Below are 72,089 nucleotides of genomic sequence, written 5' to 3'. Positions count from 1 at the left end.
ATATCCAACAACTGTGCCAAGTATGGTTGAAATCGGTCCTTAACCTGATATAGCTGTGATATAAACAGATCTGGGGATTTGACTTCTTGAGCTTCTAGAGGGCGCAATTCCTATCCGATTTGGCTGAAATTTTGCATGACGTATTTTATTTTTACTTTCAACAACTGTGTCAAATAAGGTTCAACTCGGTTTATAACCTGATATAGCTGCCATATAAACCGATCTGGGATCTTGACTTCTTGACCCCTAGAAGTCGCAATTATTATCCGATATGCCTGAAATTTTGTACGACGGATCCTCTCATGACCATCAACAAACGTGTTTATTATGGTCTGAATCGGTCTATAGCCCGATACAGATCCCATATATATCGTTCTCTCTATTTTACTTCGTGAGCCCCAATGGGCGCAATTCTTATACGAATTGGCTGAAATTTTACACAGGTCTCCAACATATAATTTAATTGTGGTCCGAACCGGACCATATCTTGATATCGTTTTAATAGCAGAGCAACTCTTTTCTTATATCCTTTTTTGCCTAAGAAGAGATGCCGGGAAAAGAACTCGACAAATGCGATCGATGGTGGAGGGTATATAAGATTCGGCCCGGCCGAACTTAGCACGCTTTTACTTGTATTCCATACTTTTGCACTTCTTATACACTCCACTATACTAATTTCACCATTGTGTTTGTAACTACTCGAAATATTCGTCTGAGACCCCATAAAGTATATATATTCTTGATCGTGGCGACATTTTATGTCGATCTAGCCATGTCCGTCCGTCCGTCCGTCTGTCTGTCGAAAGCACGCTAACTTCCGAAGGAGTAAAGCTAGCCGCTTGAAATTTTGCACAAATACTTCTTAATAGTGTAGGTCGATTGGTATTGTAAATGGGCGATATCGGTCCATGTTTTGATATAGCTGCCATATAAACTGATCTTGGGTCTTGAATTCTTGAGCCTCTAGAGTGCTCAGTTTTTAACCGCTTGGAATGAAATTTTGCACGACGTGTTCTGTTATGATATCCAACAACTGTGCCGAGTATGGGTCAAATCCGTCCATAATCTGATATAGCTGCCATATAAACCGGTCTTGGGTCTTGACTTCTTGAGTCTCTAGAGTGCGCAATTCTTATTCGATTGGTATGAAATTTTGCACGACGTGTTTTGTTATGATATCCAACAACTGTGCTAAGTATGGTTCAAATCGGTCCATAACCTGATATAGCTGCCATATAAACCGATCTCGGGTCTGGACTTCTTAAGCCTCTAGAGTGTGCAATTCTCATCCGATTGAAATGAAATTTTGCACAACGTGTTTTGTCATGATATCCAATAACTGTGCCAAGAATGGTTCAAATCGGTCCATAACCTGATATAGCTGCCATATAAACCGATCTTGGGTCTTGACTTCTTGGGCCTTTAGAGTGCGCAAATCTTATCCGATTTGAATGAATTTTTGCACGACGTGTTTTGTTGTGATATCCAGTAACTGTGCCTAGTATGGTTTAAATCGGGCCATAACCTGATATAGCTGTCATATAAACACATCTGGGGACTTGACTTCTTGAGCTTCTAGAGGGCGCAATTCCTATCTGATTTGGCGGAAATTTTGCAAGACGTATTTTGTTCTTACTTTCAACAATTGTGTCAAATAAGGTTCAAATCGTTTCATAACCTGATATAGCTGCCATATAAGGTCGCAATTATTATCCGATCTGCCTGAAATTTTGTACGACGGATCCTCTCATGACCATCAAAATACGTGTAATTATGGTCTGATTCGGTCTATAGCCCGATACAGCTCCCATATAAATCGATCTCTCTATTTTACTTCTTGTGCCAACAAAGGGCGCAATTCTTTTTCGAATTGGCGAATATTTATTTAATTTGAAGAATATAGGTTTGTAGGAAGCGTTGGGTAAATAAAAGCTTTGTTTGCTATTGGAATATGTAGCTTGTTGAGAAGAAACGTGAAACTCATTAAAAATTGCAATTTTTCTTTGTTTTAATCAAAATTAAAGAAAATTTGATTAAAATTAGCTAACTTATATGGAATATATATTTCGCATTATTTTATATGCACCATTTTTCTAAGTGTATACGTATGCTCGATTTGCGTTTAGAGAGCTAAGTTTTTACAAATTTGGTTTGGATTGTTTTATTACCCTTCTGAACACCTATACCTAAGTCCACAAAAATCGGTACAGAATTAGTTATAGCGTCCATATACCACACACCCAAATCACATTTATAGTCTAGGTGTAGCGAATATAGCGTCGGTACCGGTCGTATTTTGTCTTTCATTACTGGTTTTTATACCCTTCACCATAGGATGGGGAAATATTCGTCTGAGACCCCATAAAGTATATATATTCTTGATCGTCGTGACATTTTATGTCGATTTAGCCATGTCCGTCTGTGTGTCCGTCTGTCTGTCTGTCGAAAGGAGTAAAGCTAGCCGCTTGAAATTTTGCACAAATACTTCTTATTAGTGTAGGTCGGTTGGGATTGTTAATGGGCCATATCGGTTCATGTTTTGATATAGCTGCTATCTAAACCGATCTTGGGTCTTGACTTCTTGATCCTCTATAGGTCGCAATTCTTATCCGATTGGAATAAAATTTTGCACTACGTATTTTGTTATAATATATAACAACTGTGCCAAGTATGGTTCAAATCGGTTCATAACCTGACATAGCTGTCATATAACCCGATCTGGGAACTTGACTTCTTGAACTTCTAGAGGGCGCAAGTCTTATCCGATTTGGCGGAAATTTTGCGTAACACATTTCATTATGACTTTCAACAACTGTGCCAAATAAGGATTAAAGCGGTTTATAACCTGAAATAGCTGCCATATAAACCGATCTGGCATCTTGACTTCTTGAGCCTGTAGAGGTCGCAATTATTATCCGATTTGGCTAAGACGGATCCTCTCATGACGATCAACATACGTGTTTATTATGGTCTGAATATATCTATAGCCCGATACAGCTCCCATATAAATCGATCTCTCTATTTTACTTCTTGAGCCACCAAAGGGCGCAATTCTTATTCGAATTCGTTGACATTTTACACAGATCTCCAACATATAATTTAATTGCGGTCCAAACCGGACCATATCTTGATATCGCTTTAATAGCGGAGCAAATCTTTTCTTATATCTTTTTTTATACCCACCATTCATTTTGTCATTCCGTTTGCAACACATCCAAATATCCATTTCCGACCCTATAAAGTATATATATTCTTGATCAGCGTAAAAATCTAAGACGATCTAGACATGTCCGTCCGTCTGTCTGTTGAAATCACGCTACAGTCTTCAAAAATTGAGATATTGAGCTGAAACTTTGCACAGACTCTTTTTATACCCTCCACCATAAGATGGGGGGTATACTAATTTCGTCATTCTGATTGTAACTACTCGAAATATTTGTGAGACCCCATAAAGTATATATATTCTTGATCGTCGTGACATTTTATGTCGATCTAGCCATGTCCGTCCGTCTGTCCGTCCGTCCGTCCGTCCGTCTGTCTGTCGAAAGCACGCTAACTTCCGAAGGAGTAAAGCTAGACGCTTGAAATTTTGCACAAATACTTCTTATTAGTGTAGGTCGGTTGGTATTGTAAATCGGCCATATCGGTCCATTTTTTGATATAGCTGCCATATAAACCGATCATGGGTCTTGACTTCTTGAGCCTCTAGAGTGCGCAATTCTTATCCGATTGGGATGAAATTTTGCACGACGTGTTTTGTTATGACATCCAACAACTGTGATAAGTATGGTTCAAATCGGTTAATAACCTGATATAGCTGCCATATAAACCGATCTTGGGTCTTGACTTCTTGAGCCTCTAGAGTGCGCAATTCTTATCCGATTGGAATGAAATCTTGCACGACGTGTTTTGTTATGATATCCAACAACTGTGCCAAGTATGGTTTAAATCGGTCCATAACCTGATAAGGCTGCCATATACACCGATCTGGGGTCTTGACTTCTTGATCCTCTAGAGTGCGCAATTCTTATCCGATTGAAATGAAATTTTGCACGACGTGTTTTGTTACGATATGCAACAACTGTGCCAAGTATGGTTCAAATCGGTCCATAACCTTATATAGCTGTCATATAAACCGATATTGGGTCTTGACTTCTTGAGCCTCTAGAGGGCGCAATTCTTATCCAATTTGAATGAATTTTGGCACGTAGTATTTTGTTATGATATCCAACAACTGTGCCAAATATGGTTCAAATCGGTTCATAACCTGATATAGCTGCCATATAAACCGATTTGGGATCTTGACTTCTTAAGCCTCTAGAGGTCGCAATTATTATCCGATTTGCCTGAAATTTTGTACGACGGATTCTCCCATGACCATTAACATACGTTTTTATTATGGTCTGAATCGGTTCATAGCCTGATATAGCTCCCATATAAATCGATCTCTCTATTTTACTTCTTGAGCCCACAAAGTGCGCAATTCTTATTCGAATTGGCTGACATTTTACACAGGTCTCCAACATATAATTTAATTGTGGTCCAAACCGGACCATATCTTGATATCGCTCTAATAGCAGAGCAAATCTTTTCTTATATCCTTTTTTTGCCTAAGAAGAGATGCCGGGAAAAGAACTCGACATATGCGATCCATAGTGGAGGGTATATAAGATTCGGCCCGGCCGAACTTAGCACGCTTTTACTTGTTTTGTCTATAAGCAGGTTAAGTTCGAAGATGGGCCAATCGGACTATATCTAGATATAGCCCCCATATAGACCGATCCTCCGATTTAGGGTCTTAGACCCATAAAAGCCACATTTATTATCCGATTTTGCTGAAATTTGGGACAGTGAGTTGTCTTAACCCCCTAACATCCTTCGTCAATTTAGCTCAGATCGGTCCAGATTTGGATATAGCTGCCATATAGACCGATCCTCCGATTTAGGGTCTTAGACCCATAAAAGCCACATTTATTATCCGATTTTGCTGAAATTTGGAACAATGAGTTGTGTTAGGCCCCTTAACATTCTCCGTCAATTTCAAATCAATCTCAAATCCGTCCAGATTTGAATATAGCTGCCATATCGACCGATCCTCCGATTTAGGGTCTTAGGCTCATAAAAGCCACATTTATTATCCGATTCTGCTGAAATTTGGTACAGTGAGTTGTGTTAGGCCCTTCGACATCCTTCGGCAATTTGGCCGAGATCGGTCTGGTTTGGATATAGCTGCCATATAGACCGATCCTCCGATTTAGGGTCTTAGACCAATAAAAGCCACATTTATTATCCGATTTTGCCGAAATTTGGGACGGTGAGTTGTCTTAGGCCCTTCGACGTCCTTCGTCAATTTGGTCCAGATCGGTCTAGATTTGCATATAGCTGCCATATAGACCGATCCTCCGATTTAGGGTCTTAGACCCATAAAAGCCACATTTATTATCCGATTTTGCTGAAATTTGGGAAAGTGAGTTGTCTTAGGCCCTTCGACATCCTTAGTCAATTTGGCTCAGATCGGTTCCGATTTGGATATAGCTGCCGTATAGACCGATCTCACGATTTGAGGTTTTGAGCCCATAAAAGGAGTATTTACTGTCCGATGTTGCCGAAATTTGGGACAGTGAGTTGTGATAAAACTTTCGATATTATTTTTTAATTTGATATGATAGAGGAGACTATGTCTAGGTTGTTAAATTCCCTTAATATATCTTCTGCATGGGGTGGTGGTTTGCATGCTAATGGACAACCACAAGCATCGAACATGAGGCATAGTGTTATGGCAGGTCGCCGTTTTAATCATAGTAATTCAGGAGATAGGCCGACTGAGAATAGAGGACGTGCAGGCTCGTCTGCTGCAGATCAGGTCCCGGATCATAACTCGAATATATCTTCCAATTATCGATTGCCTTATACCGTTGACAAGATATCCTCAATTATTCAGGGATGGAATCTTCGCTTCGATGGGACACAAAAAGAACGTCGAAGAGTTCTTATACAGAGTGAGAGCGCTTACATTGGATTATTTCGAAGGAGATTTGTCTGTTATATGTAGGAATTTGCAAATATTACTTTCAGGTCGAGCTAGAGATTGGTTGTGGATATATCGGAAGCAAGTCCCCATTATTCAATGGGAGGATTTCTGTCATGGCCTGCGGTCGCAATATGCTGACTTTAAAACTTCGTCGGATCTTAGGGAGGAAATCCGCAATAGGAAACAAAGGCCTGGAGAGACTTTCGATATGTTTTTTGATTCGATTTCTGGTATAATAGATCGTCTAGATACGCCTATGTTAGAGACAGAGGTCGTCGAAACTTTGACCCGGAACTTGCGCCCCGAAATTCGGCAGGAACTCCTATATATCCAAATTCGATCAGTGTCCCATTTACGTCAATTAGTACACAGACGCGAGAATTTCCTCAACGACGAGCACGTGCGCAGGAATATGGCCATTCGGCATAACAATAACTTGACTGGCAGGAGACAGATATCGGAGATTGACCACGAAGGGGACGATTTAGGGCTTGAATCGGGGGGTGAGGTTAATGCCTTGCGAGGACCGTTGCCTTTGTCCCAATGCTGGAACTGCGATTGTAAAGGTCACCACTGGCAGGACTGTCTCGAGGATAGGCAGGTATTTTGTTATGGATGTGGTGCCAAAAGGACGTATAAACCGAACTGTGCGAAGTGCAGGTCTAACTCTGGTACACCTTCAAAAAACTACCAACCCCTAGCTCCGACAAAGGAGCAATTATAGTTGTGGGCTCGACTCAACCAGACCATAGGGGGACGAATGAGAGAATTTCAGAGACAAGACGTTATTCCCCTGACATTCAGCAAACTATCACGATTTTACAAAGACCTTCCCAGACGGACTCTGGTAATTTACCCGCTCGGAATCTTTTATTTCCCCGTTTACCTTACCATAGAAGGTTAGCGAATTACATACGGAAACGTGATGAAATTTTCAACGTTGATTCTGTGGTGCGGCTGGATAGTAAACCCAGACGTTCGACTTTGCGACTGCGACAATATTTTAAATTGAGAAGACTTTCGAAGAAATTCCTTGTCTCTGCCATAATATCTAACCCTAGGAAATGCGTTATTACGCAAAAATATCGTTTTTAAATTTCACAGAGTATGGACTGATAGACACTGGGGCCAATATCAGTTGTTTAGGTTCAGATTTAGCTTTGTTCGATTTCCCGCATTATGCCAAATGTAAATCATCTGTTCGGACCGCGGATGGGACTCCACAGACTGTACTGGGTTGGATTGATGTTGAAGTTAGATTCAGGAATCGGTCGCATTGCATAAAACTATTCTTAATTCCATCGATTTCGCAAAGGCTCATATTAGGTGTCGATTTTTGTAAGTCCTTCCATTTGTTCGACAGTATTCTTGGGTCTGTGGATGTGCTTAGTTGTGACAATTCATCGGGGGAGCCCCCGAGATTAACTGAGATTCCAGAACCGACTCCATTGCCTTTGAATGATGGTGACCAAGAGGAGATATCTTTTCCTTTGGTGGGGCAGGAAAGGGCTCAACTGGATGCGGTAATATCATTGTTTCCAAGCTTCGAGAGGCAGGGTCTGGGTCGCACAGGTTTGATTGACCATACAATTGATGTTGGCGGGGCTACCCCCATCAAACAACGACATTACCCTGTCTCCCCGGCTATCGAAAAATTGATTTTCAAGGAGATAGACCGAATGCTTTCTCTTGGGGTAATTGAACCGTCATTTTCGCCTTGGAGTTCTCCAATGAGACTCGTGCTTAAACCCGACAAGATCCGATTATGCCTGGACGCGCGGAGATTGAATAGCGTGACGAGGAAAGATGCATATCCTCTCCCCTCGATTGAAGGAATCTTTTCTAGGCTGCCAAAGGCAAATGTGATATCGAAGCTGGATCTTAAGGACGCCTATTGGCAGATTGCCCTAGATGAGTCCTCTAAGCCCTTGACAGCTTTCACTATACCTGGGAGACCCCTTTATCAGTTCGTCGTGATGCCCTTCGGATTATGCAACGCGCCTCAGACGATGTGTAGGTTGATGGACCAGATCATACCACCGGATCTGCGTCATTGCGTGTTTGGGTATCTCGACGATCTGATAATTGTCACGGCCGACTTTGCGACTCATATTGAGGTGCTGATTCGTATTGCTTCTCAGTTTAGGAAGGCTAACCTGACGCTTAACATCAACAAGAGCAGGTTTTGTGTCACAAAGGTGAACTACCTTGGTTATGTAATAGGCAATGGAGGGATTACCACCGACGAGGACAAGGTTAGTGCCATTAATAATTGGCCAGTACCCAAAAACCTGAAGCAGGTTCGCGGCTTCTTGGGTTTGGCGGGGTGGTACCGCCGATTTATTAGTAATTTTGCTACAGTTGTTTTCCCCATTACCGAGCTAGTATCCACTAAGAGGAAATTCACCTGGACCGCAGAGGCACAAGATGCTTTTGACAAGATCAAACGACTTCTTGCTACTGCTCCTGTTCTCATAAACCCCGATTTTGACAAAAAATTCTTCCTTCATTGCGATGCCAGTGATTATGGCATAGGGGCAGTACTGGTGCAATTGGACGAGGAAGACCAAGAGAGACCTGTGGCCTATATGAGTCGGAAGCTCAACTCCGCTCAGAGGAATTACAGTGTCACCGAGCGTGAATGCTTGGCGGCGCTGGAGGCAATCAAAAGATTTCGATGCTATTTAGAGATGCAAGAGTTCGAAGTCATTACTGATCATAGTAGTCTGGTGTGGCTTATGCGTCAACCTAACCTCACCGGTAGACTGGCCCGTTGGGCACTTCAACTTCAGGGTTATAGATTTACGGTTAGCCATCGGAAGGGTAGGGATAACGTTGTCCCGGACGCATTATCCAGAATTCCCGATGAGGAAATTGCATCTCTAGAGGCTGTAGCACCCGAAATTGATTTGGATGCCCCCCCATTTTCGTGATGGTGATTATCAGGAATTGAAGGATAGGATTGCTAGTGACGGAAGTAAATTCCCTGATATTAAGGTAGTCGACGACTTTGTTTATATACGGACAGAACATTACTCTGGTGACGAGCTACAAGAGCAAAACGCTTGGAAGCTCTGGGTACCGAGTAATCTCCGACAGCAGATCATTTCTCGGGCACACGATTCGCCAGTTACGGCTCACGGTGGAATATATAAGACCTTGGATTTGATAAGGAGGAATCTCTATTGGCCTGGTTTGGTGCGGGATGTCAAGAGATATATACAGGGCTGCGATGTCTGTAAAACGACAAAAGCACCCAATTTTGTGATGAGACCGCCAATGGGAAACCACAGTTTTTCCACCCGCCCTTTTCAGCGCCTCTATGTAGATATTCTTGGTCCTTACCCACGCAGTAGGAGTGGTCACACGGGGATATTGGTCGTTCTCGACCACTTGACCAAATTTCACTGGGTCTGTCCGCTTCGGAAGTTTACAGCCAGCGCTATTCAGAAGTTTTTGGAAAGCCAGATATTTCACGTGTATGGAGTGCCGGAGATTGTGGTGAGCGACAATGGCAGTCAATTTAAGGCAAACGAGTTCAACGCCTTCTTGACCAAGTATGGGATTACTCATACCTACACTGCCATATATTCACCACAATCAAATGCCTCCGAGAGAGTGAATAGGTCGCTTATAGCGGGAATCCGAGCCTATTTGAAGAAAGACCATAAGATGTGGGACGAGAACTTGAGTAGTATTTGTTGTGCGTTGAGAAATTCGTACCATCAGTCATTGGATGTTTCGCCATATAGGGCAGTTTTTGGGTTCAACATGATTACCCATGGTAGTTCATATTCCCTTTTACGTAGACTTCAGATGCTAGATGAACCCATTGCGAATGTTTCCAGGGAGGACCAATTGCAGAATTTACGACAGGATATCCGAAAACAAATTAGGGATGCCTATAAGAGGAATAGGGAGACTTACAACCTGCGTAGTCGAGTTCCGAACTTTGATATTGGTGACGAGGTTTTCCGCCGCAACTTTGCGCAGAGCAACATGGAGAAGAACTTTAATGCCAAGCTGGCACCGATGTTTCTTAAAGCCAAGGTTGCACAGAAACTTGGTAGTCATTATTACGTCCTTCAGGATCTTGAGGGTAAGGTAATTGGAACTTTTCACGCGAAGGATATTCGTAAATAAGTCCTTTTTCCAACTAATTCTTTGGCTCAAAGAGCAAGAATTGTTTGGTTTTGTAATGGACTTGTTGTACTTGAATGTGCATTTTGAACTGCAACGGTTTCTGCTTTGTTTACTTGTCATTTTTACCGCATGCGATTCTTTTGTGTCATATGGTGTGACAGCAATTGGGCTATAACAACAAGCAAAATGCTTGCTGAAAAGGCCATGTGTTTCATTAAGTAATCCATATTTGTGACTACTTGGTAGCTAGTACCGACTGCCTATACTCGAGGAATAGAGAAGACTTCCTCTTTCGATTCGACCAGCCAAGTGAAGAAGATCTAAGTGGAAAAGATATCTCCCTTAATCTCATCAATCCACGAAATATTTTGAAGTGAAGGTGGAGATTATTTATTCTGGCTCAATTGGTTTTGATAAGGTTTTATAAGTGTTTCGAAAGTATAAAGCCACGTTATAGGATAATATTTTATTCAGACGTACTCTGAAAGACGTGTTCACCCAAAACTTCTAAAGTCCCAGACGGTGCTTAAATCTTACGCACAAGATTTCTGGGGTGAATCTCGTCACCCATGGAATACCATGAACGCATGGTAGGCTTGGCTTAAAGTTCCGTCTGGCAACGAATTTTTGGGAATCAACACGGGAATCTGCTTTAGCAGTGTCCATTCTCTTTGAGACCCAAAAGAAATATTGGCATCGCAATATTTTCCGTGGAGAGCATAAACGTTTAATTTCATCTAGAGGGCTGAAACCCTCGTATATTACAGTGCTTTGGAAGTCTCAAAGATTGACTATTTTTACCCCGCCACTGTCCATTGGTCTACTTGGAAACAGAGAAAATAAAATAAAGAGGACGAAAACACAACCAGTTTGGGTCATTTCATAAATGTAGTTTTGCCGTTTTATGTCATAGTCCCATACACGAGCCTATGTCTAATCACCATACGGTACTCAGGCAAAACATCGAAAGACAGATGGGAAACGACATCAATGAAGATCAAAGTCGCAGCTCGTTTAAGAATTAAAAGTTAAAAGAGTAAAATTTATTTTGAAATTTAATTAATTTTATCGTAAAGGAATTTTTGCGACACATCCAGCCGAAACGGAGAAAACAATGTGTATATGATAAAAAGTGTGTGAATTAAACATGAAAAAAAAATTTTTTTTCTCTATAGTTTAATCGAATGATATCTTTTAAAATTAAAAAAAAAAAAAAAAAAAAAAAAAACTAGTAAAGAAATGTGCTACATTATTATTAAACTTTCGAAACCCCATAAAAAATAAAAAAAAGAATAATTTAAAAATTAGTTCCAGTATAAAAATTTGTTTTTGATTTGCGAGTTAATAATAGAAATCCTCACTTTCTATCATATTCACCACGTTATTCTAAATTAACTGATTAAATTTTTCGAGTGTATATATACCATAGCAGATATTACCATTAAGCTAGATGCCCAATTGAAATTGACATAGCTCATATAAAAGCCCCGATAATGGATAAGACGAGAGTGGGTACAAAATCGCACCCATAAATTTATTTTAGCTTGCAGCATAAACCAACGGAGCTGATATTGAAAAGGCCTTCTCAACATCATCACGTTCGGTAAGTCTCTTGATTTTCTCTTTATTTTTTGTACTCTTGTCTCTTAAATCTCTTAAAGAAAGAGAATACAGCTAGGAAGAGTTTGCGTGGGCGGTAAAGCTGCTCTCACAATTTTTTTTTTGTCTCTTTGATCGCAGTACTTGATTGCTTTATGCAGTTTTGATGTTGTGAGCTCTGTCATTTTTCATTCAGATTCAGAGAAACTCTTCTCACCCGAAGATGAAAGAAAAAGAATCTATTTTATTTTTGTTTTGATTATAAGATGCAATGGTAAAGTCTTTTACTTTTGTTTTGGTATACCCATGTACATAGTAATTTTTTGTTATTCCTTTATAGATATTTTAATTATTAATGGGTAACATCATTATCAAGTGCTAATGAAGTTTTTATTTATTTCATATAAGGCACCCTACACGCCTACTATGCTACATGCATCATTTATCATTATATCCAGTAATTTGTTTTCATATATTTATTTTTATCACGCGTTAGCATTAGTTTAAGATATTGAAATTTTTGTATTAGATTGAGACATTTTTCTCATACAGGGTGGCTGATGAAAGCCGCTACCAAAAAAAAATGTAATAACTTTTTTTCTATTTAATAATAATAATTTAATAATTAATTTAATTAATTAATTAATTAATTTAATTAATAATAATTTAATAATTAATTTAATAATTTAATTTAACATGAATAAAAGAAAAATGTATTCCATACACCGAAAAAAAAATGTAGCAATATTCATCATTGTAGCAATATTCATCAGCCACCCTGTATGAATACCAAAAGAAATTCTTGTTTATGAATACAAATACATAGAGATGGAATAAACGAAATCTTTAGAGTTTCTCTATGATGACGACGGAACTGATGGTATAATGGGGTAATTAAAGGTTTCGTTATGGGGTCCTGTAACCTAATTAACTGCCATAAGGACATCGGAAAGGGAAGGGTAACGAGGCGTGACTCTCCCATTAACATCCTGGAGTAGTCAGAATATTTTCGTGACCAAGGCCAAACCAATATAGCTTGTGTTAGATTTCAATTCGAGTCGTTAATATCTGGGGCTTGTTTTTTTTTTTGTTTTGTTTGACGACTTGGTTTTAATAATTTTGTGGATAAAGTAATGCATTTTTCTTTAAAAAAAAAGGGAGTTAATTTATTATTGTATTGGTTAACCGTATATAGGAAGGAAAGGACACGAACCCCCCCAGCCGACTGCTTTTGCTAGCTGACCAGAACTCCCACATCCTACTCCGTTCTATTGAACAATATTCTGCTGGAAATGAAAACATGATAATTTTAATAAAAATTATGCATTCCTAACCAAGGCACATTACAGGTGTTATGAATTAATGCATTTGTTTGTAACACCTAAAGAGGCGTTGTTAATTCCGATCGGTCCTCATCTCTTATTATTGCCGTTGGCCTTATATTCTTCCAGCTCATTTATTTTATTGACTCGTAAACACCACGCATTTTTATACCCACCTCCGAAGGATGGGGGTATATTCATTTTGTCATTCCGTTTGCAACACATTGAAATATCCATTTCCGACCCTATAAAGTATATATATTCTTGATCAGCGTGAAAATATAAGACGATCTAGACATGTCCGTCCGTCTGTCTGTTGAAATCACGCTACAGTCTTCAAAAATTGAAATATTGAGCTGAAACTTAGCACAGATAATTTTTTTGTCCATAAGCAGGTTAAGTTCGAAGATGGGCTATATCGGACTATATCTTGATATAGCCCCCATATAGACCGATCCGCTGATTTAGGGTCTTGGGCCCATAAAAGCCACATTTATTATCAGATTTTGCTGAAATTTGGGACGGTGAGTTATGTTAGGCCCCTCGACATCCTTCGTCAATTTGGCCCATATCGGTCCGGATTTGGATATAGCTGCCATATAGACCGAACCTTCGATTTAGGGTCTTAGGCGCATAAAAGCCACATTTATTATCCGATTTTGCTGAAATTTGTGACAGTGAGTTATGTTAGGCCTCTCGACATCCTTCGTCAATTTGGCTCAGATCAGTCTAGTTTTGGATATAGCTGCCATATAGAGCGATCCTCAGATTTAGGGTCTTAGGCCCATAAAAGCCACATATTTTATCCGATTTTGCTGAAATATGGGACAGTGAGTTGTGATAAACCCTTCGACATCCTTGTCAATTTGGCCTAGATCGGTCCAGATTTGGATATAGCTGCCATATAGACCGATCCCCTGATTTCGGGTTTTAGGCCCATGAAAGCCACATTTATTACCCGATTTTGCTGAAATTTGGGACAGTGAGTAGTGTTATGCCCTTCGATGTCCTTTGTCAATTTGGCTCAGATCGGTCCAGATTTGGATATAGCTGCCATATAGACCGATCTCTCGATTAAAGGTTTTGGGCCCATAAAAGAAGCATTTATTGTCCGATGTGGCCGAAATTAGGGACAGTGGGTTAAATTAAGCCCCTCGACATACTTATGCAATATGGCACAGATAGGTCCAGATTTGGATATAGCTGCCATATAGCCCGGTTTTGGGGTCATAAAAGGCGCGTTTATTGTCCGATGACGCCGAAATTTGGGACGGTGAGTTGTGTTAGGCCCTTCGACATCCTTTTCAAGTTTGACCCAGATCCGTCCAGATCCGCCATATAGACCGATATCTTGATTTATAGTCTTGATCCCATAAAAGTCGCATTTATAATACGATTTCACTGAAATTTTACACAGTGACTTATGCTAAGCATTTCGACATCCGTGTACTACATGGTCCAAATCGGTTTATTTTTATATATAGCTACTTAAAAGATCAATATTTTGTTATACACAATTGAACTATGAATTGTACTTATTAGTATTTGGTCCAAATCGGAACATATTTCGATATAGCTGCTATGGAGCATAAGGTATGCATTTTTCACCGGATTCTGACGAAAGGTGGTTTCATATATACCCGAGGTGGTGGGTATCCAAAGTTCGGCCCGGCCGAACTTAACGCATTTTAACTTGTTTCAATATTAGCTGCATTTTCGGCTTTCTCTGCTAGCAAATGAAAACATATTCGCTTATCTCTGCCAACTAGGAGTTTGACCAGCGAGGCGGAGGCCCGATATTTAGTCGTGGCTGCGGGTTTAGTTTCACTTGGTTTTGCCCCTAGGAGAGCGTTATGTAGACGTTTCCGGTGTCTTTTTCTTGGGACCGTCTAGCAATACCTATGATAGATGTAGCCGTCTCCGTACATACAGTTGTTATTTAGGCCCATGCTTGGGTGATATTTTTTGCTATTTGTTTCAGTCCTTTTTACTACTGCTGGGCATAAACTCACACTCAACCAAATTTGTTATTCAAATCGGCAAAAATGTTTGCAGAACAGCAGTTTTGATCTGCCGAAATGGGAAAGCAGACATTACTGCTGTTTCAGCAAATATAGGGCTTCTGTATTAGCAAATACTTCGGTCAGCTAAGTTAGCAACCAAAATCTGCTATTTTAAGTACAACAAGTATAAGCGGCCGAGCCGAACCGTGGGAACCCACCACCATGAATTCTGGTAAAAATTTAAACAAACTAAATTTAGTTGAAGGGCACAATTTTATTCTACATACCAGTCTTCTGTCAAACTAGTAAAATTAAAGCTTCTGGGAATCGAAAACGGATAATCGAGAGACCGGTTTATATGGGAGCTATATCAGCTTAACGACCGATTTTGAACCTTACTTGACACAGTTGTTATAAGAGAACACTATGTGCAAAATGTAAGCCAATTCGGACGAAAAATTAAGGCTTCCAGGGGCTCAATAAGTCAAATCGGGGGTTGGTTTATGTGGGAGCTATACCAGGTAACAGACAAATTTGGACCGTACCTAAAAAAGTTGTTGGAAGTCATAACAGAATCCTATGTGCAAAATTTCACCTAAATCAAATGAAAATTGATGCTTCCAGAGGCTCAAGAAGTTAAATCGGGAGATTGGTTTATATTATAGCTATACCAGGTTATAGACCGAATAAGACTGTACTTGACACAAACGTTGGAGTTCATAACAGAATGGTATGTGCAAAACTTCAGCCAAATCTGACAAAAATTGCGGATTCCAGGGGCTCAAGAAGTCAAATCTGGAGATCGGTTTATATGGGAGCTATATCATGTTATAGACCGATTTGAACCGTACTTGGCACAGATGTTAAAAATCATAAAAGAGCAATCTTTTATGATTTTCAAACAAATCAAATGAAAATTACCGCTTCCAGGGGCTCAAGAAGTCAAATGGAGAGATCGGTTTATATGGCAGCTACACCAGGTTAAAGGCCGATTTGGACCATACTTGACACAGTTGTTAAAAGCCACAACGTAATGCTATGTGTAAAATTTCAGTAAAATCGAATAAAAATTACAGCTTCCAGAAGCTAAAGAAGTCAAATCGGGAGATCGGTTTAAATGGGAATTGTATCAGGTTAGGGACAGATCTGGACCGTACTTAACACTGTTGTTAGAAGTCATAAGAGAACATTTTGTGCAAAATTTAAACCAAATTGGATGAAAATTTTGGATTTCAGAGACTCAAGAAATCAAATCGGGAGATCGGTTTAAATGGGAACTATACCAGAATATAGAACGATTTGGACTATACTTGACATAGATGTTTGAGGTTATAACAGCTGAAAATTGCGGCTTCCAGGGGATCCAGAAGTTAAATCGGGAGATCGGTTTATATATGAGCTAGGTATAAATTTGAACCGATATGGCCCATTTGCAATCCCCAATGACCTACATCAATAAAAAGTATCTGTGCAAAATTTCAAGCGGCTAGCTTTTCGGATTCGACCGCTACCGTGATTTCGGCAGACGTCGAAAAGATTCGGAATGCATATACATTATGGGGTCCTAGATCAATAATTCTAGGTGTTACAAACGGAATGACTAGATAGTATACTCCCATCCTATGGCAGTGGGTACAAAAATCTGCTGAAAAAATTATTATGCAATTTTTTATGTATGCCTGTTACCTTTTATACCCTCCAACCTAGGATGGGGGCACACTAATTTCTGTACTGTTTGTAACTCCTCGTAATATTCGTCTAAGACCCTATACAGGATATATATTCCTGATCGTTATGACATTTTAAGTCGATCTTGCCATGTCCGCCCTTCTGTCCGCCCTTCTGTCCGCCCTCCTGTCCATCCGTCTGTCTGTCGAAGCACGCTAACTTTCAAAGGAGTAAAGCTAGGCGCTTGAAGTTACTTCTAGTACTTCAAGTATTTCTTATTAGTGTAGGTCGGTTCTGATTGTAAATGGACCATATCGATCCATGTTTTGATATAGCTTTCATATAAACCGAACATGGATCTCGACTTCTTAAGCCACTTGAGGACGCAATTCTTATCCGATGTGGCTGAAATTTTGCAAATGGTATTTTGTTTTGGTTTCCAACAACTGTGCTGAGTACGGTTGAAATCGGTTCAAAACCTGATATAGCTGTCATAAAAACTTTTCTGGGGACTTGACTTCTTGAGCCTCTCTAGGGCTCAATTATTAAACAATTGGGCGAATTTTTGTACAACGGCTTCTGCCATGACCTTCAACCTATGTATCAAATATGGTTTGATGCGGTTTATAAACTGACTAGCTGACCCGGGCCCGCTCCGCTGCGCTTTCTTAAGGATCTCAATTAAAGATCTTTTAATGAAAGACCATGCAAACTTGACTAACAGTTTAACAATATCAGTGCCTTTATCTGAATCCCATATGATTTTATTGGTCTACAAATTTAAGTTTGGACGTAAGGTGTACTCCATTCTTAAAATACATAATTTCAGCCCGATATTCTCATGATATCCGATTTAGGGGAGTTTTCGGGGCGGTCTCCCAGGCACTTGGCCCTGAAAAATATCAGCATCGTGCTCTTCTCTCAAATACCATTTAATTAAACCCCATATTGCCATTAATTTAAGAGGTGTTTACAGGATGAGGCGTCCGCCAAACACATGGCAATAAAATAGGTTATTAAATTCGATTTCTAATCTGAAGTACCTTTCATTAGAGCCACATATTGACACGGTCGAAAATTTTTTTCCCTTTGGGGGTGTTAAGGGAAAGGGGTGATGCCCTAAATACGCTTGCAAATCATTGAATTTTATTACCAAAATCAGTGTTCGGTTCGAAATGTGTTCAAATTTTGACAAATTTTGTTCAGCGATGAGGCTCATTTCTGGTTGAATGGCTACGTAAATAAGCAAAATTGCCGCATTTGGAGTGAAGAGCAACCAGAAGCCGTTCAAGAACTGCCCATGCATCCCGAAAAATGCACTGTTTGGTGTGGTTTGTACGCTGGTGGAATCATTGGACCGTATTTTTTCAAAGATGCTGTTGGACGCAACGTTACGGTGAATGAACACATTTCGAACCGAACACTGATTTTGGTAATAAAATTCAATGATTTGCAAGCGTTGTTCGTTAGTAAGTCTATTCATGATGAAATGTCAAAGCATACTGAGCATCTTTCTCTTTGACACCATGTCTGAAATCCCACGTGATCTGTCAAATACTAATGCATGAAAATCCTAACCTCAAAAAAATCACCCTTTATTCTTATTCTTTCTTATTCTTCTCCCTTATTCTTCTCCCAAATACTTTTATTTTAGCCCCATATTGAGATGGTCACTAAAAAATTGCTGTTTGTGGGGTATTTTGGGAAAGGGGTAGACCCCCAGAAAATTGATCCCGAAAATGGGTATCAATTCTTGCACTAAGCTCCAATACCTTTCATTTAAGCTCCACATTGACATGGTCGGTAAATATGTCCGATTTATGGGTGTTTTGGGGATTGGGGTGGTACTCCAAACACTAAGCCTGGAAAATAAATCAGCAACGTGCTCTATTCTCATATATCTATATATCATTTATTTGATCGCCATATTGCTATTGCCCTCAAAATTGCATATCAAATTCGTTTTCTAATCTCATTTAAACTCCTTATTGCAAAAGTCAGCCAGGACATATTATGTCCGGTTTGGGGTATTGGCCCTAAAAACTATGAATATTAAGTTCCCCTCTCTTTAAAACCCAAATTGTCCGGGTGAGCAAATACGTCCTATTTAGGGGTTGTTATGGTGGTGGGACGTCTCCTAGACAATTGCCCCTAATGTTGATATCAGATATGTGGTATACTCCCACATACCTTTAATTTGAGCCCCATATTTCCATAGTCGGCAAACATGACCGACTTGGGGGGTGTTTTTGGGGTATGGGCGGCCACTCAGTGAGTTGGCCTTGAAAATAGAAATTAGGGTAAGGGGGAGGGTCCGCCCCCCTTCAGATATCAAAAAAAGTTGTAGTACCCTATTTTCACCACGGGGTCATTATGCACCATCTGTGAAAATTTCAAGAAAATTGGTTCAGCCGTTTCTGCGTCCATAAGGAACACACAAACATACAAACAAACAAACCTACAAACAAACACAAATTGATTTTTATATATAAGACTAGCCGAGCCCGCTCCGCTGCGCCTTCTTTAACCTTTTATGGAACAAAAGTTTCCCTGGAATATTTATTTTCGAAAATTAAAGAGTTTTTAGTGAAATACCATGCTACGAAAACAGTATATCGCTTGACTAATTGTTTAATAATATAAGTGCCTTTGTCCGAATCCCATATGATCATTATTGGTCTACGAATTTAAGTTTAGATGTAAGGTGTATTCTATTCTTAAAATACTTTATTTCAGTCCGCTACTCTCATGATATCTGATTCAGGGGTGTTTTCGGGGGTGAGGTTGTCCCTTAGGCACTTGGCCCTGAAAAAATATCAGCATCGTGCTCTTCTCTTAAATACCATTTATTTAAACCCCATATTGCCATTGGCTTAAGAGGAGTTTACACGATGAGGTGTCCGCCAAACACATGACCCAAAATAGGTTATCAAATTCGTTTTCTAATCTTACATACCACATATTGGCATAGTCGAAAAATTGTTACCTTTTGCGTGGTGTTTTGGGGAAGGGGTGATGCCTTAAATACATGGCCTACATTTGGATATCAAATTCGTATTCTACTCCCATATACCTTTTTTTGAGCCCCATTTTGCGTTGGTCACTAAAAAATTGCTGCTTGTGGGGTATTTAGGGAAAGGGTTGACCCCCAGAAAATTGGTCTCGAAAGTGGGTATCAATTCTTTCTCTACCCCCCAATACCTTTCATTTAATCTCCACATTGACATGGTCGGTAAATATGGCCGATTTAGGGGTGTTTTGGGAATTGGGGTAGTCCCCCAAACTCTAAGCCCTGAAAATATATCAGCAACGTGCTCTATTCTCATATATCTATATATCATTTATTTTAACCCCATATTTTGGGAAGGGGTTGACCCCCAGAAATTGGTCCCGAAAGTGGGTGTCAATTCTCGCTCTACCCCCAAAACCTTTCATTTAAGCTCCACATTGACATGGTGTGTAAATATGCCCTTTTTAGGGGTGTTTTGGGGATTGGGGTGGTCGCCCAAACACTAAGACCGGAAATGATATCAGCAACGTGCTCCATTCCCATTTATCTATATGTCATTTATTTGAACCCCATATTGCCATTGGCCTTAAAATCGCATATCAAATTCGTTTTCAAATCTCATTTAAACTCCATATTGCAAAAGCCAGCAAATATGTCCGGTTTTGGGTACTTGCCCTAAAAACTATAAATATTTAGTTCCACTCTCTTTACGACCCAAATTGTGAGAAAATACGTCTTATTTGGGGGTTGTTTTGGTGGTGGGACGTCCCCTAGACAGTTGGTCCCTAATGTTGATATCAGATACGTGGTCTACTCCCAAATACCGTTAATTTGAGCCCCATATTTCCATAGCCGGCAAACATGACCGGCTTGGGGGTGTTTTGGGGGATGGGCGGCCACTCAGTGAGTTGGCCTTGAAAATATATATCGGATTCTTATTTGAGCCACATATTGCAAAAGTCAGCAAATACTTGCTATTTGGGTGGTGTTGTGGGGGTGGCACCATAGACACTTTTCCCAAATATTGATATCAGATTCGTGCTTTTCTCCCAAAGATCATTTATTTGAGCCCCATTTGGCTATTGTCGTAAATTTGTCCCCTTTGGGGGATGTTTTCGGGGAGAGGCGGCACTTGGTCCCATATTTGGATATCAGATTCTAATTCTACACTCAAATATCTTTTATTTAAGCCCCATATTCCCATGGTCAGTAAATAAGTCCTGTTTGGGGGGTGTTTTGGGGAAGGGGTGGACCACCAGAAACGTGGTCCCACATTTGGATATCAGATTCGTATTCTCCTCGCAAATACCTTTCATTTGAGTCCCATATTGCCATGATCGGTAAATATGTCCCATTTAGGAGTGTTTTGGAGCTTGGGGTGGTCCCCTATCACTTGGTTCGACAAATGGATATCAGATAAGTTTTCGTTTCCTAAATACCTTTCATTTGAGTCCCATATTGTCGTGATTGGTCTAAATATATGTTCGGTAGGTTAAGGGGTGGGGCGGCCCCCCTAGGTACCCCATCCGAAATTTTGATACCAAATTTTTATTTTTAGGGTACTACATGAGAGCACACAAAATTTCGCTTAAATCGCACCACCCATCTCCGAGATATGGCATTTCGGAAAATTAGGGTAAGGGGGAGGTTCCGCCCCCCTTCAGATATCAAAAAATGTTGTTCCCTATTTTCACCACGGGTTCATTATGCAACATCTGTGAAAATTTCAAGAAAGTCGGTTCAGCCGTTTCTGAGTCTATAAGGAACACACAAACAAACAAACACAAATTGATTTTTATATATAAGATGGGGTCTCAGTTGAATATTTCGAGTAGTTACAAACAGAATGACGAAATTAGTATACCGTCCATCCTATGGTGGAGGGTATAAAAACAAATATACAATAGTCATGCGCAACGTCAAAAAAGCGTCAGCAACACACACAGGTAACAGCTGAAACCAAGCAAACCATTACGGTGTCGCACAAACAGTCTCATGTTCGCATTCGCCAAGAAAAGTCGTGCGCTGCGAAAAGAAAAAAATCAGTAAAGAAAAGGCAATAGTCGGGCGGAGCCCTACCCTACACTTACCCTCCAGTTATATGTATATGAGAGCTATATCTAAATCTGAACAGACTTTTTTCGAACAGATCATTTGAAAATTTTAGTTACTGTGGACATTCTAGTGCAAAACGTTGGATACATATGTATGGGAGCTTTATTCAAATCTAAACCGATTTTGATGACTTCTTGCAGATATGTTAAGACTAGTCACAAAGCAATCCATGCCAAATTTTGTGCAGAGCGGTTGAAAAATGTATTTACTACGGCCATTCAAGTGCAAATCGGGCGATATATATGGAAGCCAAGGACGTAGCTAGGATTTTATTTGGGGGAAATTTTTTTAAATTAAAATTGCCAAAGTTCTTCTTTTAGTGTGAAATTGGTAAAGACACCTCCAAAAATTTATTGAATTTGTGGGTGTTATTGGGTGCAGGAACTGACCCATCGGCGGTGACATTCGGTCATAAAATCAGAGCTGAATTTTATACTGATTGCGAACACGCTATTTATAGGCCGATCCTAATCTTTCAGAGTGTGGTTGTCATTGTGAATACCTTAGTTTTATAGTGAAAGTTTCGGCGCATCAGCTTCAGTATTTTGATAAATTTTTTTCATTTCCATTAATTTTTGCTCTCAAACTATTTTATTTCCATAAAATTTACGCTAATATACTGAAAATATAGCAGCTATATCGAAATATGTTTCAATTTGGACCAAATACTTATAAGTACAAGTTCAATTGTGTAAAAAAATATTGTTCTTTTAAGTAGCTATATCTTACAATGAAGCGATCTCAACCATATACGACACGGATGTCCAAAATCCCAACATAAGTCACTGTGTCAAATTTCAGTGAAATCGGATTATAGATGAGCCTTGTATGGGGCCAAGGTGTTCAATCGAGATATCGTTCTATATGGCACCTATATCCAAATCTGGACCGATGTAGGCCAAATTGAAGAATGATGTCGAAGGCCGCAACACAACTCACCGTCCCAAATTTCAGCAAATCGGATTAAAAAATGTGGCTTTTATGCGCCTAAGACCCTAAATCGGCGGATCGGTCTATATGGGGGCTATATCAAGATGTAGTCCGATATTGACGATCTTCGAACTTAACCTGCTTATAGAAAAAAAAAAAAAAAATCTGTGCAAAATTTCAGCTCAATATCTCTGTTTTTAAAGACTGTAGCGTGATTTCAACATACAGACGGACGGACATGGCTAGATCGTCTTAGATTTTTACGCTGATCAAGAATATATATACTTTATAGGGTCGGAAATGGATATTTCGATGTGTTGCAAACGAAATGACAAAATGAATATACCCCCATCCTTCGGTGGTGGGTATAAAAATTAGTACACATTTGGCAACATTTCTTGATTGAAAACAACCAAAATCCCCACACTGGGGAAAGATGTTTGCAAAATTGACATATTTTTGTAAAATGTCCGCAGGGACCTCAATCCTTGGATGACGCAAAAACTTCTTGCATGCAATTAGTTGTTACTTGGGGCATTGAAAATCTTCTTATATATAAAAATAAATTTTTGTTTCTTTGTAGGTGTGTTTGTTTGTGTGTTCCTTATAGACTCAAAAACGGCCGAACCGATTTTTTTGAAATTTTCATAGACGGTGCATAATGACACAGTGGTGAAAATAGGGTACTACATTTTTGACATATAGTACGCTGAAAATAAAAATTTGGTATCCAAATTTCGGATGGGGTACCTTGAGGGGCTGTACCATCCTAAAACCTACCAAACATGATCCAATTGTCGTACAAAGTTCTAGAAGGACCACCCCAAGCCCCAAAACACCCCTAAATCGGACATATTTAAATCGGACATATGGCACTCAAATAAAAGGTATTTGCCGAGTAAAATACGAATCTGATATCCAAATGTGGGACCACGTTTCTGGGGGTCAACCCCTTTCCCAAAACACCCCTCAAATAGGACTAATTTACTGACCATGGGAATATGGGCTTAAATAAAAGGTATTTGAATGCAGAATACGAATCTGACATCAAATATGGGACCAAGTGTTTGGGGGGCCGCCTCTCACCAAAAACATCCCCCAAAGGCGAAAAATATACGACCGTAGCAACATGGGGCTCAAATGAAAGGACTTTGGGAGTAAAGCACCAATTTGATATCAATATTCGGGAAACGTGTTTATGGGGCCACCCCACCCCCACAACACCACCCAAAATGGAAGTATTTTCTGACCATTGCAATATGTGGATCAAATAAAGGTATTTGGGAGTAGAATACGAATTTGATATCCAAATGTAGGGACCATGTGTTTTAGGGCATCATACCCTTTCCCAAAACACCCCCAAAGGGAAAAAAATTTTCGACCATGCCAATATGTGGCTCAAATGAAAGGTTTTTGAGATTGGAAAACGAACTTGATAACCTATTTTGGAGCCATGTGTTTGGCGGACGCCTCATACTGTAAACTCCTCTTACGCCAATGGCAATATGGGGTTTAAATAAATGGTATTTAAGAGAAGAGCACGATGCTGATATTTTTTAGCGCCAAGTATCTGGGGGACCACCTCTCCCCCGAAAACACCACTAAATCCGACATCATGAGAATATCGGGCTGAAATTAAGTATTTTAAGAATAGAGTACATCTTACATCCAAACTTAAATTCGTAGACCAATAAAGATCATATGGCATTCAGATAAAGGCACTTATATTGTTAAACTGTTAGTCAAGCGATATACTATTTTCGTAGCATGGTATTTCACTAAAAGATCTTTAATTGTCGAAAATAAATATTCCAAGGATACTTTTGTTCCATATAAAGTAAAAAAGGCGCAGCGGAGCGGGCCCGGGTCAGCTAGTCTTATATATAACAAGTTAAAGCGTGCTAAGTTCGGCCGGGCCGAATCTTATATACCCTCCACCATGGATCGCATTTGTCGAGTTCTTTTCCGGCATCTCTTCTTAGGCAAAAAAGGATATAAGAAAAGATTTGCTCTGCTATTAGAGCGATATCAAGATATGGTCCGGTTTGGACCACAATTAAATTATATGTTGGAGTCCTGTGTAAAATGTCAGCCAATTCGAAAAAGAATTGCGCCCTTTGGGGGCTCAAGAAGTCAAATGGAGAGATCGATTTATATGGGAGCTGTATCGGGCTATAGACCGATTCAGACCATAATAAACACGTATGTTGATGGTCATGAGAGGATCCGTCGTACAAAATTTCAGGCAAATCGGATAATAATGCGACCTCTTGAGGCTCAAGAAGTCAAGACCCAAGATCGGTTTATATGGCATCTATATCAAACATTTACCGATATGGCCTATTTACAATACCAACCGACCTACACCAATAAGAAGTATTTGTACGAAATTTCAAGTGGCTAGTTCTACTCCTTCGGAAGTTAGCGTGCTTCGACAGACAGACGGACGGACATAGCTAGATGGGCATAAAATGTGGCGACGATCAAGAATATATATACTTTATGGGGTCTCAGACGAATATTTCGAGTAGTTACAAACAGAATGACGAAATTAGTATACCCCTCATCCTGTGGTGGAGGGTATAAAAATCAATTTGTGTTTGTTTGTAGGTTTGCTTGTGTGTTTGTATGTTTGGGTGTTCGTTATAGACTCAGAAACGGCTGAACCGATTTTCTTGAAATTTTGACAGATGGTGCATAATGATCCCGTGGTGAAAATAGGGTACTAAATTTTTTGATATCTGAAGGGGTGGGCGGACCCTCCTCCTTACCCTAATTTTAGAAACGCCAGATCTCGGAGATGGGTGGTACGATTTAAGCCAAGTTTTGTGTGCTCTCATATAGAACCCTGAAAATAAAAAATTTTGTGTCCAAATTTCGGATGGGGTACCTAGGGTGACGCCCCACCCCTAAAACCTACCAAATATATATTTAGACCAATCACGACAATTTGGGACTCAAATGAAAGGTATTTAGGATAAGAAAACGTATCTGATATCTAATTGTCGGGCCAAGTGCTAGGGGGACCACTCCAGCCCCCAAAACACCCCAAAATCAGACATATTTACTGACCATGGCAATTGGGACTCAAATGAAAGGTATTTGCGAGTAGAATACGAATCTGATATCCAAATGTGGGACCACTTTTCTGGAGGCCTACCCCTTTCCCAAAACACCCCCCATACAGGACTTATTTACCGACCATGGGAATATGGGGATTAAATCAAGGTATTTGAGTGTAGAATTTAAATCTGATATCCGCATATGGGACAAGGCGTTTTGGGGTGCCGCCAAATTTACGACCATAGCAATATGGGGCTCAAATGAAAGGCCTTTGGGAGTAAAGCACGAATCTGATATCAATATTCGGGAAAAGTGTTTATGGGGCCACCCCACCCCCACAAAACCACCCAAATAGGAAATACTTGCTGTTATTAGAGTAGAGCACGAATCCGATACATATTTTCAAGGCCATTTCACTGAGTGGCCTTGAAAATATGTATATCCCCCTAAACACCCCCAAGCTGGTCATGTATCCCGACTATTGATATAAGGGGCTCAAATTAAAGGTATTTGGGAGAAGACCATGTATCTGATATCGAAATTAGGGACCGACTGTCTAAGGGATGTCCCACCACCATAACAACCCCCTAATAGGACGTATTTTGCTCACCAAGACAATTTGGGTCTTAAAGTTTTTAGATCCAATGCCCCAAACTGGACATATTGCTGACTTTTGCAATGAGGAGGTTTAAATGAGATTAGAAAACGATTTTGATATCCATTTTTGAGGCCAATGGCAATATGGTTCAAATAAATGATATAGATATATGAGAATAAACATGTTGTTGATTTATTTTTAGGGCTTAATGTTGGGGAACCAAGTTGGTTAACGTTGGAGGCCACCGTTTGATAATGTTGGATACCCCTAAATTAGATAACATGAGAACATCGGGCTGAAATAAAATATTTTAAGAATGGAGTACACATTACATCCAAACTTAAATTCGTAGACCAATAAATATCATATGGGATTCAGATAAAGGGACTTATATTGTTAAACTGTTTGTCAAGCGGTATACTATTTTCGTACCATGGTATTTCACTAAAAGCTCTTTGATTGTCGAAAAAAAAATTTTTTTTCAATTAAAACTTTGTTCCATATAAAGTAAAAGAAGGCGCAGCGGAGCGGGTTCGGGTCAGCAAGTATGTTATAAAGTCTCAGGTTTGCTTTTTGAGAACTCGAAGGTTTTTTTCTTTTTTTTCACAGATCTCCTATTAGAGTTAAAACAATTTATAAAAATGACACCTAAAGCGCATTTACAATAAGTCTTCTTTACAGTACAGCAAGCAAAACTGATAGTGCTGGGCCAAGTTTTCTGTATAGAAACGAAACAATAAAATTACTTTTTTGACGCAAAAATGCCAAAAATTTACTTAAAATTTTTTTTTTTTCAAAATCGAATAATAGCCAAAAATCTTCTAACACTGCTAAATTGGTAAAGATACCTCAAATTAATAGTTGTGCAGGAACTGGCCTATCGTCGACGACATCTTCTCATAAAATCAGAGGTAAATTTTATACCGCATCCCAACACACTATTTATAGGCCGATCCTAATCTTTAAAATCCTTAAAAATGTTGTTGTCTTTGCGAATATCATAGTTTAATATTGATGGTTTCAGCGAATTGGTTTTACAGGATTTCTATCTCCGTTAATTTTACGCAAACAAACTGAAAACATTAAGCAACTATAATTGTAAAATATTTCAAAAAAATAAATGTTGGCCAATTTTTACTAAGAGCTACATATATTCTGCTTAAATGATGTCGCTAAATTCTTTTTCGAACTTTATTAGAATCAATCGAAAATCCTTTTTTATTTTGGTTGTTGATTCTGTGGTTGGTTTTGGTTTTTTGTCCAGCTGAAACCAATAGGGTTTGTTTTTGTTTGTATTTAGAATAGAAAGCAAAATAAAACCCCTTTTTATACCCACCACCGTCGGATGGGGGTATATTCATTCCGTTTGCAACACATCGAAATATCCATTTCCGACCCTTTAAAGTATATATATTCTTGATCAGCGTAAAAATCTAAGACGATCTAGACATGTCCGTCCGTCTGTCTGTTGAAATCACGCTACAGTCTTCAAAAATAGAGATATTGAGCCGAAACTTTGCACATAAAAGCCACATTTATTATCCGATTTTACTGAAATTTGGGACAGTGAGTTATGTTAGGCCCCTCGACATACCTCTGCAATTTGGCCCAGATCGGTTTAGATTTGGATATAGCTGCCATATAGACCGATCCTCCGATTTAGGGTGTTAGGTCCATAAAAGCCACATTCATTAACCGATGTCGCCGAAATTTGGGACAGTGAGTTAAGTTAAGCTCCTTGACGTACCTCTGCAATATCGCACAAATCGATCCAGATTTGGATATAGCTGCCATATAGACCGATATCTAGGTTTTAGGTTTTGGGGTCATAAAAGACGCATTTATTGTCCGATGTCGCTGAAATTTGAGACAGTGAATTTGGTTAGGCTCTTCGACGTCCTTCTTCAATTTTGCCCAGATCGGTCCAGATTTGAATATAGCTGCCATATAGACCGATCTCTCGATTTAAGGTTTTGGGCCCATAAAAGAGGCATTTATTGTCCGATTTCGCCGAGTTTGGGACAGTGCTTTGTGTTAGGTTCTTCGACATTTTTATGCAACTTGGCCCAAATCGGTCCAGATTTGGATATAGTTACCATGTAGACCGATATCTCGATTTAAAGTCTTGGCCCCATAAAAGGCGCATTTATAATCCGATTTCAGTGAAATTTGACACAGTGACTTATGTTAGGCTTTTCGACATCCGTGTCGTATATAGTTCAGATCGGTTTATTTTTAGATATAGCCAGTGTACTTATTAGAATTTGGTCCGAATGGGAACATATTTTGATATAACTGATATGGGACATACGGTATGAAATTTTCACCGAATTTCGATGAAAGGTGGTTTATATATATACCCGAGATGGTGGGTATCCAAAGTTCGTCCCGGCCGAACTAAGCGCCTTATCTTGTTAAAAATTTTTCGGCAAAATATGGTTACTATTATTGAATTGGGCAGGCTTTGGAGATCGCGATTTCGAAGTTAACCAAGCTTAATCATCAGTCCATTTTGGCATTGTGTGTTTTGCTGATGCTGGATGTTGTTTTTAAGTTGGAAATATAGGCGGTTGGTGGTTTGCCTTTCTTGCTGCGATGGAAGAAAGGTACCCTGATATGATCCAATGTTCGTCTCAAAAAGACATGCTTCTACCATTTAACAGCTCACTAATTAGTGAGTAGATGGAAGCATGTAATCTTTTTTAAACAAAATGGACTGATGATGAAGTTTGGTTAGTCTGCTCGATTCGTTTATAACAAACACACATTTTGCCTTCTACTTTTAAATAGGGGTTTCATTTTGCTTTCTATTCTAAAAAGAAACAAAATTCAAAACGCTATTTGTTTCAGCAGGACAAAAAATTCAACGGAACAGATGCCCGGTAAAAATTGCATCTAACTATTGCCGCATATGCTTATACTTTGCATCATGGGCTTATAAGTCCGAAAATATTCCTAATTTAATAAAGACTAGCCGAGCCGGGCCCGTTCCGCTGCGCCTTCTTTAACTCTCTTATATCTTTTTAAGGTGGGGACACTTCGCTTTCGTGCCAATTGTAGCCTATGACGCTGAATGCGTTCGAATCATGGCGATTACATCGGACAAAGCGGTGTTTATCCCCTCTTAATGTTGGCGACATTTGCGAGGTACAATGCCATGCATGGTCATTTAAAAAATTTTCCCCAAAGAGGTGTTGCAATGCGGGACGCCATTCGGATTCGGCAATAAAAAAGAGTCCCTTATCATTGAGTTTAAACTTGAATCGGAAAGCACTCAGGGATGTGTGAGAATTTGTCCCTTCTCGGTTCCTGGTTGTAATGTTCATCCGTAGGGTAATGTTCTCATTAGGGGAGGGATGGTACCTCAGACATTTCGACTCAAAAATGGATATCGAATTCGTGCTGCACTTCCAAAGCCCTTTAATTTAAGCCCCATATTGCCTTGGCCGGTAAATATGAATCGTTTGGAGGGTGTTTTGGGGCTTGGTCGCCACCGGCACTTTGCACTGAAAATGGATATCAAATTCGTTCTTTATTCCCAACGGAAATGGAAGGTCCACCTATAAATGGAGGTGGAGGGTCCATTATAAATATTAAATTTTGTCATTAAAGAAAGATTTAGCGAAATTTTGTGTTTAGAATAAATTGGCTACGTCCCTGATTCCGCACATTTAGGCCTGTTGTTTGTAGGGCTTTTTAAGCACTTTCCAGCAAAAAATTTTGAAAAGCGGACCATAAATGCGCTTTTGATAGCCCAAAGGCTATCAAACTAGAAGGCCCATTAATAGGGCCTTCTGGCCCTTTTAATGGGCCTTCTGACGGCAGACTTATTTCCACTTATTTTTTCCCCCATCCCACTGCGCGCTGTCACTTGCTGCACCTATTCTGCATAAGACCGCTCTTAGTCCTATGTGTCACGTGATGACACCAAAATCATACTGACATCCTTTCTACTGCCTCTCAGTAACAGCCTCTTCTTTTCACTACCCATATCCTACCATCGGATTTTTGTCGTTTTACAAAGTTATACGCCCTAAGCTTGAACTGATTGATATTTAGCTTTATTCTCTTCTTCTTCACGAATATCCTTCAGGGCGCGCTGAGGAAGCTGTTGAGATGGGCGAGAGCCAATGGGCTTGGCATAAACCGCAGGAAGACATAGCTGCTGTTCACCAAAAGGAGCAGGTAATGCTCCTGGAGGCTAGAGGGACATAAGGGCGGGGTTTTTTGTTGAATTCCTAGTAAATAGGGAGTCGAGGCTTGATAGGAGATGCAAGGATCGTCTCGGACGGTTGGGAGCTGCAGGGTCTAGGGGAGTTGGAGATGTTGCACACGGTAGAAGGCGTAGAACTATGGGTCTTCGTCTCTTCGCACAGATCGCTGCAGTCTAACGACCGGCTCTTTAGTCGGTGAGACTTCTTTCGGTCTCCACGCCAGCTATTTTATCTTTTTCTAATGACTATCTTTTTTTCTCCGAAAGGCTTCGCCATCGCCAAGTTTACTAATGGCAGCCCACTGACTCTAACAGCCAAGATGTCTGCCCTTTCGTTTACCCTTACTTTACTATTGCCCGACATCCAAAGGATGCGGGTCGTTCCTTCCCCACCTTACCGAGGTGTAAGGCAGTTTTGGTCTTATTAGGTTTCTGTAGAGCCAGGGGACTATCGTGCCATCGTTTCATCTTAGTTTCAAGATCTTCCACTATTCTATATAGAACCTGGTGCAGAGCGGTCTCCACCGAAAGCCACTTGATGTAGAGTTGGCGCTTGAAACTTAGCAATCCACTGGGTGTTGTTCATGGTATACACTATGAGATCCATCATTTTGAGTAGAAAGCAAAGACACGCACAAGACCATACATTACTGACTCTTTTTCTGAACTCATGAACGCTTAACCCACATGTTGTTGTACTTCAAATCTACTGAAGTGCGAGACATAGAAGACAGAGTAAAATGCACAAGTTGCTGTTGAACAGATAATTTTAAAAACAACCCGCCACAGTAATATATGAGAAATAACTCGTTGCACACTCAGTCATATGAAAGCGCCTCGCTGTCATTTTAAACGATGAACCGTTCACACAAATCGTTGTTGTATCATTTTCATATAAAACAAGTAAAAAGGCGTTAAGTTCGGCCGGGCCAACTTTGGATACCCACGATCTCAGGTATATATGTAAACCACCTTTCATCAAAATTCGGTGAAAATTTCATACCCTATGTCCCATATCAGTTATATCAAAATATGTTCCGATTTAGACCAAATACTAATAAGTACAGTAGCTGTATCTAAAAATAAACCGATCTGAACCATATACGACACGGATGTCGAAAAGCCTAACATAAGTCACTGTGCCAAATATCAGTGAAATCGGAATATAAATGCGCCTTTTATGGAGCCAAGACTTTAAATCGAGATATCGATCTACATGGCAGCTATATCCAAATCTGGACCGATTTGGACCAAGTTGCATAAACATGTCGAAAAGCCTAACACTAAGCACTGTCCCAAATTTCGGCGAAATCGGACAATAAATGCGACTTTTATGGCCCCAAAACCTAAACCTAGATATCGGTCTAAATGGCAGCTATATCCAAATCTGGACCAATCTGGGCCAAATTAAAGAAAGATGTCGAAGGGCCTAACACTACTCACTGCCCCAAATTTCAGCAAAATCGGATAATAAATGTGGCTTTTATGGGCCTAACACCATAAATCGGAGGATCGCACTATATGGCAGCTATATCCAAATCTGGACCGATATAAGCCAAATTACGAAGGATGTCGATGGGCCTAACACAATTCACTGACCCAAATTTCAGCAAAATCGGATAAAAAATGTGGCTTTTATGGGCCTAACACCATAAATCGGAGGATCGGTCTATATAGCAGCTATATCCAAATCTGGACCGATATGAGCCAAATTGGCGAAGGATGTCGATGGGCCTAACACAATTCACTGTCCCAAAATTTCAGCGAAATCCGATAATAAATGTGGCTTTTATGGGGCTTAGACCCTAAATCGGAGGATCGGTCTATATGCCAGCTATATCCAAATCTGAACCGATCTATGCCAAATTAACTAAGGAAGTCGAAGGGAATAACACAACTCACTGTCCCAAATTTCAGCAAAATCGGATAATAAATGTGGCTTTTATGGTCCTAAGACCCTAAATCGGCGGATCGGTCTATACGGGGCTATATCAAGATATAGCCCATCTTGAAACGTAACCTGCTTATGGACAAAAAAAGAATCTGTGCAAAATTTCAGGTCAATATCTCTATTTTTAAAGACTGTAGCGTGATTTCAACAGACAGACGGACGGACATATCTAGATCGTCTTAGATTTTTACGCTGATCAAGAATATATATACTTTATAGGGTCGGAAATTGATATTTTGATGTGTTGCAAATGGAATGACAAAATGAATATACCCCCATCCTACGGTGGTGAGTTATTGGATATCATAACAAAAAAGTTTACAACTGTAACAATGTGGAAATGTCTTCGAGTTTCTAATGGGGTGGGGGGCCACCATAGGATGGGGGTATACTAATTTCGTTATTCTGTTTCTTTAATTTCACTCAGATCGGTCCAGATTTGGACAGTGCTGCCATATAACCAATCTTTCGATTTAATGTTTTGGACACAAAAAGGCGCATTTATTGTCCGATGTTGCCGAAATTTGGAACAGAGAGTTAAGTTAAGCCCCTCCACATATTTCTACAATTTGGTCTAGATCGATCAAGATGTGCTTAAAGCTGCCATATAAACTGGTATCTCGATTTAAAGTCTTGGCCCAAAAAAAGGCGCATTTATAATCCGATATAACTGAAATTTGACACATTGACTTATGTTAGGCTTTTCGACATCCATGTTGTATATGGTTCAGATCGGTTTATTTTTAGATATAGCTACTAAAAAGACCAATATTTTGTTATACACAATTGAACAATGACTTGTACTTATTAGTAAAGGGTGATTTTTTTGAGGTTAGGATTTTCATGCATTAGTATTTGACAGATCACGTGGGATTTCAGACATGGTGTCAAAGAGAAAGATGCTCAGTATGCTTTGACATTTCATCATGAATAGACTTACTAACGAGCAACGCTTGCAAATCATTGAATTTTATTACCAAAATCAGTGTTCGGTTCGAAATGTGTTCATTCACCGTAACGTTGCGTCCAACAGCATCTTTGAAAAAATACGGTCCAATGATTCCACCAGCGTACAAACCACACCAAACAGTGCATTTTTCGGGATGCATGGGCAGTTCTTGAACGGCTTCTGGTTGCTCTTCACTCCAAATGCGGCAATTTTGCTTATTTACGTAGCCATTCAACCAGAAATGAGCCTCATCGCTGAACAAAATTTGTCAAAATTTGAACACATTTCGAACCGAACACTAATTTTGGTAATAAAATTCAATGATTTGCAAGCGTTGCTCGTTAGTAAGTCTATTCATGATGAAATGTCAAAGCATACTGAGCATCTTTCTCTTTGACACCATGTCTGAAATCCCACGTGATCTGTCAAATACTAATGCATGAAAATCCTAACCTCAAAAAAATCACCCTTTATTTGGTCCAAATCGGATCATATTTCGATATAACTGCTATAGGACATAAGGTGTGCAATTTTCACCGGATTTTGATGAAAGGTGGTTTACATATATAACCGAGGTGGTGGGTATCCAAAGTTCGGCCCGGCCGAACTTAATGCCTTTTTACTTGTTTTTACTCAAGTGAGTCGAGTCACTAACTTCAACATCACTTTTTACTTTATGAAATCAGCTGTTTTTGAGACAAGGGCGAACGAAAGTCGCTCACTTTTAGTTATAGGGAGGTAGTGAACCAGACAGTCAGTTCTTGAAATACTTTATCCTAACAACCATATAAATAGTATTTCAAGAACTGACTTGTGCCTTGAAAGCAGAAACTATGTTGTACAATCTGGTAGCAGGTGTCTGAAAAGTGAACTGCATAATCTGATGGTATTTGCCCTCAAACCGTTTAAAATGCAAGGCAGTAATCTTAGATGGTAAGTTTCCATTTTCAAATCGCTTTATCGATGAAGGCACTGCGTCTTTACCTCTCTGATGTTGCTGCACAAGTGCCTGTCATTTCAAGGGCGCAACTTAAAGAATTGGTAAATGTTATATCAATCCATTTTATTCATTTGAGTTAACGCTTTTACTTAATTCGGGAAATTGGTAAGGAGTTTGCATCTTTCTGAGATTGATTTATACAAAGATTCTTAGTTTGAAAAAAGAATTTATCAAAAAAATTTAATTGAGTGTCATCATTGAGCGAAGTAAAATAAGAATCAGCCACCACCGTCATTGGAAAAGGTATCTGTTGCAATATAGAGACCTGAATTTGAGGGTAGCATTTTTTGTTTGGAAATTCGCTCCTCTGGCTCGCAATCATTATCAAAATCCATCGAACAAGAAAAAATGTTGACTTTGAGTAAACTTAACAACTCTGCAACTGGGACACCCATTTATGTATTAAGTTGTAATTGAAGATAACTTTGTTTAAGAAAGGAAGTTGTATTAAACAATAATATTTATTTATATGTAAGGCTTTTAAAATTCAAAATATTTAGGCGACATAAAAACATTTAAGTTTTCAAAGACAATAACATTATGGCATAAGCAAACAAACAGCAAAAAAATATTTCAGTGCATGTGTTGCATCGCTAATAATCCCAATGATTGAGTACAGTCATTTGTCAAGGTGTTTACAAATCTGAGTGTTTTTAACATTTTTCTCTTTGCTTCGAATGTTGGATGACAAATTGGCGTAACATAATATGCTCCCCCCAGGCTCATTTCAGGCATTATTAAGGGCAACTTGAAGTGCCACCCCTGTAACATCAACATAAGCTGTGACAATTTTTGCTCCCACTCCTACAGCAAGTCCTCCTCATGGCAATGGTAATGAGGCAACAATGAAATCCGCCCCCTTGCACCTTCCCTTGGTACATACGTTCACGCACGCACATATTGTAAGTGACACATATAAATTGTTCTCAAATGATTCAATTACTAAACGTGCAAAATGCCGTCTGATTATTTGCCGCCATTCCGAAGCGTTTCATGCTGCCAACATTGCCGCCAGTTACGAATCACAAATTCTTCAGCAACAAAGATAGAAGCGTTAAGAAATTAATAAAATCTTGAGTACGCATATGGCAATACATGTCAGACGCGATAATTTTCTTTTCATTACATATCATTTCTGGTAAAACGTATGTTCTACAACCATTTGCGTGTGTAAATATTTGTTATTTAATTGGAACACCTGATGAGACTACAATTCCAGTATAGGAGGAAAGACGAGGATCCCAAACGTACCACATAACATAAGTTTCTTAAATTATAGAGCTGGAGGGATTTGCATTCATTACATTGCTTAAAGCAAAGGTATATTTCAAAAAAAAAAAAAATTAAGGAAATCCTTATCCTTGTGGACTTGAAACGGAATCTTATTTTCTATGATTTCCTTTTTCTACGAAGAATATTTAAATATTGTTGGCTCCATCCCGATGATTAGATTGGAGTAATGGCCTGAACATATCCCCTCTTCTTATATGTACACATTTTGCGTATGGGTCAGACTGTCAGATATGTTTTTAAAGCTTTGACAAGAACTTTATGGAAACCGCGAGCGAGTCTTACGAAAATGGCTACAGACAATAACATGTAAATTAAGCTTTAGCAAAATCTTGACAAAAACTAAAACCCCTAAATACCAAACCCAATTAGCCAATTTGCTGACTAAAAATTTATTAAAACCCGTTGGAGGGAATTTTGTATTTCTCACACTTCGACCGAATCATAAAATAAAACAAGTAAAAGCGTACTAAGTTCGGCCGGGCCGAATCTTATATACCCTCCACCATGTATCGCATTTGTCGAGTATTTTTCCCGGCATCTCTTCTTAGGCAAAAAAGGATATAAGACAAGATTTGCTTTGCTATCAGACCAATATCAAGATATGGTCCGGCTTGGACCACAATTAAATCATATGTTGGAGACCTGTGCAAAATGTCAGCCAATTCGAAAAAGAGTTGCGCCCTTTGGGGGCTTAAGAATTAAAATAGAGAGATCCATTTTATATGGGAGCTGTATCGGGCTATAGACCGATTCAAACCATAATAAACACATATGTTGATGGTCATGAGGGGATCTATCGTACAAAATTTCAAGCGAATCGGATAATAATTGCGACCTCTAGAGGCTCAAGAAGTCAAGATCCCAGATCGGCTTATATGACAGCTATATCAGGTTATGAACCGATTTGAACCATACCTGGCACAGTTGTTGGACATCGTAACAAAATACTTTGTGCAAAAATTCATTCAAATCGGATAAGAATTGCGCCCTCTAGAGGCTCAAGAAGTCAAGACCCGAGATCGGTTTATATGACAGCTATATCAGGTTATGAACCGATTTGAATCATACTTACCACAGTTATTGGATATCATAACAAAAAAAGTTTACAACTGCAACAATGTGGAAATGTCTTCGAGTTTCTGATTTTTTTACCCCCCACCATAGGATGCGTCTGAGAGCGCATAAAGTATATATTGGGTTGCCCAAAAAGTAATTGCGAATTTTTTTAAAGAAAGTAAATGTATTTTTAATGAAACTTAGAATGAACTTTAATCAAATATACTTTTTTTACACTTTTTTCTAAAGAAAGCTAAAAGTAACAGCTGATAACTGACAGAAGAAAGAATGCAATTACAGAGTCACAAGCTGTGAAAAAATTTGTCAACGCCGACTATATGAAAAATCCGCAATTACTTTTTGGGCAACACAATATATTCTTGATCGTCGCGACATTTTATGTCGATCTAACCATGTCCGTCCGTCCGTCCGTCTGTCTGTCGAAAGCACGCTAACTTTCGAAGGAGTAGAGCTAGCCGATTGAAAGTTTGCACAAATACTTGTTATTACCGTAGGTCGGTTGGGATTGTAAATGGGCCAAATCGGTCCATACAAACAGATCTTGGTTCTTGGCTTCTTGAGCCTCTAGAGGGCGCAATTCTGATCTGATTGGAAAGAAATTTTGCACGACAGGTTTCGCTATGACCTCCAACAACTGTGCCAGGTGCATAACCTGATATAGCTGTCATATTAACCGATATTGGGTCTTGACTTCTTGAGCCTCTAGAGGGCGCAATTCTTTTCCGATTGGAATGAAATTTTGCGCGAAGTATTTTGTTATGATATACAACGACTGTGATAAGTATGGTTTTAATCGTTGCGTAACCTGATATAGCTGTCATATTAACCGATCTGGGGTCTTGACTTCTTGAGCATCTAGAGGGCGCAATTCTTATCCGATTGGAATGGAATTTTGCGCGAAGTATTTTGTTATGATATCCAACAACTGTGCCAAGTATGGTTCAAATCGGTTCATAACCTGATATAGCTGTCATATAAACAGATATGGGGACTTGACTTCTTGAGCTTCTAGAGGGCGCCATTCCTATCCGATTTGGCTGAAATTTTGCATGACGTATTTCATTTTTACTTTCAACTACTGTGTTTAATAAGGTTCAAACCGGTTCATAACCTGATATAGCTGTCATATAAACCGGTCTGGGATCTTGATTTCTTGAGCCTCTAGAGGTCGCAATTATTTTCCGATTTGTCTGAAACTTTGAACGACGGATCCTCTCATAACCATCAACATACGTGTTCATTATGGTCTAAATCGATTTCTCTATTTTACTTCTTGAGCCCCCAAAGATCGCAATTCTTATTCGAATTGGCTGACATTTTACAGCGGTCTCCAACATATGATTTAATTGTGGTCCAAACCGAACCATATCTTGATATCGCTCTAATAGCAGAGCAAATCTTTTCTTATATCCTTTTTTGCCTAAGAAGAGATGCCGGGGAAAAGAACTCGACAAATGCGATCCATGGTGGAGGGTATATAAGATTCGGCCCTGCTGAACTTAGCACGCTTTTGCTTGTTTATATTTCTCTTCTAAGTGTTACTCAAACTAGGAGCGTCCAAGCGCGATCCATCCATGGCGATGTCAACGATCTGGATGCAGTTTCCATATAGTGTCTTAGACTACACGGTTTTTGGTTTCGAGACTGTAGATTGTGACATTAAATAACATATGGATTTACAAAGCTATATTGAGCAGTCCGTAAAATATTGCCATAGGCCAACGGTTAGTTTTTCTTCAGCACGACATTATTGAACATGTTTGGTCGAGCGTGTCAACATAATCATGTCTGGCTGACCACTACTTTCATCGATAGTGCCGTTTTCACTGCAGGATGAGAGCATGAACATCATTTAAAAGGCTTTGGTTTATGGAACAAAAGCGTTAAATGTCCATCAGAACAAAATCTGGCACTTCCAATCTCCCGCAATCGTGAATTTTTCATTAATTCCGGAATTTCACGTTTATTGCACCTTATAGTTACCACCAAAGTGTATTTGTACGGTACTTTTAACAAGTTCTTTGCCAGTGGAACTGATGTAAACCAGTTGTTACAAGTAATATTGCGAGAAGTCCCATATATTGGTTTGGATAATTCCTTCACGTAATATTCCCCCAAAGGGATGTTGTTCGTATTAGTCGATTTGCCTAGTCCATACCCTGGCATTGAACATATATTTTGTGGTACTGTAGCAAATCGTTACAATTTTGATCCCATTTTTTTTTGGCTTATTGGGAATAGTCATCTTTAAAGGATATCGGCCACGAAAACCCAGCAACTGCTCGTCAATTGTGATGTGCGACCCCGGTGTGTAATTGGTTTGGCATTGTTCAATGAACATATCCCTCACTTCTCTGACAGGCAAAAACCGGTTATTAGGTTAATGAGAAGGTCGCAATGCTTCGTCATCCATTCGCAGGCATCGAATCAAGAATTTAAATCTATCGAGACTCATAGCCAAAGAATATAGCGTTCCACTGTAGGTATTATCAAATATTTCATCGGTTGCCAGATGGTTATATTTTAACGCAGCTTTCAAGGTGATAATTCAAATCACAGCGCGGAGTTCGTGTTCGCTTGTATCCCTATAAGTTGCTGCCGTTATTCTATCTTTATGTTTCATGGATATTTCCACATTTTTCCATTTTACAATTTCTAGAATAGGAAAGGGGCCCAAGCAATGATTTACATTGTCTGGTAGGACCTCTTGTCGTTCGAAAAATATTCGATAAAGAAACTCTGCCAGCGTTTTCTAATAGTAGGTGCAGAAAACGTAAGAATACGGCTATGTGAAGAAGAAACACAACTGGAAGATCCTGTAAATTAGTTCTCCAATAAAGCTGTGTTGATATCAGGACTGGCAATTTCCTCATCTTCGACATCGCTCTGAACATCATCTTCAAATAATTCATTTTCGGTTTCACTATTATCAGATTATTCCGAATCGTCCGATATATTGGGTTGCCCAAAAAGTAATTGCAGATTTTTCATATAGTCGGCGTTGACAAATTTTTTCACAGCTTGTGACTCTGTAATTGCATTCTTTCTTCTGTCAGTTATCAGCTATTACTTTTAGCTTGCTTTAGAAAGAAAGTGTAAAAAAAGTATATTTGATTAAAGTTCATTCTAAGTTTTATTAAAAATGTATTTACTTTCTTTTAAAAAATCCGCAATTACTTTTTGGGCAACCCAATACTTTGCAAATACGAACTTATTTCTGTGTCATTGAAAATTTTATTCCGTGCCATTGTTCTATGTTTAACTAAAGTGAAAACAAAATCACGACCAAAACAAATTTAGTTCAATTGAGTGTAAATGTCACACAAAAGCTAACCAAACGTCTACGAGACGCCAAAACTTAAACAGTATCGAATTTACCACAACATATTCCTATGGCAACCGGCATTCGCGGCTTACATCCTTGCACTAAGGTGGGAATACGGTACCAGACTCTTTTTTACCCATTTAATTTTCCTTTTCGGGGCTCTGTTGCATTGATCCTATTATTACTGGGCAAAGTGTGCTAAGGTTCCAATCACCATTTAAGCCAACTTATAGCTAAATTATAAACATGAACTTATCCGTTCGCTTTAACAGCAAATCACTTCTGGTCTTCTGCCTTACTATTCTTTAACAACCCTACAGGAAATGTCGGGGTAGATAATATAAACAGTGGTGGTCCCATAAAAAACACACCTTCAAAACTAATAATTTTATTTTTGTCATTCATTCGTAGTTTATTCGAAAGAAATCGATTTAGCGACCGCAAAGTACTGTTTGCTTTGGTCCAAATCGGAAAATATAGTGATATAGCTGCTATGGTGCTTAAGGTATGAATTTTGTACCGGATTTTGACGACAAAACGTTTACATATATACCCGAGGTGGTGGGTATCCAAAGTTCGGCCCGGCCGAACTTAACGCCTTTTTACTTGTTATTTTTGTAGAAATATCTTAAATGAGCTGTCCTCATTTAAGATGTTTCTGATGTCGTAGTGTAATATCCTCTACTATAAGTTTAGCGAGGGACCTTTATGAGAACTCGAGAGGTGGATGGGCTTAGAAATTAAATTTTGGTATCGCAATTGGAAAGGTGTTTTACCAATATGGTTCGGTGGGCTGAGGACTGCGGGAGCCATTGATATCTAGGATTAGTCAGTATTGTGGAGGTTTGTCCTTTATCCAACAGAACAGATTCTATTAACACAAAATTTTATGGACTCCCTATTTTTTGGCATTTAGTACATGGATCTACGGGTTGAAGTATGACTAAAAAATTTAAATCTCCTTAGGCAATCATACTGTTTTGTGATGGATACATTTATTTTACCTCGATCTCTGATGATGTGAGATCAGCGCTTCCTTGTCCTCCCTAGCCAATATCCTGTTTGCGCCTATATTCAGGACCCCTAAGGAACTCTACCTGGTTACACACTACAACATTTTTACGAAAACACTATAATTTAGAAATTAACAATTTATATTAATTTTTTTTATGTATTTCAGGGCATATTTCTAACATTTTAGAATCTTAAAATTATTCGCTAAATTATTTATTTTAATAAAAAAATATATTAATCTAATTTTTGGGCATATTTATTTGTTCAAAGGTTTCTAAAAATTCAAAAGGATTTCAAATGTTTAACAAATCTAATCTTAAAAAAAAAAAACAATTAAAAGCGTTCTAAGTTCGGCCGGACCGAATCTTATATACCCTCCACCTTGGATCGCATTTGTCGAGCCCTTTCCACGGTACCTCTTTTTAGGCAAAAAAAGATAAAAGAATATTGAATATTGGAGACCATACTAGAAGTCATTGTGTAAAATTTCAGCTACATCTAGTAAGAATTGCGCACTTAAGGGGCTGAAGTAGTAAAATAGGGAGATCGGTTTATTGGGGAGCTGGAAAAGGCTTTAAACCGATTCATGCCATATTCGACACGTATGTTAAAGGTCATGGGAGAAGCCGTTGTACATAATTTCAGCCAAATCGGATAATATTTGCGCCTTTTAAAGGCTGAAGAAGTCAAGATCCCATATGGGTTTATATGGCAGCTATATCAGGTTATGAACCGATGTGAACTATTTTTAGCACAGTTGTTGAATGTCATAGCAAAACACCTCATGCAAAATTTCAGCTAAATCGGATAATAATTGCGCCCTATAGTGGCTCAAGAAGTCAAGATCTCAGATAGGTTTATATGGCAGCTATATCAGGTTATAGACCGATTTGAACCATTCTTAATACAGTTGTTGGAATTCATAACAAAACACGTCGTGCAAAATTTCAGCCAAATCGGATAGGAATTACTCCGTGTAGAGGCTTAATAAGTTAAGACCCCATATTGGTTTATATGACAGCTATGTATCAGGTTATGGATCGATTTGAACTATTCTTAGCGAAGTTGTCGAAAGCCATAACAAAACACCTCATGCAAAATTTCAGCCATCCTATGGTGGACGGTGTAAAAAACTGTCTTAAAAATAATTTGTTTTAGAAAAAAGCATCTTTTAGTATTTAAATTTTGTAAACTTTTTGTTTCATTTGTGAAAAAATAGCTCTTCAACCCTACGAATTAAATCTTTATCAATGAAGACAAAATGTCATTCAAAACATTTGAAACAAGTAAAAGCGTGCTAAGTTCGGCCGGGCCGAATCTTATATACCCTCCACCATGGATCGCATATATCGAGTTCTTTTCCCGGCATCTCTTCTTAGGCAAAAAAAGGATATAAGAAAAGATTTGCTCTGCTATTAGAGCGATATCAAGATATGGTCCGGTTTGGACCACAATTAAATTATATGTTGGAGACCTGTGTAAAATGTCAGCCAATTCGAATAAGAATTGCGCCCTTTGTGGGCTCAAGAAGTTAAATAGAGAGATCGATTTATATGGGAGCTATATCAGGCTATAAACCGATTCAGACCATAATAAACACGTATGTTAAAGGTCATGAGAGAATCCGTCGTACAAAATTTCAGGCAAATCGGATAATAATTGCGACCTCTAGAGGCTCAAGAAGTCAAGATCCCAGATCGGTTTATATGGCAGCTATATCAGGTTATGAACCGATTTGAACCATATTTGGTACAGTTGTTGGATATCATAACAAAATACTACGTGCCAAAATTCATTTAAATTGGATAAGAATTGCGCCCTCTAGAGGCTCAAGAAGTCAAGACCCAAGATCGGTTTATATGACAGCTATATCAGGTTATGGACCGATTTGAACCATACTTAGCACAGTTGTTGGTTGTCATAACAAAACACGTCGTGCAAAATTTCATCCCAATCGGATAAGAATTGCGCACTCTAGAGGCTCAAGAAGTCAAGACCCAAGATCGGTTTATATGGCAGCTATATCAGGTTATGGACCGATTTGAACCATACTTAGCACAGTTGTTGGATGTCATAACAAAACACGTCGTGCAAAATTTCATCCCAATCGGATAAGAATTGCGCACTCTAGAGGCTCACGAAGTCAAGACCCAAGATCGGTTTATATGGCAGCTGTATCAGGTTATGGACCGATTTGAACCATACTTGGCACAGTTGTTGGATGTCATAACAAAACACGTCGTGCAAAATTTCATTCCAATCGGATAAGAATTGCGCACTCTAGAGGCTCAAGAAGTCAAGACCCAAGATCGGTTTATATGGCAGCTATATCAGGTTATGGACCGATTTGAACCATACTTAGCACAGTTGTTGGATGTCATAACAAAACATGTCGTGCAAAATTTCATCCCAATCGGATAAGAATTGCGCACTCTAGAGGCTCAAGAAGTCAAGACCCAAGATCGGTTTATATGGCAGCTATATCAAAACATGGACCGATATGGCCCATTTACAATACCAACCGACCTACACTAATAAGAAGTATTTGTGCAAAATTTCAAGCGCCTAGCTTTACTCCTTCGGAAGTTAGCGTGCTTTCGACAGACAGACGGACGGACGGACGGACGGACGGACGGACGGACGGACGGACAGACGGACGGACATGGCTAGATCGACATAAAATGTCACGACGATCAAGAATATATATACTTTATGGGGTCTCAGACGAATATTTCGAGTAGTTACAAACAGAATGACGAAATTAGTATACCCCCCATCTTATGGTGGAGGGTATAAAAATTAATAAGATATCAAAAACAAGTAAAAGCGTGCTAAGTTCGGCCGGGCCGAATCTTATATACCCTCCACCATGGATCGCATTTGTCGAGTTCTTTTCCCGGCATCTCTTCTTAGGCAAAAAAGGATATAAGAAAAGAGTTGCTCTGTTATTAGAGCGATATCAAGATATGGTACGGTTTGGACCAATTCGAATAAGAATTGCGCCCTTTGGGGGCTCAAGAAGTAAAATAGAGAGATCGATTTTATGGGAGCTGTATCGGGCTATAGACCGATTCAGATCATAATAAACACGTTTGTTGATGGTCATGAGAGAATCTGTCGTACAAAATTTCAGGCAAATCGGATAATAATTGCGACCTCTTGAGGCTCAAGAAGTCAAGATCCCTGATCGGTTTATATGGCAGCTATATCAGGTTATGGACCGATTTAAACCATACTTGGCACAGTTGTTGGGTATCATAAGAAAACACGTTGTGCGAAATTCCATTGCATTTGGATAAGAATTGCGCCCTCTAGAGGCTCAAGAAGTCAAGACCCATGATCGGTTTATATGACAGCTATATCAGGTTATGGGCCGATTTGAACCATACTTAGCACAGTTGTTGGATATAATAACAGAACACGTCGTGCAAAATTTCATTTCAATCGGATAAGAATTGCGCACTCTAGAGGCTCAAGAAGTCAAGACCCAAGATCGGTTTATATGACAGCTATATCAGGTTATGGACCGATCTTAACCATACTTGGTACAGTTGTTGGATATAATAACAAAACACGTCGTGCAAAATTTCATTTTGATCGGATAAGAATTGCGCACGCTAGAGGCTCAAGAAGTCAAGACCCAAGATCGGTTTATATGGCAGCTATATCAAAACATGGACCGATATGGCCCATTTACAATACCGACCGACCTACACTAATAAGAAGTATTTGTGCAAAATTTCAAGCGGCTAGCTTTACTCCTTCGGAAGTTAGCGTGCTTTCGACAGACAGACGGACGGACATGGCTAGATCGACATATAATGTCACGACGATCAAGAATATATATACTCTATGGGGTCTCAGACGAATATTTCGAGTAGTTACAAACAGAATGACGAAATTAGTATACCCCCCATCTTATGGTGGAGTGTATAACAAATGTGCATATCGGTATAAAGAAGAAATCAAAATTTGTCTAAGACCACTAAGACTAAGACTTTATCTAAGACCACAAACAACAACAAATATAGAACTGCGTAGTGCGCGGCATTTATTTTTGATCACACTCATCGATAGATAACAAAAAACAAGTAAAAGCGTGCTAAGTTCGGCCGGGCCGAATCTTATATACCCTCCACCATGGATCGCATTTGTCAAGTTCTTTTCCCGGCATCTCTTCTTAGGCAAAAAGAGGATAAACGAAAAGACTTGCTCTGCTATTAGAGCAATATCAAGATATGGTCCGGTTCGTACCACAATTAAATTATACGTTGTAGACCTGTGTAAAATGTCAGCCAGTTCGAATAACAATTGCGCCCTTTGGGGGCTCAAGAAGTAAAATAGAGAGATCGATTTATATGGGAGCTGTATCGGGCTATAGACCGATTCAGATCATAATAAACACGTATGTTGATGGTCATGAGAGGAATCAGGCAAATCGGATAATAATTGCGACCTCTAGAGGCTCAAGAAGTCAATATACCAGATCGGTTTATATGGCAGCTATATCAGGTTATGAACCGATTTGAACCTTATTTGACACAGTTGTTGAGAGTAAGAATAAAATACGACATGCAAAATTTAAGCCAAATCGGATAAGAATTGCACCCACTAGAAGCTCAAGAAGTCAAGTCCCCAGATCTGTTTATATAACAGCTATATCAGGTTATGAACCGATTCGAACCATACTTGGCACTGTTATTGGATATCATTACAAAACACGTCGTGCAAAATTTCATTCCAATCGGAAAAGAATTGCGCACTCTAGAGGCTCAAGAAGTCAGGACCCAAGATCGATTTGTATGGCAGCTATATCAGGCTATGGACCGATTTGAACCATACTTGGCACAGTTGTTGGATATCATAACAAAACACGTCGTGCCAAAATCCATTCAAATCGGATAAGAACTGCGCACACTAGAGGCTCAAGAAGTCAAGACCCAAGATCGGTTTATATGGCAGCTATATCATGTTATGGACCGATTTGAACTATACTTGGCACAGTTGTTGGATTTCATAAGGGAACACGTCGTACAAAATTTCATTCCAATCGGATAAGATTTGCGCACTCTAGAGGCTCAAGAAATCAAGACCCAAGATCCGTTTATATGGCAGCTATATCAAAACATGGACCGATATGGCCCATTTACAATACCAACCGACCTACACTAATAAGAAGTATTTGTGCAAAATTTCAAGCGGCTAGCTTTACTCCTTTGGAAGTTAGCGTGCTTTCGACAGACAGACGGACGGACGGACAGACGGACGGACATGGCTAGATCGACATAAAATGTCGCGACGATCAAGAATATATATACTTTATGGGGTCTCAAACGAATATTTCGAGTAGTTACAAACAGAATGATGAAATTAGTATACCCCCCATCTTATGGTGCACGGTATAAAAAACAAGTAAGAGCGTGCTAAGTTCAGCCGGGCCGAATCTTATATACCCTCCACCATTGATCGCATTTGTCGAGTTCTATGCACGGTATCACTTTTTTAGGTAAACAAAGAATATTGAATAAGAACTGTTATGCTATTGGAGCTATATCAATTCGGACCATAAATGAATGCTGAACATTGTAGAAGTCATTGTGTAATATTTCAGTTCATTCGGATAAGAATTGCGTCATGTAGGGGTTCAAGACACAAAATCGAGAGATAGGTTTATATGTGAGCTTTATCAAGCTATTGACTGATTCAGACCATATTAGTCACGTATGTTGAAGGGCATGGGAGAAGCCGTTGTACAAAATTTCAACCAAATCGGATGAGAACTGCGCCCTCTAGAGGCTTAAGAAGTCAAGATCCCAGATCGGTTTATATGGCAGCTATATCATGTTCTTTACCGATTTACGCCATACTTAGCACATTTTTTTGGAGGTCATAACAAAACACCTTATGCAGAATTTCAGCCAAATCGGATGAGAATTGCGCGCTCTATTGGCTCAAGATGTCAAGATCCAAAATAGGTTATCAAATTCGTTTTCTAATCTTAAATCCTTTCATTTAAGCCACATATTGACATGGTCGAAAAATGTTCTTCCTTTGGGGTGCGTTTTGGGAAAGGGGTGGACCCCCAGAAACGTGGTCCCACATTTGGATATCAGATTCGTATTCTACTCGCAAATACCTTTCATTTGAGTCCCATATTGCTATGGTCGGTCTATATGTACGATTTAGGGGTGTTTTGGGGCTTGGGGTGGTCCCCCTAACACTTGGTCCGACAATTGGATATCAGATAGGTTTTCTTATCCTAAATACCTTTCATTTAAGTCCCATATTGCCCTGATTGGTGTAAATATATTGTATGTTTGGTATGTTTAAAGGTGGGGCAGCCCCCTAGGTACCCCATCCGAAATTTGGACACCAAATTAATTTTTAGGGTACTATATGAGAGCACGCCAAATTTCGCTTAAATCGCACCATCCATCTCCGAGATCTGGCGTTTCTGAAAATTGGGGTAAGGGGGAGGGTCCGTCCCCCTTCAAATATCAAAAAATGTAGTACCCTATTTTCACCACGGGGTCATTATGCACCATCTGTGAAAATTTCAAGAAAATCGTTCAGCCGTTTCTGAGTCTATATGGAACACACAAATATACAAACAAACAAACGAACAAACCTACAAACAAACACAAATTAATTTTTATATATAAGAAGATGTGGGTGATCATTTTACATTTTTTCTTGACACCTGTTGTTGTTGCTATAAATTTTAGCTATACCAGTTTTTATACCCTCCACCATAAGATGGGGGGTATACTAATTTCGTCATTCTGTTTGTAACTACTCGAAATATTCGTCTGAGACCCCATAAAGTATATATATTCTTGATCGTCGTGACATTTTATGTCGATCTAGCCATGTCCGTCCGTCTGTCCGTCCGTCTGTCTGTCGAAAGCACGCTAACTTCCGAAGGAGTAAAGCTATCCGCTTGAAATTTTGCACAAATACTTCTTATTAGTGTAGGTCGGTTGGTATTGTAAATGGGCCATATCGGTCCATGTTTTGATATAGCTGCCGTATAAACCGATCTTGGGTCTTGACTTCTTGAGCCTCTAGAGTGCGCATTTCTTATCCGATTGGGATGAAATTTTGCACTACGTGTTTTTTTATAGTATCCAACAACTGTGCCAAGTATGATACAAATCGGTTCATAACCTGGGATAGCTGCCATATAAACCGATCTTGGGCCTTGACATCTTGAGCCTCTAGAAGGCGCAATTCTTATCCGATTGGAATGAAATTTTGCACGACGTGTTTCGTTATTATATCCAACAACTGTGCCAAGTATGGTTGAAGTCGGTCAATAACCTGATATAGCTGCCATATAAACCGATCTTGGGTCTTAACTTCTTGAGCCTCTAGAGTGCGCAATTCTTATCCGATTAAAATGAAATTTTGCACGACGTGTTTTGTTATTATATCCAACAACTGTGCCAAGTATGGTTGAAATCGGTCCATAACCTGATATAGCTGTCATATAAACAGATCTGGGGATTTGACTTCTTGAGCTTCTAGAGGCCGCAATTCCTATCCGATTTGGCTGAAATTTTGCATGACGTATTTTATTTTTACTTTCAACAACTGTGTCAAATAAGGTTCAAATCGGTTCATAACCTGATATAGCTGTCATATAAACCTTTCTGGGATCTTGACTTCTTGACCCCTAGAGGTCGCAATTATTATCCGATACGCCTGAAATTTTGTACGACGGATCCTCTCATGACCATCAACAAACGTGTTTATTATGGTCTGAATCGGTCTATAGCCCGATACAGATCCCATATAAATCGCTCTCTCTATTTAACTTCGTGAGCCCCAATGGGCGCAATTCTTATACGAATTGGCTGAAATTTTACACAGGTCTCCAACATATAATTTAATTGTGGTCCGAACCGGACCATATCTTGATATCGTTTTAATAGCAGAGCAACTCTTTTCTTATATCCTTTTTTGCCTAAGAAGAGATTCCGGGGAAAGAACTCGACAAATGCGATCCATGGTGGAGGGTATACAAGATTCGGCCCGGCCGAACTTAGCACGCTTTTACTTGTTTTATATGGATTATGGTTTCTTTGGAGGAACAAAAGTAAAAGATGTCTCTTCTTCTTCTGTAATAAAAAATACTAGCTTAAATTATTTACTTCTATTTGGAAACCGAGAGATTTTAGAATTTAATTGCAAAATTTGTTTATTAGGGGGGAACATCTTGATTTGAAGAAAATTTTAGCGAACAAGGGTAATTTTATCAAACGTGGACGGAAAATTTTGACAAAACAAAAAATGGAGTTTATGTAAGAAAATCAATAATCAGGTTGTAGTAGTTAATAATGTAGGTTTTAAGCAAAAATTTAAGGAGAGTTTAAAAATCCACATGGTTTTGGTCTTACTTGTACCCGTTTCGGTGTCATGACAGTCTGGTCAAACCTTATGGTGGTGTCTTTTGGAATACAGGCGGAAGATGAGAAGAACAACAAGAAGAACAATTCCTGGATTCTATCAATTGTCGTCGTGATGTGAATCTCACCAGAGTAGAGCACCGAAAACGTGCAGCTGGTGGTTGGCAGAAACTGCCGCCAGCGTCTATGGTTTCTTACTTGGATTGGAGGAGAATCTCGTAGTCAAGTTTAGTATTTTCCTTACAATATTTCTTCTTTGCACACTCGAAAAACTTGAAATTATTACGCCACCACGTGTTAAAGGTTATGTATGTGGAAATCTTGATTTTTATTGGCACTGCGAAATTATGAGATTTTTACACTTAATTTTGAAATAATTTTGAAAGAAATTTTCAGTAAAAGCAGGAAAACAATATAAATTTTACCTAACTTTATTTTCGGCAAAAGTTTAAACAGTTTAAATTAAAAAACTTGCACTTTGATGTCTTTGAAAATTTTTAATTTTTATGGTCATTGCAATTTTTTAATCACTCTGCTTATAACGTCTTAATTCAAATTTAGAAAACGGAAGTCTGAGTCTCTCAATTCCTCTTTTATACCTTTGATTGAATACGAGATTGCGCAAATGACTATCGATTATCCAGTCAATTATTAGTACGCACGTAAAAATTGTGTATTGTTTAAGAAACTTTTCAGAGTTGCCAACAAGTAATAATTATAAAGGGTGTGCAAATGTACCATTGTATATAAAAAGAATTTTTGCACAAATCAAACCCGATAAAAACTACATATTACAAACCGAGTAATATTGTACTGGTAAGCCAGAATATTAATCGGAGGCCAAGCAAATAGAAGAACAAATTGAAACTAAGGGCGAATATCTTTCGCGTGGAAAGTGCCAATGAGTTTGCCGTTTAGGTCTTCCAGTATATAATAATTTGTGCCAACTGTTTCTTTTATTTTTGCCTTGAGAAATAGTGGGAAAAATTTCGAATTATTGGGTTGCCCAAAAAGTAATTGTCGGAAATATAGTAGTAATATAGTCGTAATTGCATTCTTTCTTCTGTCAGTTTTCAGATGTTACTTTTAGCTTGCTTTAGAAAAAAAGTGTGTCATATTCCACCAGGACAACGCTAGACCGCACAACATCTTTGGTCACTCGCCAAAACCGAGTGAGCTTGGCTGGGAACTTTTGATGCATCCACCATATAGCCCTGACCTTGCAACATCAGACGACCATTTATTTCGATCTTTGCAGAACTCCTTAAATGGTAAAACTTTCGGCAATGATGAGGCTATAAAATCGCACTTGGTTCAGTTTTTTTCAGATAAAGGCCAGAAGTTCTATGAGCGAGGAATACTAAATTTGCCAGGAAGATGGCAAAAGGTTATCGAACAAAATGGCAATTATATATTTGATTAAAGTTCATTCTAAGTTTTATTAAAAATGCATTTACTTTCTTTTAAAAAATCCGCAATTACTTTTTAGGCAACCCAATAAATGCCTTTTCAGCACTGCTCCGAGCAAAATTACGCCGAAAGACTTCTTGGCCAATTTCGAAAGAAATAGGACGAGCTCTAAGATTATACTGGTGTTTCATACGGTTATACGCCTCGTGGATATTCGTACGAATTTTCTGCCTCATTGAATATAATTCATCCTTATGAGAATGTATGTTAACCAGCTCACCCAGCATTTGCAAATTTCGCACAAGTTTGTAAGACGATCCGTGCGTTATCATGTCAAATCCGAATAGTGAACGATACGGAGATACTCTAATAGATTGGTGTATTGCATTCCTAAGTACACAACTCAAATTTTCGTCCCATAGTTGGTGGTCCTGGTTCAAGAATGATCTTATACCTGCTAACGATTTACTCGCTCAGAATCATAAGCTTGTGGCGAGTAAAAAGCTGTATATGATGATGGATTCCAAAAGAAGTAAGAAGAGCGTTAAACGACTTGGATTTAAACTGGGATCCATTGTCGCTCACCACGACTTCTGGAACACCAAATACATGAAAAACTCCTCTATACGTGCGGAGGTAAAAGATCTCAATGGAAAAAGCCAATGGAATTTCGACATATGATCAAGAAGATCAATATGCCAATGTGTCCCTTTTTGCTCCGTAAATATGGGCCTAACAAATTCACGTATAGACGTTGGAAAGGACGATCAGAAACTACCTGCCTACCCATTTCGGGTTTCATGATTTGGTTTGTGGACTTCGTCGTTTTACAAACCTCGCAAGACCTTATAAAGTCCTTTACATCTTTCGACAAACCAGGCCAAACGAAATTCCTTTTAATGATGTCTACGGTCTTCTGCATTCCACCATGACAAGCCGTGGGTGAATTATGAAATCGTGAAACTATATCCTGACGAAGGTTCAACGGGATCCATAGTTTCTAGGATTTCTCCTCTTTATCTTGATCCTCGGTGTAGTGATCTATTCTGATGTAGACCATCCAAATCCACCTCCGGTTCGGACATAAAAACAGCTGAGACTTCATCACAATATATCCTTTTCGGTGACTAAAAGTGAATTTATAACCCTGGAGTTTAAAAACCCACAGGGCTTGTCTCCCCGTGAGGTCTTGTCTCATAAGTCATAAAAAAAACTGGAGTGGTCTGTTATCACCTCGAATTCCTGGAGTTCGACATAGTAACGAAACCTCTTATAGCCTCCACCACCGTCAAACATTCTCTTTCGGTGACAGTATAACTCCTTTGTGCTGTGTTCAGTTTTTTGGACATGTATGCAGTGGGTCTCTCGTCCTCGTTGTTATCCAACTGAATCAGCACAGCGTCAATGTCGAAATCGCTCGCGTCACAATGAATAAAAAACTTCTTACGGAAGTCGTGGTTAATGAGAATGGGTGCTGTGGTGAGGTGTTTCTTAATGCCATTGAACGCTATATCGGCCTCCTTAGTCCTTCTTTTGGTCGAAAAGAAGTTCGGTTATGGGAAGAACCTTGATCGAAAAGTTGTTAATAAATCGGCGATACCAGCCAGATAAACCTATGAAGCCACGAACTTGTTTCAAGTTCTTCGGAATCGGCCATGATAAAATAGATTCTATCTTCTTGGGGTCTGTTTGAAAAAAACACCGTGTCCTATGACAAAACCTAAGTATTCCACTTCTGCGACACAGAAGTTACTTTTCGTGACATTTATCGTGAGGTTTGCTTTGCTGAACTGGTCCGCAATTCTAAGTAGTACAGTTAAATGTGTTGGAAAATCCTCAGATACCACGATGAGATCGTCAAAATATCCAAACACACAATGTCGCAGGTCAGGGCGACACATTGTCTGAGGAGCATTGCACAGTCCAAACAGCATGATCACGAACTGGTACAGTGGACTACCAGGGACTGTGAATGCTGTCAGATGCTTGGACTGATCGCCTAGGCCGATCTGCCAAAATGCGTCCTTCAAGTCGAGTTTTGAGATCAGGTTGGCTTTTGGTAGACGAGCGAAAATTCCCTCAATACTGGGGATCGGATAAGCGTCTTTTTTGGTAACAGCGTTTAACTTTCTAGCATCTAAGTATAATCGGACTATATTTGGTTTTAAAACTAATCGCATGGGAGAGCTCCATGGCGACGGTTCGATGACTCCTAATGATAGCATCCGATCTATCTATTTACACATTACTTCCTCCACTGCTGGAGAGACAGGATAAAATCTTTGCTTGATCGGTTTGGCATCGCCAACATCGACCTCGTGCTTAATAAGGCTGGTTCTTCCTAAACTTGGTTTCTCAACGTTAAAGCTTTAACTGCTTCTATTTGGGAAATGTGGGATGGAGTCAATAAATTTTGGATAATATTTTTATTATCTGCGGACATGTCAGACTTTGGAACGGACGGGAACTCGGAATTTAAAGCAGACAAACTCGTGATGTCGGAAAGTTTATTACTCTCAAGTGGACATATCACGACTGACTCAAATAAATGCGGAGCAAGGTTAAATCCAAAGAAATCCAAACCGTATATCAGTCGCTGACTCAAAGATGGAACGATTAATATTCTAAGCCTCCTTAAAGCTAACCTTAACATCCAGAAAGCCTTACACTTTCTGAAGTTGTCCGTCAGCAGTCTTCACGCTGCATTTAAGTTTCCGAAATTCAGTAAACTGAAAAAAATCATATAAAGCCAAATCTGAGCCAATACACGTAAAATTGGCCCCTGTATCCAAAGGGCCATGTTCCTCAAAATTCAAAAGTGAAACTTTCGCATACAATATTCTATCGTGAGAATCGGAAATAATGGAGGAAATTACATATCTCGAAGCGAATTTCCTACGCTTGATATATGACCTTAGTCTGAGTGTAGATCTTCTAGGTTTTCACTTTAATTAGCCTATGGCTGAAACTTCAAAAATCTGTCGACGCCTCTGTAAATATTTACACAGTCTTTGATGGTACGGTCGAACAGGCAAAAGGTTGACATGTCGGGGTAATCCAGGGATTACCCAGTTCGGATCTTTTCAAAATCCTTATGGGACACTTATTGGTATCGAAAGTTTGGGCAGTAGTACTTATGTTACTACTGACGTACGCTAACGGTTTTTTGGGATATTACATTGGTTCTGGGCATAAGACCCATGAAGCCTTCGACTACTGCACGTTTGGCAGTTCGGCTTATACACATCCTTGGCGCCGCAGCCATAACAAAAAACTGACCTCTCCTCCACACAGTCTTCCCAGAAGTGACCTGGTTCTCGACAGTTCCAACATTTTGCACCAGTAGGAACGTCACCTCAACGGTAACACCTTCAACCTCGGGACCAAAACTGTCAATGGGTTTATCAGATTGATCTACTTCTGCTACATACCTTTTAGGAAATTGACTATTGACGGTCCTATTCGACAAATGATGGCGACAGTGCTCATCATTTAGTAAATTCTCTCTCATCTGGATTAGTTTCCTGAGATGAGCTATAGAGAAATTCGGAACATATAAAAGTTCATGTCTTATATCAGGGCGTAAATTCCTCTTAATTATCTCAATCAGTTTAGTTTCCGGAACCTGAGAACTTAATCGTTCAACAATCCTCGAGACAGAATGGTAAAAAGTTTCGAAGTCCTCCCCTGGTTTCTGTTTTCTATTGCGAATTTCTTCACGAATATCATCATCCGGACGAAAATCTCTATATTGTTGTCTGACTGCAGCACAAAAATCTTCCCAGATAAACGAGGGAACCTGTTTGCGATAACGCCAAAATCAATCCCTTGCCTTACCAGCCAAATGGTTTTTATGGTTTTTCCAAATAACGCAATAATCCTCATCAAAATTATCACCTGTAAGAGATTTAACTCTGTAAAAAAGTTCGTCAACATTAAGACCCTGAGCTGAGCCGTCAAACTGCAAGTTCCAGTTCCTGATAATAGACGTTATCTTGTCAGATCCCAACATAAAATTGTTACTAGGCGAATAATTTCCCGAATTAGATGGAAGGTTATTATCGATCGGTTCTTGAGGTGGTTGTTGCCCTGAATCAAAATTGTTATTATTTGGTGCATTCGAATTAATGGCAAGATTCTGCAAAAGTCTGTTTACGCTAGCTTCAATCATGGAACTGATAAGTGCATAATTTACACCATTATTGTTGGCACTTGAACGTTTCGGTGTACGAGGATGACTAACATTATTCTGTGCTCTGGTAGCACTAGTCTCCGCGCTTATAGTGTCCCCATTTGACCTAGGAAAATTTCCAAACCCATCAGGGAGTAGTAACTGAATTGTCTCATCTGGCACATTACGAGCAGAACTTCTGGTATTGTAATGCTTTGCCATAGCACCTCGCATTCTACCAAGATTAGTTCGACTTTTGTCCCTGTGACCCTAGAGATATATTATGTAAGTCATTAAATTCATTCTGGGCAGATGATAATCTATGATTCTTACCGTTCATGGAACGCAATTCGGACAATTCGCATGGACGTTTGCAAGTGGGACATTCAATACACCTTCCATGAAAGGTGTGCTGGCAATGTGAAATATACATACACTCTTGGTCTTCTGGTAGGCTTTCTGAACATATTGAACAAGTAAAATTTGTCTCATTGGACCCAGAATTGGGTGGAGGAAGTGTCCACGCCATTGCCATGGCAACGTCTACTCAAAAAAATATTAAGTAGTGGGTTATCAAGGAACTTTAAAGTTTCAGCTTAAAATCAAGAAAAAGAAATAATTTTATCAAAGTTCCGGTTTCCGTATCAGTGGGTGTGGACCAGTAAAATCTTTTGTCAAAATAGAATGTAAAAAAAAGAAAGACTATAGTTGCATAAATTAGCGAAAATCTCTCGTTCTAGAAGCAAACCGGGCTTATATTGAAATTTTTCCTTCACTGAAGTCTATTGGACATTATATTGCAAACAGCTAAAGTAATGAGTTCCAAATAACACAGAATCCGATAGCTGAGCTCACTAAAACAAAAAGATAAAGCTGGAAATACACCTGTGTATCATGGAATCTGTCTATATTAAATCGGTTATTAATCTGAAATATTCATCGTTCATCCTTTGTCCAATAGAACAGATTCTATTAACAGACAATTTTATAGACTCCCTATTTTTTTGGCATTTAGTACATGGATCTACGGGTTGAAGTATGACTTAAAAAATTTAAATCCCCTCAGGCTATCATACTGTTTTGTGACGGATACATTCATTTTACCACGATCTCTGATGATGTGAGATCAGCGCTTCCTTGCCCTCCCTAGCCAATATCCTATTTGCGCTTATATTCAGGACACCTAAGGAACTATACCTGGTCACATACTACAGCATTTTTATGAAAACACTATAATTTAGAAATTAGCAATTTATATTAAATTTTTTATTTTATTCAGGGCATATTTCTAACATTTTAGAATCTTAAAATTATTCGCTAAATTATTTATCTTATATAAAAATATATTTAACTAATTTTTGGGCATTAAAATATTTATAATATGTTCAAAGGTTTCTAAAAATTCGAAAGGATTTCAAATGTTTAACAAATCTTTTAAAAAAAAAATTGTCTTACAAATAATTTTTTTTAGAAAGAAGCATCTTTTAGTAGTTAAATTTTCTAAATTTTTTGTTTCATTTGTGAAAATATAGGTCTTCAAACCTACGAATGAAATGTTTATCAATGTCATTCAAGAATAGGAATAAAAAAAAAAAACGAGTAAAAAGGCGTTAGGTTCGGCCGGGCCGAGATATCGGTCTATATGGCACCTATATCCAAATCTGGACCGATCTGGGCAAAGTTGCAGAAAAATGTCGAAAAGAAAAATGTTCCAAATTTCGGCAAAATCAGACAATAAATGCGCCTTTTATTAGCCCAAGATTTTAAATCGAGAGATCGGTCTATATGGCAGCTTTATCCGAATCTGAATTTATCTGAGCCAAATTGAAGAAGGATGTCGAAGGGCCTAACATAACCCACTGACCCAAATTTTTAGCAAAATCAGATAATATATGTGGCATTTATGGGCCTAAGTCCCTAAATCGGCGGATCGGTCTATATGGGGGCTATATCAAGATAAAGTCCGATATAGCCCATCTTCGAATTTAACCTAGAGGGCACAATCAATATCCGATTTGGCTGAAATTTTGCAAGACCGATCTCTCGATTATAAGTCTTGACCCCATAAAAGCACATTTATTATCAGATTTCGCTGAAATTTGACATAGTGACTTATGTTAGGCTTTTCGACATGCGTGTCGCATATGGTTCAGATCGGTCTATATTTGGATATTTATTCCAAAAGACCAATATTTAGTTCTACAAAATATATCAATGACTTGTACTTATTAGACCTCACAATATCCGTTTCAAATTTGGTGCAAACCGGACCATATCTCAATAAGGCTGCTATGAGGGCATAAATTATGCATTTTTCACCGGATAATGACGAAAGGTGGTTTACATATATACCCGAGATGGTGGGTATCCAAAGTTCGGCCCGGCCGAACTAAACGCCTTTTTAGTAGTTCCGTAATAAAAAATACCAGCTTAAATTATGTACTTCTATTAGGAAACCGAGAGATAAGGAGATTTAGTCGAATTATATATTGTTAGTTTTGTTTATACCCACCACCGAAAGATGGTGGTATATTCATTTTGTCATTTCGTTTGCAACACATCGAAATATCTATTTCCGAACCTATAAAGTATATGTATTCTTGATCAGCATAAAAATCTAAGACGATCTAGACATGTCCGTCCGTCTGTCTGTTGAAATTACGCTACAGGCTTTAAAAATAGAGATTTTTTTTTTTGTCCATAAACAGGTTAAGATCGATGATGGGCTATATCGGACTATATCTTGATATAGCCCCCATATAGACCGATCCGCCGATTAATGGTGTGAGGCCCATAAAAGGCACATTTATTATCCGATTTTGCTGAAATTTGGGACAGTGAGTTGTGTTAGGCCCTTCGACATCTTTCTTCAATTTGGTCCATATCGGTTCAGATTTGGATATAGCTGCCATATAGACCTATTTCTTGATTTGTGGTTTTGGGCCCATAAAATGCTTATTTATTGTCCGATTTCGTCGAAATTTGTAGCAGTGAGTTGTGTTAAAACCTTCGACTTTATTCTTCAATTTGGCCCAGATCGGTCAAGATTTGAATATAGCTGGCATATAGACCGATCTCTCGATTTAAAGACCGATCTCTCGATTTGGGGCCATAGAAGGCGCATTTATTATCCGATGTCGCCGAAATTTGAGACAGTGAGTTTGGTTAGGCTCTTTGACGTCCTTCTTCAATTTTGCCCAGATCGGTTCAGATTTGAATATAGCTGCCATATAGACCGATATAGCGATTTAAGGTCTTAGCCCCATAAAAGGCGCATTTATAATCCGATACCACTGAAATTTGACACAGTGACTTATGTTAGGCTTTTCGACATCCGTGTCGTATATGGTTCAGATCGGTTTATTTTTAGATATAGCCAGTGTACTTATTAGTATTTGGTCCAAATCGGAACATATTTTGATATAACTGATATGGAACATAAGGTATGAAATTTTCACCGAATTTTGATGAAAGGAGTTTTACATATATACCCGAGGTGGTGGGTATCCAAAGTTCGGCCCGGCCAAACTTAACGCCTTTTTACTTGTTAAGGTTTCAAATTTTAAAGATTTCTATAGCAAGACATTTTTGACATGGCTGAAAATCGTTCTACATTTCAACATGGGGACTTGGCATATAGAAAATGGAAAACGTTTATTAATTTCTATGGAATTTTTAGTAAAATTTTAGAATTTAAATGCGAATTTGTTTATTAGGGGGGAACATCGTGATTTGAAGAAAATTTAAGCGGACAAGGGTAATTTCGTCAAACGTGGACGAAAAATTTTGACAAAAAACAAGTAAAAGCGTGCTAAGTTCGGCCGGGCCGGAATCTTATATACCCTCCACCATTGATCGCATTTGTCGAGTTATATGCGCGGTATCTCTTTTTAGACAAACATAGAATAGTGAGTAAGAACTGTTATGCTATAATAGTCCGAATTAAACCATAAATGAATGCTGAACATTGTAGAAGTCATTGTGTAATATTTCAGTTCATTCGGATAAGAATTGCGCCTTGTAAGGGCTCAAGAAGCAAAATCGGGAGATAGATTTATATGGGAGCTGTATCAAGCTGTTATTCGATTCAGACACGCATGTTGAAGGTCATGAGGGAAGCCGTTGTACAAAATTTCAGCCAAATCGGATGAGAATTGCGCCCTCTAGAGTCTTAAGAAGTCAAGATCCCAGATCGGTTTATATGGCAGCTACATCAAGTTATATACCGATTTACGCCATACTTAGCACAGTTATTGTAAGTCATGATAAAAAAACCCCTCATGCAAAATTTCGGCCAAATTAGATGAGAATTGCGCGCTCTATTGGCTCTAGAAGTCAAGATCCAAGATCGGTTTATATGACAGCTATACCAGATTATGAGCCGATTTAAATCATACTTAGCACAGTTGTTAAAAGTGATACTAAAACACTACTTGCAAAATTTCAGTTAAATCGGACTAGGATTGCGCCCTCCAGAGGCTCCAGAAGTCAAGACCCAAGATCGATTTATATGGCAGCTATAACAAAACATCGACCGATATAAAGCATTCATAGCGTAGCTGTTGGAAGTTATATCAAAACACTGCGTGCAAGATTTCAGTAAAATAGGATAAGAATTCCGCCCTCTAGAGGCTCAAGAAGTCAAGACCCAAGATCGGTTTATATGGCAGCTATACCAAAACATGGACCGATATGGCCCATTTACAATACCAACTGACCTACACTAATAGAAAGTATTTGTGCAAAATTTCAAGCGGCTAGCTTTTCTCCTTCGAAAGTTAGTGTGCTTTCGACAGACGGACGGACGGACGGACAGACGGACGGACGGACAGACGGACGGTCGGACAGACGGACGGACGGACATTGCTAGATCGACTTAAAATGACATGACGATCAAGAATATATATACTTTATGGGGTCTCAGACGAATATTTGGAGTAGTTACATCCTACAGTGGAGGGTATACAAATGTATAAAACAAGTAAAAGCGTGCTAAGTTCGGCCGGGCCGAATCTTATATACCCTCCACCAGAAAAGATTTGCTTTGCTAAAAGAGCGATATCAAGATATGGTCCGGTTTGGACCACAATTAATTTATATGTTGGAGATCTGTGAAAAATGTCAGCCAATTCCAAAAAGAATTGCGCCCTTTGGGGGCTCATGAAGTAAAATAGAGAGATCGATTTATAAGGGAGCTGTATCGGGCTATAGACCGATTAAGACCATAATAAACACGTATGTTGATGGTCATGAGAGGATCTGTCGTACAAAATTTCATTCCAATCGGATAATACAGGCTCAAGAAGTCAAGATCCCAGATCGGTTTATATAGCAGCTATGTCAGGTTATGAATCGATTTGAACGTTATTTGACACATTTGTTGAAAGTAAGAATAAAATACGTCATGCAAAATTTCAGCCAAATCAGATAGGAATTCCGCCCTCTGGAAGACCAAGAAGTCAAGTCCCCAGATCTGTTCATATGACAGCTATATAAGGTTATGAACCGATTTGAACCATACTTGGCACAGTTGTTGGATATCATAACAAAACAAGTCGTGCAAAATTTCATTCCATTCGGATAAGAATTGCGCACTCTAGAGGCTCAAGAAGTCAAGACCCAAGATCGGTTTATATGACAGCTATATCAGGTTATGAATCGATTTGAACCATACTTGGCTCAGTTGATGGACATCATAACAAAACACGTCGTGCAAAATTTCATTCCATTCGGGTAAGAATTGCGCTCTAGAAGTCAAGACCCAAGATCGGTTTATATGGCAGCTATATCAGGTTATGGACCGAAGCATATGCATGTTTGCATTTTAGCAATGTGTATCAACAACGTGGTTTAATGAAATTATCTAAAAGATTTGTTTAACTTATGAAACAAAACTCTTTTGAATTAATTATGTTCAAACAAGTATCTCAGTTTGACCGGGCCGAATCTTGGGAACCCACCTTATGGATTCTGCTAAAAATGTATGCAAAATAAATTTAGTTGAAGGGCATAATTTTATTCTACATACCAAACTTCTTTCAAACTAGCAAAAAGTAAAGCTTCTAGGAACCGAACAAGGATGATCGAGAGACCGGTTTATAGCTATATCAGGTTATAGACCGATTTGGACCGTACTTAGCATAGTTGTTAGAAGTCATAGCAGAACACTACATGCAAAATTTCAAAATAAGGGCTCAAGAAGTCAAATCGGGAGATCGGTTTATATGGGAGCTATATAAGGTTATAGACCGATTCGGACCGTACTGGACGCAGAAGTTGGAGTTTTAAGCAAACACTCAGGTAAAATTTCAGCCAAATCGGAAAAAATTTCGGCTTACAGGGGATCAGAAAATCAAAACGTTAGATCAGTTTATATGGGAGCTATATCTAAATCTGAACCGATATGTCTCATTTGCAATCCCCAATGACCAACATCAATACTAAGTATCTGTGCAAAATTTCAAGCGGCTAGCTTTACGCGTTCGACCGCCATTGAGATTTCGACAGACGGACGGACGGATATGGCTAGATCGACTCAGAACGTCGAGTCGAAAATATATATATTCTTTATGGGGTGTTTGACGATTATTTCAAGGTGTTACAAACGGAATGAATAGATTAGTAAACCCCCATCCTATGGTGGTGGGTATAAAAAATATTAGAAGTTATTGATTAGAAGTGATTGAACTGGTAAAAATTGTTTAGAAAAAGATTGAACAAGTAAGAGCGTGCTAAGTTGGGCCGGACCGAACCGATATACCCTCCTCCATGGATCGCATTTGTCAAACTCTTTGATTGACTTTTCAAATAGAAAAACACCACCTCGTAAAAATTTCAGAAAAATCGTATAATAATTGCGCCCTGCAAATGCTCAAAAATTCAAACTGCGAAATCAGTTTATTTAATTAAATACCGATTTTGACCATACTTGAAACATTCGTTAGAATGTTCTGGATATGGACTGATTTGGACCATACTTAACACAGTTTTTGGAAGTAAATATATAATACTTCGTGCAAAATTTCGGCCAAATCCGATAAGAATTGCGCCCTCTAGAGGCTAAGGAAGTCTAATCAAAAGATTGGTTTATATGGCGGCAATATTAGATTATGGACTGCTTTAGACTATAATTGGCACAGTTGTTGGGAGTCACATACGAACACTTCATGCAAAATTTCAACCAAATCGGATAAGAATTGCGTCCTCTAGTGGCTCAAGAATTCAAGACCCCAAATCAGTTTATATGGCAGCAATATCAGGTTATCAACCGATTTGAACCATACTTGGTACCTTAAGTGCTACCAAAACACCACGTACAAAACATGGAAATCAAAATAAAATACTTCGTGCAAAATTTCGGCCAAATCGGATAAGAATTGCGCCCTCTAGAAGCTTAAGAAGTCAAGACCGAAGATCGATTTATATGACAGCTATATCAAAACATGGACTGAGTTGGCCAATTTACAATCCCAACCGACCTACATTAATCAGAAGTATTCGTCCAAATTTCAAGCGGCTAGCTTTACTCCATCGAAAGATAGCGTGCTTTCGACAGTCGTACGGACTTGGCTGATATTTTTCACATAGTGTTCTGTTATGACTCTCAACAATTTTTCTCAGTACGGTCCAAATCGGTATACAACCAGATACAGCTCCCATATTTTAGCAAAATCCTATGTGGATCCCAAGATTCGGCCCGGCATAACTTAGCACGCTTTAACTTGTTGTTAATTAAGTACTTAGACCTTTATTTCCAAAACTTAATAAAGCTTTTACATAGATTTATTTGACAGTTCTATAAAGGATACCTGTCAAACAAACATATATTCAATCTATACATTAAGTTTTGTGAATACCGGTGTTACAGTTCTTTCTGTGGTCTATGTGCGTTCAAGATCATATGCTTTTTGGTTGGCATTTACCGGACGGATAACTACCAATCCAATCGTAGATGATTTTATTATGGCGGATGGCGGGTATACTAATTTCGTCATTCTGCTTGTAACTACTCGAAATATTCGTCTGAGGACCCATAAAGTATATATATTCTTGATCGTCGCGACATTTTATGTCGATATAGCCATGTCCGACCGTCTGTCCGTCTGTCTGTCGAAAGCACGCTAACTTCCGAAGGAGTAAAGCTAGCCGCTTGAAATTTTGCACAAATACTTCTTATTAGTGTAGGTCGGTTGGTATTGTAAATGGGCCATATCGGTCCATGTTTTGATATAGCTGCCATATAAACCAATCTGGGGTCTTGACTTCATGAGCGTCTAGAGGTCGCAATTATTATCCGATTGGAATGAAATTTTGTACGACGGATCCTCTCATGACCATCAACATACGTGTTTATTATGGTCTGAATCGGTCTATAGCCCGATACAGCTCCCATATAAATCGATCTCTCTATATTACTTCTTGAGCATCCAAAGGGCGCAATTCTTATTCGAATTGGCTGACATTTTACAGCGGTCTCCAACACATAATTTAATTGTGGTCCAAACCGAACCATATCTTGATATCGCTCTAATAGTAGAGACAATCTTTTCTTATATCCTTTTTTGCCTAAAAAGAGATGCCGGGAAAAGAACCCGACAAATGCGATCCATGGTGGAAGGTGTATAAGATTCGGCCCGGCCGAACTTAGCACGCTTTTAAAATCTAAGACGATCTAGACATGTCCGTCCGTCTGTCTGTTGAAATCACGCTACAGTCTTTAAAAATGGAGATATTGAGCTGAAATTTTGCACAGATTCTTTTTTTGTCCATAAGCAGGTTAAGTTTGAAGATTGGCTATATCGGACTATATCTTGATATAGCCCCCATATAGACCGATCCGCTGATTTAGGGTCTTTGGCCCATAAAAGCCACATTTATTATCCGATTTTGCTAAATTTGGGGCAGTGAGTTGTGTTATGCCCTTCGATATGCTTCGTCAATTTGGCTCAGATCGGTCCGGATTGGATATAGCTGCCATATAGACTGATCCTCCGATTTAGGGTCTAAGGCCCATAAAAGCTACATTTATTGTCCGATTTCGCTGAAATTTGGCACAGTGAGTTGTGTTCGGTCTTTCGACTTTCTTCATTAATTTGGCCTAGATCGGTTCAGATTTGGATATAGCTGCCATACGGATCCTGAGTGAATTGTGTGAATTGTGTAAGGCCCATCGACATCCTTTGTCAATTTGGCTCAGATCGGTTGAGATTTGGATATACCTACTATATAGACCGATATCTAAATAGGTTTTAGGTTTTGGGGCCATAAAAGTCGCATTTATTGTCCGATGTCGCTGACATTTGGAACAGTGAATTTGGTTAGGCTCTTCGACGTCCTTCTACAATTTTGCCCAGATCGGTCCAGATTTGAATATAGCTGCCATATAGACCGATCTCTCGATTTAACGTTTTGGGACCATAAAAGAAGCATTTATTGTCCGATTTCGCTGAAATTTGGGACATTGCTTTGTGTTAGGCTCTTCGACATTTTTATGCAACTTGGCCCAAATCGGTCCAGATTTGGATATAGCTGCCATGTAGACCGATATCTCGATTTAAAGTCTTGGCCCCATAAAAGGCGCATTTATAATCCGATTTCACTGAAATTTGACACAGTAACTTATGTTAGGTTTTTCGACATCCGTGTAGTATATGGTTCAGATCGGTTTATTTTTAGATATAGCTAGTGTACTTATTAGTATATGGTCCAAATCGGAACTTATTTTGATATAACTGATGTGGGACATAAGGTATGAAATTTTCACCGAATTTTGATGAAAGATGGTTTACATATATACCCGAGGTGGTGGGTATCCAAAGTTCGGCCCGGCCGAACTTAATGCCTTTTTACTTGTTTTTTTATTAATTAAATCTACATTGGGTTTTAAATCAAAATGTTTTCAAAAATTTGGTTAACCGCACTGAATTTTCTGCGATTAATCAGCGGAATTCATTGACAAATGGCCCAATCATCAGTTGTATGGGCGTAGGCGAAATTTAATGACTTCGCTCATAACTCCGAAGAAAGCTGTCGGTAATAATTTTGAAACCATTTGATTTGAATACTTACGGCTTTATTCACAAAACTTTATGAAGGCTTAAAATAGGTTTATTTGACAGTTTTATAAAGGAAATATGCTAAATAAACCTATTTCAAATCCACATTAAGTTTTGTGAATAAGGCCGTTACACGATATTTATTTATTGACATCCGTACAACAAGAACATATATTCTTATGATTATAGTACCGGAAATTGATTCTTTTAAGTTTTACAATGTTTGTTTTACAAAAAGTCTCTGTTTTAGGAATCGGCAACATATATTTCAAAACAATTTCAGTTCATTTTAAGATTTATCATGCCCTTTACAATCAAAGAACAAGTAAAAGCTTGCTAAGTTCGGCCGGGCAGAATCTTTTATACCCTCCATCATGGATCGTATTTGTCGAGTTCTTTTCCCGGCATCTCTTCTTAGGCAAAAGAAAGATTTGCTCTGCTATTAGAGCGATAACAAGATATGGTCCGGTTTGGACCACAATTAAATTATATGTTGGAGACCTGTGTAAAATGTCAGCCAATTCGAATAAGAATTGCGCCCTTTGGGGGCTCAAGAAGTAAAACAGAGAGATCGATTTATATGGGAGCTATATCAGACGGACGGACGGACATGGCTAGATCGGCTTAAAATGACATGAGGATCAAGAATATATATAATTTATGCGGTCTCAAACGCATATTTCGAGGTGTTACAAACAGAATGACGAAATTAGTATACCCCCATCCTATGGTGGAGGGTATAACTAGAGGTTAACATTTCGAACTTAGTAGAACAAAATTTGGGTTCACTGAAATCAAACTTATATAGCAAAAAAAAAAATTAATATAGTGAATCGTTAATTTCGAAAAAAATAAATAAATTTAAGAAATTTTCTGAATGCACTTATTTATCCAGATAACTTATATTACTGGTTTAAAACATATATATTAAGCAAATTCTAGTTAAAAATCATTGGGGTCAATCCAGACGGTTTTCCAAAATCCTTACAAAATGTAAAGGTCTTTTTTTTAGAAACTTAATTAACCAAATTTAAGCAAACAAAAAGCAAAAGAAAGTTTAAAGCGACAACTTTGTCGAGAAAATTAATTAAAAGAATTTTAATTGAATTTTCAAAATTTTTGTTTGCACAAATTTTAGATTCTTCGACTATCCTCATATGCAAATATTATACCCTCCATCATAGGATGGGGGTATACTAATTTCGCCATTCTGTTTGTAACTACTTGAAATATTCGTCTGAGGCCCCATAAAGTATATATTCTTGATCGTCGTGAAATTTTATGTCGATATAGCCATGTCCGTCCGTCTGTCTGTCGAAAGCACGCTAACTTCCGAAGGAGTAAAGCTAGCCGCTTGAAATTTTGCACAAATACATCTTATTAGTGTAGGTCGGTTGGTATTGTAAATGGGCCATATCGGTCCATGTTTTGATATAGCTGCCTTAATCTGAATCCCATATGATCTCCATTGGTCTACGAATTTAAGTTTGGATGTAAGGTTAAGGTAAGTATGTAAGTTAAATTCTTAAAATATTATATTTCAGCCCGATATTCTCATGATGTCTGATTTAGTGGTGTTTTCGGGGATGAGGTGGTCCTCCAGGCACTTGGCCATGGAAAAATATCAGCATCGTGCTCTTCTTTCAAATACCATTTATTTAAATCGCATATTGCCATTGGTTTAGGGGAGTTTACACGACGAGGCGTCCCCCAAACACATGACCTCAAAATGGGTTATCAAATTCGTTTTCTAATCTCAAAAACTTTTCATTTGAGCCACATATTGGCATGGTCGAAAAATGTTTACCCTTTGGGGTGTTTTGGAGAAGGGGTGATGCCCTAAATACATGGTCCTACATTTGGATATTAAATTCGTATTCTATTCCCAAATACCTTTATTTGAACCCCATATTGCGATGGTCAGTTAAAATTTGCTGTTTGTGGGGTATTTTGGGAAAGGGGTGGACCCCCAGAAAATTGGTCCCGAAAGTGGGTATCAATTCTTTTACCCCCCAAATACCTTTCATTTAAGCTCCACATTGACATGGTCGGTAAATATGCCCGATTTAGGGGTGTTTTGGGGAGTGGGGTGGTCCCCCAAACACTAAGCCCGGAAAATATATCAGCAATGTGCTCTATTTTCATATAACTATTGTATATAACATTTTTTTGAACCCCATATTGCCATTGGATATCAAATTCGTTTTCGTTAAGGAGTTTACTCCTTATTGCAAAAGTCAGCAAATATGTCCGGTTTGGGGAATTGGATCAAAAAACTATAAATATTTAGTACCACTCTCTTTAACACCCAAATTTGTTCCCTAATTATGGTATCATATACGAGGACTACTCCCAAATACCTTTAATTTGAGCCCCACATTTCCATAGTCGGCAAACATGACATTTTGGGGGTGTTTTGGGGGATGGGCGGCCACTCAGTGAGTTGGCCTTGAAAATTTATGTAAGATTTGTGTTCTACTTCAAAATCCCTTTTATTGGAGCCTCATATTGCAATGGTTAGCAAATACTTCCTATTTGGGTGGTATTGTGGGGGTGGGGTGGCCCCTTAGACACTTTTCCCGAATATTAATATCAGATTTTACCCCCAAAGACCTTTCATTTGAGCCCCATATTGGAACGGTCGTAAATTTGTCCGATTGGAGAATTTTTTTGAGGAGAGGCGTTCCCTCAAACAATTAGTCTCATATTTGGATATCAGATTCGAATTCTATACATAAATACCTTTTATTTAAGCCCCATATACCTATGGTCAGTAAATAAGTCCTGTTTGGGGAAGGGGTGGACCCCCAGAAACGTGGTCCCACATTTGGATATCAGATTCGTATTCTACTCGCAAATACCTTTTATTTGATTCCCATATTGCCATGGTCGGTAAATATGTCCGATTTCGAGGTCTTTTGGGGGTTGGGGTGTGCCCCCTAACACTTGGTCCGACAATTGGATATCAGATGGGTTCTCTTATCCTATCCTACCATTTGAGTCCTAAATATATGGTTGGTAGGTTTTAGGGTGGGGCGGGCCCCCTAGGTACCCCATCCGAAATTTGGATACCAAATTTTTACTTTTTGGGTACTATATGAGAGCACACAAAATTTCGCTTAAATCGCACCACCCATCTCCGAGATCTGGCGTTTCTGAAAATTTGGGTAAGGGGAAGGGTCCGCCTGTGATAATTTCAAGAAAATCGGTTCAGCCGTTTCTGAGTCTATAAGGAACACACAAACAAACAAATAAACCTACAAACAAACACAAATTGATTTTTATACCCTCCACCATAAGATGGGGGTATACTAATTTCGTCATTCTGTTTGTAACTACTCGAAATATTCGTCTGAGACCCCATAAAGTATAAATATTCTTAATCGTCGCGACATTTTATGCCGATCTAGCCATGTCCGTCCGTCAGTCTGTCCGTCCGTCTGTCCGTCCGTCCGTCCGTCTGTCTGTCGAAAGCACGCTAACTTCCGAAGGAGTAAATCTGGTCGCTTGAAATTTTGCACAACTACTTCTCATTAGTGTAAGTCGGTTGGTATTGTAAATGGGCCATATCGGTCCATGTTTTGATATAGCTGCCATATAAACTGATCTTGGGTCTTGACTTCTTGAGCCTCTAGAGTGCGCAATTCTTATCCAATTGGAAGGCAATTTTGCACGACGTGTTCTGTTATGATATCCAACAACTGTGCCAAGTATGGTTCAAATCGGTCCATAACCCGATATAGCTGTCATATAAACCGATCTTGGGTCTTGATTTCTTGAGCCTCTAGAGGGCGCAATTCTTATCCGATTGGAATGAAATTTTGCACGACGTGTTCTCTTATGATATTCAACAACTGTGCCAAGTATGGTTCGAATCGGTCTATAACCCGATATAGTTGTCATATAAACCGATCTTGGATCTTGACTTCTTGAGCTTCTAGAGGAAATTTTGCTTGACGCATTTTAATCTTAATCTCAACAACTGTGTCTAATAAGGTTAAAATCGGTTCATAACCTGATATAGCTGCCATATAAACCGATCTGGGATATTGATTTCTTGAGCCTCTAGAGGTCGCAATAACTATCCGATTTGCCTGAAATTTTGTACGACAGATCCTCTCATGACCATCAACATACGTGTTTATTATGGTCTGAATCGGTCTATAGCCCGATACAGCTCCCATATAAATCGATCTCTCTATTTTACTTCTTAAGCCCCCAAAGGGCGCAATTCTTATTCGAATTGGCTGACATTTTACATATGTAGGTCTCCAACATATAATTTAATTGTGATCCAAACCGGATCATATCTTGATATCGCTCTAATAGCAGAGCAAATCTTTTCTTATATCCTTTTTTGCCTAAGAAGAGATGCCGGGAAAAGAACTCGACAAATGCGATCCATGGTGGAGGGTATAAAAGATTCGGCCCTGCCGAACTTAGCACGCTTTTACTTGTTATATATTAGAAGAAGAAGATTAACTTGAAAAATAATTTTTCAGAGTGATGTCACTCTCCAAGTACATAAGTGTTTACAATTAATAGGATCACAGATGACTATTTGGGGATTTGCAAATTTTGCCCATGAACATTCCACTTAGGAACAGGGGCAAACTTCTCACATATCAATGAGTACAGTCCGTTTCAAGTTTAAGCTCAGTGATAAGGGGCCTCCTTTTTATAGCCGAGTCCGAACGTCGTGCCGCAGTGCGACACCTCTTTGGAGAGAAGTTTTTACATGTCATAGTACCTCACAAATCCAGGCGTTCAGCGTCGTTGGCGGACATGCTTACCTCTGCGCTACGGTGACCTCTGTATTTGGCGATGGGTTTACAAATTTGTTGTTAATTGAAACAATTTGCGAACATTTTGGTATTTTAAATCTCTAACCAAGTTCTTAGAAATCTACCATTTCCCTGTTTGGAACAAACTTGCTTTTTGTTTAACACTACTGCAAACGTAATGCGGAAGGAAATCCATTGGACTGAAATCTAATCCATTGAGGATTTCATATGTTTCAACATAAAGATGGACGATAAAATGTGATTGTAATACCTGGGGATATGTACACGATTCAGGCAATAATGATATATGACCAACTCCCCCCATGTGATGGAAAACCCACTATGCTTTTTGGGCAAAAGGATATTTGAATATTTAACGAATATTCTAGGGGTGGTGTTGTTCATCATTTTGAGCATCAAATCCCTGTTTAAATCTCTTGTGACTGCCTACCGAATGGCCATAAGTTGGAAATGTCTAACATAGATTTATGACGCTTTTAAGATGTTCGTTTTAACGCCACTCCAAACCCATATATACATATATTTTAAGGGAGTGCTTATGTATGTTTGTCTTTCTGTTGTTTTGTTTTGTACGCCAAGTTTTAATGGAATTTTGTTGCAAGATATACAAAATGAAATAGTGTGCGCGCCAACTATGCCTGCAATGTAGTCGATATTTATTTCAAACAAACTACGATGGTTTCAAATTGTAATTTTTGTGCATTTATTTAATGTTAGACAAAGAAATAAACGCCAAATAGTATTTTGAATGTCATAAATAGAGTCCGAATATTTTTGCAAAATCCTTTCTTCCTTTCATTCGGGAAATACCGTAGTATTTACTATTCTAAACACATAATGACTTAAAAATGTTTCTCCTCTATCGCTGTCATGTGTCTTGATCTGCATTCCTGTTAAAGATAATTTCCATACAAATGTATTGTCCCGATCCGCTGTGTTGCCCATTCGTCAGATCGAGTCTTCGTGTTTGTTATGGACTGTACATTGGTAAGTGTTAAACTCTCAGAAATATATCGATGTGGTTGAACAGTTTTATTAGCGATATCTCTGCTTGCCGCCTGCCAAAGATGACTCTACACAAGTAAATTAGTGGAATGAGACAAATAGGCTTATAGTACTAATTAATATTATACCCCGGACCGCTTCACTACCTCTGTTTTTATACCCTCCACCATAAGATGGGGGTTATACTAATTTCGTCATTCTGTTTGTAACTACTCGAAATATTAGTCTGAGACCCCATAAAGTATATATAGTCTTGATCGTCGTGACATTTTATGTCGATCTAGCCATGTCCGTCCGTCTGTCTGTCGAAAGCACGCTAACTTCCGAAGGAGTAAAGCTAGCCGCTTGAAATTTTGCACAAATACTTTTTATTAGTGTAGGTCGGTTGGTATTGTAAATGGGCCATATCGGTCCATGTTTTGATATAGCTGCCATATAAACCGATCTTGGGTCTTGACTTCTTGAGCCTGTAGAGTGCGCAATTCTTATCCGATCAAAATGAAATTTTGCACGACGTGTTTTGTTATGATATCCAACAACTGTGCCAAGTATGGTTCAAATCGGTCCATAACCTGATATAGCTGCCATATAAACCGATCTTGGGTCTTGACTTCTTGAGCCTCTAGAGTGCGCAATTCTTATCCGATTGAAATGAAATTTTGCATGACGTGTTTTCTTATTATATCCAACAACTGTGCCAAGTATAGTTCAAATCGGTCCATAACCTGATATAGCTACCATATAAACCGATCTTGGGTCTTGACTTCTTGACCCTCTAGAGAGCACAATTCTTATCCGATTTGAATGAATTTTTGCACGAAGTATTTTATTTTTACTTTCATAACCTGATATAGCTGCCATATAAACCGATCTGGGATCTTGACTTCTTGACCCCTAGAGGTCGCAATTATTATCCGATATGCCTGAAATT

The sequence above is a fragment of the Stomoxys calcitrans genome, chromosome 1 (genome assembly GCF_963082655.1).
Source record: "Stomoxys calcitrans chromosome 1, idStoCalc2.1, whole genome shotgun sequence".
NCBI classification, from domain to species: Eukaryota; Metazoa; Arthropoda; class Insecta; order Diptera; family Muscidae; genus Stomoxys; species Stomoxys calcitrans.
Note: the sequence above shows the minus strand (reverse complement) of the source record.